General features: G+C 35.2%; 6 protein-coding genes across 11 annotated transcripts in view; 1 reads left to right on the top strand and 5 right to left on the bottom strand.

Annotated features, from left to right (window-relative positions):
- The window catches only part of LOC107791998 (thioredoxin-like fold domain-containing protein MRL7 homolog, chloroplastic), a 2951-nt gene extending 1659 nt beyond the window's left edge, over window positions 1-1292 (bottom strand). For both annotated transcript variants that reach the window (XM_016614168.2, XM_016614170.2), the window contains exons 1-2: window positions 1113-1292; window positions 1-263 (exon numbers count right to left, since the gene is read on the bottom strand). The exon at window positions 1-263 is cut by the window's left edge and continues 553 nt beyond it. In XM_016614168.2, the coding sequence (XP_016469654.1) occupies window positions 1-193 (193 nt within the window). In that variant the 5' untranslated portion in view covers window positions 194-263; window positions 1113-1292. The remainder of the gene's footprint in view (window positions 264-1112) is intronic.
- Window positions 1293-1999: 707 nt separating this feature from the next.
- Window positions 2000-2353, bottom strand: LOC107791999 (calcium-binding protein PBP1-like). Its single transcript, XM_016614171.2, has one exon. It carries the CDS (start codon window positions 2351-2353, stop codon window positions 2000-2002), a length of 354 nt encoding a protein of 117 aa, XP_016469657.1.
- Window positions 2354-24355: 22002 nt separating this feature from the next.
- Window positions 24356-29659, top strand: LOC107816026 (receptor-like serine/threonine-protein kinase SD1-7). Of its 4 annotated transcripts, XM_075250343.1 has the most exons (9): window positions 24360-24497; window positions 24640-24715; window positions 25982-27341; window positions 27440-27547; window positions 27898-28106; window positions 28291-28501; window positions 28589-28826; window positions 28919-29069; window positions 29150-29636. In XM_075250343.1, exons 3-9 carry the CDS (start codon window positions 26078-26080, stop codon window positions 29438-29440), a joined length of 2472 nt encoding a protein of 823 aa, XP_075106444.1. In that variant the 5' UTR covers window positions 24360-24497; window positions 24640-24715; window positions 25982-26077; the 3' UTR covers window positions 29441-29636. The 4 variants fall into 4 exon arrangements, 3 of the variants coding, with proteins under 3 accessions (XP_016497183.1, XP_016497184.1, XP_075106444.1); XR_012708082.1 differs by having other exon boundaries at window positions 24356-27341; window positions 29150-29517; window positions 29630-29659; XM_016641697.2 differs by lacking the exon at window positions 24640-24715 and having other exon boundaries at window positions 24356-24497.
- Window positions 29660-30316: 657 nt separating this feature from the next.
- On the bottom strand, window positions 30317-35280 carry LOC107816028 (G-type lectin S-receptor-like serine/threonine-protein kinase At1g11410). Its single transcript, XM_016641703.2, has 7 exons — window positions 33751-35280; window positions 33303-33431; window positions 32957-33129; window positions 32621-32831; window positions 32245-32482; window positions 31993-32143; window positions 30317-30859 (listed from the first exon to the last, which is right to left on the bottom strand). Exons 1-7 carry the CDS (start codon window positions 35033-35035, stop codon window positions 30551-30553), a joined length of 2496 nt encoding a protein of 831 aa, XP_016497189.1. The 5' UTR covers window positions 35036-35280; the 3' UTR covers window positions 30317-30550.
- A 13707-nt stretch (window positions 35281-48987) lies between these two features.
- On the bottom strand, window positions 48988-55722 carry LOC107816030 (receptor-like serine/threonine-protein kinase SD1-8). 2 transcript variants are annotated; one of them, XM_016641706.2, is made up of 9 exons: window positions 55572-55722; window positions 52824-53111; window positions 51939-52733; window positions 51151-51306; window positions 50663-50817; window positions 50342-50558; window positions 49976-50210; window positions 49737-49887; window positions 48988-49625 (listed from the first exon to the last, which is right to left on the bottom strand). In XM_016641706.2, the coding sequence occupies exons 1-9, from the start codon at window positions 55618-55620 to the stop codon at window positions 49329-49331; spliced, it is 2343 nt and encodes a 780-aa protein (XP_016497192.1). In that variant the 5' UTR covers window positions 55621-55722; the 3' UTR covers window positions 48988-49328. The 2 variants fall into 2 exon arrangements, with proteins under 2 accessions (XP_016497192.1, XP_016497190.1); XM_016641704.2 differs by lacking the exon at window positions 55572-55722 and having other exon boundaries at window positions 52824-53350.
- A 2537-nt stretch (window positions 55723-58259) lies between these two features.
- LOC107816027 (receptor-like serine/threonine-protein kinase SD1-8) lies at window positions 58260-65224 on the bottom strand. Its single transcript, XM_016641702.2, has 7 exons — window positions 63691-65224; window positions 60094-60252; window positions 59822-60015; window positions 59529-59739; window positions 59189-59426; window positions 58956-59106; window positions 58260-58875 (listed from the first exon to the last, which is right to left on the bottom strand). The coding sequence occupies exons 1-7, from the start codon at window positions 65147-65149 to the stop codon at window positions 58564-58566; spliced, it is 2724 nt and encodes a 907-aa protein (XP_016497188.1). The 5' UTR covers window positions 65150-65224; the 3' UTR covers window positions 58260-58563.
- Window positions 65225-71655: the final 6431 nt, after the last annotated feature.

Here is a 71655-nt window from a genome sequence, read left to right as displayed (position 1 = left end):
CAGAGTTATGCTTAGGATCAGGCACATGTTCCTCTTCGGACTTTCTTGAAGTGACAAAGCAAGTCAGACGTTTCAAAGGAGACGGTAATAGGTAGTTAGCAAAAGAGCAAGAACTACCCTGTTGCCATGCTTTAGGAACAGAGAGTGATGAGATTGCACAAAAGTTGAAACTCAATGCAGAATGGATGACCATTTTCTCTCGCTTAAATACTCTGCTGGGAGGATTAAAAACTCTACGAGGGGTAACTCCTAAAATAAGAAACCTGTTGATAACACCAATTAAAATTAAGAACACAAATTTATCAACTCTTTTAGTGTACACAACACAAGATTGAAAACATATAAGACTAAACACTCGAACATCCACAACATAGTCTTGTGCACATATTAACTAAAAGTTAAAAGATAAATAGAAAAAGAAGAAAGTAGACTAGAATTACATTCAAAGTTAATATTGGCAACTTATGTGCTATATCTACTTCGGAGAAGCTAGTAAAACATGGTGTAGAAGCCATAGTATTGATGTTGAGCATAGTACTAACTCTTTTGAAGTGTCAATATCTTTCTTAATAGAAGAAATTAAGAGCATGATCATCAAAATGCTATAAACAGAAAAGGAACTACTGGCGGGGAGCAGGGAGGACCAACAACAACAATAACCACAAACCCAGTGTAATCCTATAAATGGGGTCTGGGGAGCAGGGCGGACCGAACCTTTAAAAACATCTAATACCCAGAATCAGTGATATACATATACTTATACATGCACATGTACATATACTCCTACATATTATACACACACACACACACATACGTGCCTTTGGCTACAGTTAAAAGCTATATTTTTTAAGCACTAGCGGTTGAAAGTCTAACGAGCAAAGAATCAAACATGTGGTGTGCACAAGTCATCAGACTATTCTTCCATATCTAATACTCTCGAGGGTACTTTAATTATGTATATAACTTCATAAAGACACCAATGGCAAGAAACAACAGCAATTAGTGCTTAATCAATCTGAGAATCAAAGTTTGTAATAACATAGTACCAAGCACCTTGTTACAATGTTACCTACCAAAATACTACTAAAAGGCTAGAAAGACAAAGGGACTACCTGAGAAAGAGTAAGCTTAATCTGAGGATTCTATTGTCCAATCTTATAAGAAATAAGTTTTAGTCACTTCTAATCGAAATAGCAACTGTATGATTTCGAGAAAGGGGAGAGCAAAGGGAGAAGAAGAACCACTATCGATTTGCCCACTTTGAAAGAAGGAAAAAGGGAGCTAGCCATTCAGAAGAGAATATGACAAAATGGCCCCTTATCTTTGCGTAGTTTCCAAATGGTCATCAAAATTTGATAAAAGTGATCACTTTTGGTTCCAATTAAATATTTCTCCCTCCGGTCCATAATAAGTGCGCATTTTACATTTGGCACACCCGTTAAGGAAATATGAACTCCTAGAAGAAAAGATGCATTCACTTAATTAATTATTACCTTGACACATTAGAATATGTAAATAAGGGCAAATTTTGGAAAAATAAAATTAATTCCTTCTTGATTATGTAAATAATTGACCAAAATAAAAAAGTACAATGGTCATTTATGATAGACCGGAGGGAGTAACAAATTTTGGCAATCATCTAGCTTTTATGTGAAGTATGAGGGGGAAATTTTTTTTTAACCAAAAACTCTAGAAATTGCAGTAGAAACCGCACCAAAACTAGGCTGAGAAATAATAGACGGGTGAGTTCTTGTTTAATCTGTTTTTTTTAACAGTAGCAAAATACTACACCTGATGTGAGTTCTTGTTAATTTTTTTTTTATAAACAGTTCCTACAAAATCTAACACAGGTTAAATTTTTCGTGTAAATATGCAATAGCTTCACATTATTCGAAATTTGGAGTCGAATTGTAACATTTTAAAATCAAGTGAAGCATTACATGTGAATCAGCATATCAAGATCAGTAAATAAGAAAAAAAGAGGATACAGACTGCAACATCACTTATGCTTTTCAGGAGCTTTATGTAACAATTCTTGAGCCACATCGAACAAGTCAGGACTTAATCTAAACATCAAAATACAAAATTCAATCTGATCAAGAGCTCCATCACCATCCATATCTCCTTCCCTAATCATATTCTTTAACTCCTCTTCACTGAAATCTTGCAACCCCAGTAGCACGGAGTTCTTCTTTAGGCTATCAAGTGTGATCACTCCCTTGTCACCATCCATTAAAATTCTGTACCCTTTGCATAGCTCGTTGATCAGTCCATCTCCTCCTAGTTTTCTGGCCATAATGGGTAGCAAATCTTGAAATTCTAAATGCACCATCTTTGCTTTTCCTGCTTCCATTTTAGCTCAATGGCTAGATATAGAGTGAAATGTGATGATATGTCCCAAAGAGTGGATATATATATATATATATATATATATATATATATATATATATATATATATATATATATATATATATATATTTATAGCATGGATGCAATATCTTCTTAAGGACGTTTTCTGGTGAATATTTTATTTTCTTGGAAAGCCATATCCCAATTAATGACTAAGTCAGGTGAGGAATTTCTCTACTATTTCTTAGAACTTGCGTTCAGGCCTTTCAGGATCTTTGGTCGTTTGGAAATTTTATTTCAGACTTAAGTCAGTCTTTTCATTCGTCAAAATGCCTTACAAAAAGAATTTTCAAGGGAACCAATGACGTCTGTTTGGCATGAGGATGGAAGTCATTTTTCATGGAATTTTTTCTATTAATGTTTAAAGTGTAGGTAGGTAAGTGAAAAATTCGAAAAAAATATATATTAAAGATCAATATTATTACCAAATTGGAGAGTGTTCTGATGAAATTTGTACGTTCTAAAGATTATAATAATGTCCAAATGTTCGACAAAGCAAATATTATAAAGTTAAAGGTTACAGTTAGGGGTGTAAAAATCGAACCGAAAAATCGCTCCAAACCGAAAAGTCAAATCAAAACGATTAAAAAATCCGACTAGGTTTAATTTGATTTGGTTTGATATTGAGTAAACAAAAATCGAACTAAACCGACATATAAATATATAATTTTCTTTAAAAAATATCTAGAAATATTTGGAATTCTCTTGTGGGATATAATATTTAATAGAATATGGAGTGCTCCATATTTATTAACCTTAATGATGAGCTGTATGATCACTTTCTTATCAAGTGTTACTGAAATGCGTCAATCTCTTTGTTCTTCAATATTCAAATCATATGTTAAGATCTATTCATTTTTATATCTTTTTCGAATGTGAAGTGATTATTATTATTATTATTTGGGTATCATATTGATTTTTATGTTTAATTACTAAATTCGGTTAACCTTGAAAGTGTACATCAACGAAAATTATTATCAGACATCTAAAAAAATAACTATTATGTGTTACTAAATTTTTTTTCCTATAAGAATATTTTAATAAATAATATGTTTGTCAATCTTTTATACTTTTACTAAACATATATTTAAAAAAAACCCCGAAAAACCCGACAAAACCGAATCAATCCAAACCGATATAGTTGGTTTGATTTGATTTTGATAAAACCCGGACCGGGCCCGGTCCACGTACACCCCTAGTTACCCTGATAAGGAAAATAACTTATTTCTCATTTTTGATGAAAAATATTTTCCTTGGAAACATCTTCTACGAAAATAACTTCTTCAAAAGGAAATAGTGACTTCCATTATATATTTTTAGCATAAATAATAATAATAATTTGTTATAAATATATTATATTATGGATGTTCATTTAGTACTCCATTATAAATAATCTTCCTGAAAAAGCTTATCCATATGGGACTCCACCGTAAATATGTTTATCCATTTAGTACTCTATTGGAAATAAGCTTCATGAAGAAGTTTATCACTTCGGTACCCGGTTATGGATAAACATTACCCTAGGTAGAAGATTATCCATACCGGGTATAATAAACTTATCCATTCAGTACCCAGTTATGGATAAACATTACCCCCGGTAGAAGATTATCCATATCGGGTATAATAAGCTTATCCTTTCAGTACTCCGTTATGGATAAACATTGCTCTCAGTAGAAGATTATCCATATCTGGTATAGTAGCAGCTTACACAACAGCTTCCTTTCTTCTATAAATAGAAGAGATTTCAGTTCATTATGTACATCAGTTTGAATTCGAATAATATAACAGTTTCTCTCTATACTTGTCTTTACTTTACAGTCTTTATTTTATAACACGTTATCAGCACGAGACTCTGACATCTCGAGCAAATACTTTGAAAGTATTAGAGGTAAGAACTTTCTTTTCCTAAATAATGTCAAATCTTTCTAAACTTGAATTTGTAGCCCTGGATATATCGGGCAAAAGCTACATGTGGGTGCTTGATGCTGAAAATTCATCTTGATGCGATGGGTCTGGCAGACACCATCAAGGATAAAAATCAGGCATCAAACCAAGACCGTGCCAAAGCAATGATATTCCTACGCCAGCACCTTGATGAGGGCCTGAAAATGGAATATCTCACTATTAAAGATCCAGTCATACTGTGGAATAATTTGAAAGATTGATATGACCACCTGAAGATGGTCGTTCTTCCACAGGCACGTTATGATTGGACTCATCTAAGGCTACAAGATTTTAAATCTATCAGTGAGTATAATTCTGCTATGTTCAGAATTATTTCCCAATTAAAATTATGTGGTGATAATATTACTGATATGTTGGAGAAAACTTTCACCACTTTTCATGCCTCGAATATGCTCCTGCAACAGCAATATCGAGAGATGGGATTTAAAAAGTATTCTGAACTTATCTCACATCTTCTTATAGCAGAGCAACATAATGGGCTATTAATGAAAAATCATGAAAGTCGACCTATTGGTTCTTGTCCATTCCCTGAAGTGAATGAGACGAACTTCCACCAAGCTAAACGTGGAAGAGGTCGTGGCCCCAGTCGTGGTCATGGCCGTGGTCGGGGAAGAAACCCCAATCATGGTAATAATAATGCACCAAAGAAGCCTCCTCACCACCAACAGTGGAAAAGGAAGGAACAAAAACATGAAGCAGTGCAAGCGCCAAATGCAGAAAATGCATGCTATAGATGTGGAGGAAAAGGGCACTAGTCACGTACCTGTCGTACACCAAAGCACATGGTTGAGCTTTATCAAGCCTCCCTGAAAAAGACAGAGAAAAATGCTGAAGCAAATTTTATTTCTGAAGATAATTTAGACTTCATGCATTTGGATGTAGCTGATTACTTTGCACTCTCAGAAGGAGAAACAAGTCATATAATCGGTAGTGAATCTGTAGAAATGTAAATATTTTAATTTTTGTTGTTTGTAATAGATAGTATGGTTATGTAATTGTTGTACATAAATAAAAGTTATGCTTTGATAATGATGTTTACTATAATATATTTTATTTATGTTATTTTGAAGAATATGGATAACCCTCAAATTATGTTTGGATCAAAGACAAATCATGAAGATATTTGTGTTATTGATAGTGGAACAACTCATGCCATATTCAACGATCAGAAATACTTTTCTTATTTGCATAAGGAAAAAGCAAATGTTTCAATAATTTCTGGTAAAATAAGTTTGATTGAAGGCTCCGGAAGAGCCATAATATTTCTGTCTAAGGGAACAAAACTTATTATAGACAATGCATTTTTCTCCTCCAAGTCCCGAAGAAACTTGTTGAGTTTTATAGATATCCGCCGAAATGGGTATCATGTTGTCACACCTCCTTTTTTCGCCCCCACGGGGGTACAGGAGTTTTTCCAATTAAAGGACAATCGAAACGGGATTTGTTTATTTATTTCAGAGTCGCCACTTGGGAGATTTAGGGTGTCCCAAGTCACCTATTTTAATCCCGAATCGAGGAAAAGAATGACTCTGTATTACAGTCTGCGAACCAGAAATCCGGATAAGGAATTCTGTTAACCCGGGAGAAGGTGTTAGGCATTCCCGAGGTTCCGTGGTTCTAGCACGGTCGCTCAACTGTCATATTCGGCTTGTTTATCTGATTTTATACAATTATGCGCTCATGTGCAAATTTTATCTTTTTACCGCTTTCATAATTGTTATTATTATTTTTAAAAGAATTTGAACATTGTTAAAAATATGTCTTTGGATTGCGTCACATAAAATGCACCCGCGATCCGGAACGTATTTTTATTCAATGTTTTGGGATTTGGATTTGGGTCGCATAAATGCGCACCCGTGTTTAAGAATGTATTATTATTAAAATCGTGCCTAAAGCAATTAGCGTATTATTATTTCTGGGTAAGACCGTGGAATTCACTAAACAATCCATCCCGAATTCTAAATACTCAATTAAACATTTATTGAGGGCCCCGCAATTGGTGCATTTTATTGGGCGAGGCTCATCTCATTTTTATGTTTAAAAGGACAGTCCTAAAATGCCTACATTTTTCTATTGAAATTTGTCTCTACAAAATAAAAGAGAAAATATCTTAATTTATTTACATGTTATTACCTAGTTACATTATACTAGACATGTTCTCAGTTTGTCAAATTAAAAAAACATAGCAATCTAATTTTAATCCTAGACCATTTACATGCTGAAATTAACCAATATTATTTAACTAAACAATATTTCTGCCAAGTTCCTACTAGATGGCCTATTCGTTTGATTTTTGACTCGACGGAGTTACTACACCATTTATTTATTTTTAGGCAATATATGTAGATAGTTCATCTGTTAAGCTATCGTCGGATGTTCCACTATATGTATTAAATAGCTACATGATTCTGATTTTTGCAAGCTAAATAATTTGTACATACAAATAAAATTCAGAATATAATTAAAGCAAATTTAGAATTTCAACTCTTCATTTTTCGTATTCATGCTTCATATTTCGGATTACAATAACCAGCGTGTCAGTTGTGTACCTGATATTGGAAGCAAAAGAAAATGAAGATGAGAATCAGCAGCAGTAATAACAATACAGCACAGCAACAACAGTCCAGCAACAGTAACAACCCAGGAACAGACCGGTGGAGTAGTAATCCCAAAACAAAAGCTTCAAGCTCTTATGAAACAACCAACAATTAATGTTGATTTCAAAACAATGAATGAAAGCAGAAGATTTTTTTAGTTTTTTTTTATTTGAAAGTTTAAATATTTTTCGGAACTTTTCTTTCTCTCTTAAATATTCAGCCCTTTTTCTCTGTCCGTTTTTATTCTTATTCTCTCTATCTCTGTGTTCTCCCCTTAAATCTGATTCAAGACCTCTCTTTTATATCCCATCCCAGAAATTTTTTAATCAATTAAAATCAACCCATTTTTTCCTACCAAACTCATTATCTTCCCACTCATCCCCCACTACATTAAACTAATATATCAACCCAACTCATTATATTTTGTCCCTCATGCCTAACATAAATAATTACCATATTCCCATCCACTACATTTTGTCTTGTCCCCCATTTATATTAAACAACTATATCAAAACCCACCCCATTACATTTTGTCCCTCATGCTTAATTACTTTAATATTATCTTAATTTTAATGGAAAGAACATTTAAAATAAATAATTATTCAGAAATTAAATTCCAAAAATGCTCCTCTGCCCTTACTGAAATTACCAAACTACCCCTGAACGTACTGCAAATTACCAAACTACCCCCATCAGCAATAACAAATCAATTAATCAAACTCAACCAAAATATAGCCAATATGACCAATTTTTACACAAATTCAAACAACAAATCATATGAACACGGATGAACAATACAACAACAATATCACATGAACACAAATTGAACAACAAAGAACAACTAAAATTTTGATTGAACAATATTTTTAGCAACAAACAAACCTATTTTCAGATTCAACAACAACAACAAGAAGTTTTATTCAAACTTCGAATTAAACTTAAACAAAACAAATAAACATATTCAAATCACTAATCTTCAAATAATCAATAAAATCAAATCCAACAAAATTATAACAAAGATACATGATCCAAAAATTAAAACCAAAACATAACTTCACATTAAATTACTAAATTAAAAGCGAACTTCAATCAAAGATGAACATGAATTAAATCTATTTTTAAACAACAAAACATGACGGATTCACATGATTTAAACTAAATCTAACAATATTGAACTTAAACTAACAATTCCCTTTTTTACAAAATAAATAAAATTAATATGAAATAAACTGAAAAATAATTAACTAATTTTCATTTGAATCTGAAAATTAAATCAACAAAACATATGAACAAACTAGATTACTATTTCAACGATGAACAAACAAAACAAGAATTGAATCATTTTAACGATTTTGGATCCAAAAAATATCGAACAAAAATATGGACAAAATTGAAACTTAAACCAACTAACGGAAACGAGATAATATGACAATTAATGGAGACAAATGACTATGTAAACTTCTTATTTGATTCAACAATTAAACAAACAAACATCACAAATGAAAGGGCCAAGTTGTCTGTATCACGTGAGACATAAAACTGGAACGAAGGAAATCGAACCAAACAACTCATATACCCACGACGCAAGATCTGAAAATCGAAAGATGAGCGAAGTTAGAATCTTACCTTCTTAATAGAAACTTCTTCATTTTCAACATCAAAGAAACTCCATCGAAAAGCTCGATTTTTGAATCACGACTGGAACTAACGAACGAGCGATCTCGTTGCTTGTAATGAGGACGATGGGTGAGGGTGATGAAGAAAACTGAAGCAACAGCAGCAGTGACATCGATGGAGCAGCAGTGATAGCAGCCATGGCACCGTCTGTGGGGAAGAAGAAACAGCGTGAAGCAGAAGCGCCGGCAGCAGCACGACGGAGGAAGCAGCATCGCGGCATAGTACAGCTGGTCGACGTAGCATCAATGCATGCTTGTCCATGGCGAAGAAGCAGCAACTCGGAGGAGTCGGAGAAGATAATCGAATCAGCGGCAGCATCAACAATGGAGGAAAAAGAAACAGCAGCAGCGGCGAAGGATCATCCATGGACGTCGAGCTCGAACTTGAGCTTGACGCAGAATGACGAAGATGAAGCAGAAGCAGCTGGCGAGGTGTGTATGTGTGTGCGTGGTGATAATGGAGGCTGGGGAGGAAAGGCAGCTGCCATGGGAGGTGTGTTCTCAAGTTTGGAGAAGAAGAAGCCAAAATGAAGGGGGGGATACCTTAGCTTTTTTTTAGGGTTTTCTTCTCTCTTTTTTTGTTTTGTGTTTTTTTATGAAATGTAAGATAATAGGGGTGTTGGGTTATGGACTGGGTCGACCCGGTTTGAAATGGACCGGGTCGTGAGGAAGGTTGGGCCATTTTTTGGGCCTGTAGCTTGAATTTGAAGAAGAGGCCCAATTCCGATTTTTTTTACATTTTTGTTTTCTTTTTCTTCTTTTATTTTTCTAAAACTAAATTATAAAAATACTTAAATTATTATTAAGTTATAAAAGCGCAAATTAACTCCCAATAATAATTAACGCACAATTAAGTAATAATTAAGCATAAAATTGTATATTTGGACATTAAATGCTAAAAATGCAAACGATGCCTATTTTTGTAATTTTTATTTTTTTGTAAAACAAATTTAATTACTAACAATTGTAGAATTAAATCCTACATGCAAAATGCGACATATTTTTGTATTTTTATTAATTTAACAAATAAACATGCACAGACAAATACAAATAATTATTCAAAAATATCACAAAATATCACAAAATTGCACACCAAGGAAAATTATTTTATTTTTGATTTTTTGGGAGTAATTCTCATATAGGGCAAAAATCACGTGCTTACAGCTGCCCCTCTTTGCCCGAAGACACGAAGGGTTTTCGTGCAAAGATAAAGCGAGCGATTTTTGCCCATCCGAGTACTCCGTGTGAAGCATTTTTTGAAAAAGATTTGACCGAACCTTTGCTTCAAAGGTTTCCTACATATCCTGGGCTAAACAGGAATCAGGTCAATGTAGTTCGGGAAGTTTTGGTAGTTGGGACTACCGTGGGACTGCAATGTTACTGTTGTTGCATGCTATTACCACTACTTACCGATCTCCTTGTTACACCGTGCTTAAAAGAAAACAAGAAGCTAGGCTAGACTGCAATTTGTTCTTGTTGTCTTTCTTTCTTGTCTGTTTGCATTTCTTCCGATGCTTTTCTTCCGATGCTTTTCTTCCTTTGACACATGCACTTGAGTTTGTGCTGGGACCTCTTGTTGCAACCTTCTGCCTCCCAGTGCTGGGGATTTTTATTGTTTCCTGCTGGGGATTCCTGTTGTAACCCTCTGTTTTATTGTCTTCTGACTTGATCTTGAAATAGATTCCTCTGTTATATGGGCGGGCTCCCAACTTCAATACTTGAAAAGTAATACTGAAATGTATTCCTCTGTTATATGGGCGGGCTCCCAATTTCAACACTTGAAATGAAAAGACTGAAATGTATTCCTCTGTTATATGGGCGGGCTCCCAACTTCAACACTTGAAATGAAAAGACTGAAATGTATTCTTCTGTTATATGGGCGGGCTCCCAACTTCAACGCTTGAAATGTAAAGACTGAAATGTATTCCTCTGTTATATGGGCAGGCTCCCAACTTCAATACTTGAAATGTAAAGACTGAAATGTATTCCTCTGTTATATGGGCGGGCTCCCAACTTCAACGCTTGAAATGTAAAGACTGAAATGTATTCCTCTGTTCTATGGGCGGGCTCCCAACTTCAACGCTTGAAATGTAAAGACTGAAATGTATTCCTCTGTTATATGGGCGGGCTCCCAACTTCAACGCTTGAAATGTAAAGACTGAAATGTATTCCTCTGTTATATGGGCGGGCTCCCAACTTCAACGCTTGAAATGTAAAGACTGAAATGTATTCCTCTGTTATATGGGCGGGCTCCCAACTTCAATACTTGAAATGTAAAGACTGAAATGTATTCCTCTGTTCTATGGGCGGGCTCCCAACTTCAATGCTAACTTTAAAAATAAAATGTCATTCCTTTCTTTAGGTTGGCGAGATTTCAACAACTTTTAAAAATAAAACGCCTTTCCTTTCTTCAGGCGGGCTCCTGACTTCAGCAACAATTTTGAAAAATAAAACGTCATTCCTCTCTTCAGGCGGGCTCCTGACCTTGAAATTTGAATTGTATTCCCTTATTCTCCAGGTGGGCTCCTGATTGCTGATACTTCAATTGTTCTTCCTTGTTCTCCAGGTGGACGCCTGATTGCTGGGGATAATACCACTGGGGGAGTCTCATTTCTTCCCCTCCTTCTCCTTCAAATTTTTTTTTCAACACTGCTGGGGATAAAAGTGTTATCTTCTTGGGATAACGTTGTTGAGGATAACACTGCTGGGGAATTTTATCCCTACAAATCGATGCTTCATTCTTCTGGAAGCTGCTGGGGATGATAATGGCTCTTTGCTTTTCTGAGCACAAGTGTCATCCCTTTGTTCTGTCTGCTGGGGATAACTTCCTCCATTGAAACTTATTATGTTGGGGCAACACTGGTTCAAAGACCACTTCCCTTGAGACTGGTGTTATCTTTATTCTTCCTCGAATGGGTACCTGACTTCCAGAAAATTTTCCAAATGAAAGGAAAATTTTCTGCCCCAGTTTGACAGTCTCCCTTAGGGCATGCATTTCTGTCATCAATGCCATTTCATTTACCTGTTTCAAATCAAACAAAAATTGTTAGTTTAAAACGTGGTGGTTGGTTGTAATACTCCTACTGGGATGGTTTTCCCTTTCTCCTTTCTTGCTCTGCGCTCCACAACTTGTTGGGAATGATATTATTTGTTGGGGATAATCCCTTTCCGCTGGGGGTATCCCTCTTCTTTTGTGGCATAGCTCGGAAACTGGCATTACCCCGACCTTTTAGTCTCGCATGAATTTCCCAAATCATGCTCATTGCTCTCCTTAATTTGTCCACAGGCCTTGGCCTTGAGGTTTATAACCTTTGATTTTGGCAAGGGTATCCCTCTTGACACTCGTCAATCCTTTTGTCAATTCCCTTTTGCTGGGGATATCTTTCTTGACATTGGCCTTGCGCTTGTTCCTTGCTGACTATACCACTTGGATGTACTAGCCAGATCTCATCTTGCATAATTGGAAAGCTGATGGCCTATTTTGAAGTCATTTCCCACTGGTTCTGACCAGACAGACTCTATTGGGGAATTTTTCTATGAAAGGAAAAAATAAAAGGGAACAGAATAAAAGACAAAGGAAAAAGATGACTCTTTAACAAAAGAAACTATAAATAAAAACCTATCAAACGCAGACACCGACTCTAATGATCATGACATGCATATGTGGCCTATCCTCCGCCGTCAATCGTCTTTCAAGATCTTCCCTTGACGATTCCCCATCTGATTCCCAATCTTATTCGACTTGTAGTGCCCGAAGGGTTTTCACTATCAAGCCTCTCTCATTTTGGTTTTTCTCTCAGCTTTCATCGCCTTATGGTGTCCGTAAAGATTTTCACCGATAAGACTCTCTCATTTGTATCACTTTCCAGCTGGGGATTTGGAGTGTTGCCGGTATGACTCTTTCCGCTGGGGATTAGAGTCCTTTCTGCTGTGGAACAGAGTGTTATGTTCACCGGTAAGATTCTCATTTGTCTGACTTGATTTTTTTTGAAGATTGATCAGAAGGTCTTTCGTTGGACCATAATGTGGGTTTTGGATAGGCTAGAAAGAAAGGGTATTAAAGGCTCAAAAAACAAAATAAATTTGGGGTTCAAAATTACAACCTTCGAAATCACATTTGTTTACAACAAGCGCAACCCTTGCCCCAGTTTCTTGCTTGGGGATTATTTATTTATTTATTTATTTATTTTAATTTTTATTACACCATGCACACCATGCACACTATGCACCCTATGACCGAGCCGTGAACACCATGCACACTATGCATACCATGCACCCTATGACCGAGCCGTGAAGCGCCTACGTATCCTCTTTGAGGAATCAGGTCAAACGCAGTTCCCAATTCCTCTGTTTTCTTCTCACTTTCTTTTGTGTTTTTTTTTCATTTTTCTTTTCTTTTCTTTTTTTTTCTCTTTTTTTCGTTTTGTTGTTTTCTTTTTCTTCCTTTTTTTTTGTTTACCTGCCATGCTTGCGTTTTCTAGTCATTGCTACTGATTCCGAACGAGGGGTATGAAAGAAAAACAATAAGGCTCAAAAGGGGTTAACGAATGATAAAGTGTTTAGGTAGCAGAACAAAATGCCTTCGTCATTCCAGTCTTCAAAACATGCCAAGTGCAAACAACACAATTTAAACAAAGATTTATAGTCTCTTCTGATGGTGCTGGACTTGACAATTATATTCAACATTTGCTTTTCATTTGTCTTTTTTAAAGCACCGTTGGGCGACACTCTCGCTCTCATCATCATGAACGAGCCTCATGCCAATTTGGCGAATCTTGCTTTTAACGGTTTTCTTTATGTTTTACTTTCCCCAGTTCCATATGACTCGAGTTCTGAATAATCTCAAACCGTCCTTATTTTCTTTAAATGTTCTGATCACCTTTCCGGGATTTTATGATTAACTTTTAAGATTAGGCCCAAACTGTGTGTGCATGTCATGTCACTAGAATCGACGTTGAATAAAAATGATAAAAGGACTAAACAAAAAGATGACTGGAAATAAAAGACCAGATTTTGCATTAGATTACCGGTGGAAGGGTTTGAATAACAAGACGAACAAAACAAATCAAAATAAAATCCTAAAACAAACTGGACAAAACTTAAACAAATTGTTATGACCAAACGGAAAGATAAGCGGAAAGATATTGACACAGAACAATATCTGAATTGCAATCCTAATAACCCGAACAATAGAAATGACAACAAAATAAGCCACCAAAAGCTTCTATCTTGCTAACCAAGGAACGGAGCGTGCTCCCACTTTATCAAAACTGGCATCTTAGCCACTGAGCTTCGCATCAATACTGCCAAGACCATTACAGCTTCAATATCATCAACCTCCGTCAACAAGTTCCCAATAGGATTCAAGTGCTTCTATTATCAGGCCTAATCCCCGCAGAGTGTGTATCATGAGGTGCAAACAAAGGATTCTGGGCGTCATTGTCCGGCTTACCACAAACCAACCACCTTAATTTTCTTTGCGAAACAAACAGGTTAGAATGGACTCAGTCGGTCCTCATTATTAACAACATATTTTTCATTTTCTTTTTTTTCTTTTTTCTTTTTTTTTTCAATTTTTTTTCATTTTTTCTCTCTTTTTTTCGTTGTGGTCAAATCTTATGGAGATTGCCTACGTATCAAGACCCCGCATGAATCAGACCTTGCGTAGATCAGACCAATAAAAGATAAACAATAATAAACATTTTTTTCAATTTTCATATTAAACAAAACTGGGTTTCAAAGGTTTGAAGATGACCTACAAACTCGAAAATCAAACATCCCACATATTCTAATTAAAAGATTTACAAACTCCAAAAACAAACGACCAGCTTCTTTTCCCGTTTGACAAAGGCAACCAAACGATTATTTTTCAAATGTGGCCCCTTCCCAATTTCATATGAATTTTGAGGCCGGGGAGGATTATTTTATGACACTTTACAAACTTCTCATTCTTTTACGAAAATAGCCTTTCGACGACTGAAAGATACTCTAAGGCTATTTCGGCAAGAACGGTTTAAGACGCGGCCGAAGCTGGCTTGGCTTATTTTTGACTAAAAATCGAAACGGTATTCACCTGACCGCTGACTCTTTGTTTTTTTTTGTTTTTTTTTCAAATTACAATAAAAACCTGGTGTTGCAAACACGGCCTTTCAGCGCCTCGGGGACGAAGATTTTTAAGGCTGTGTGGGTCAACTGGACCAAAAATCCTAAACATGACCCAAAAGGTGGCTATTTATGCAAAGTCAGCCTTCCGGCGTCCCCTTCGGGAACATTTGGCTATTTATGACAAGACAACATCACCTGACTTATTTATGACTCTTTTTATCGTTTTTCAAATTAGAAAACTCAATATTGCAAACACGGCCTTTCGACGTCTCGGGGACGAAGATTTTTAAGGCTGCGTGGGTCAACTGGACCAAATCTTAAAAAAATGACCCAAAGGTGGTTGTTTATGCAAAGTCAACCTTCCGGCGTCCCTTTCGGAAACATTCGGCTATGTCTTGATAAAACAGCGTCACCCGACTTCTTTATGCCAAAATTAAAATTTGACATATTTTTTTTTGGCTATTTTAGCAAAAGGGGGGTTGAACCCGATGAGGGTTGCCTACTTATCTCACATCCGGTGAGAATCAAACCCGCGTAGTTCGGGTAATAAACTAACTAATTTTTGGAAGCAAACATATTTTTTCTTTTTTTTTCTTTTGTAGCAAAAAAAACTATTTTTCTTTTTCATTTTTTATTCTTTTTTTGAAAACAAAGCAAATTAAAATAAAAGACTCATTCCTACACACTTTCTGCTTTTTTTTAGGCAAACAAACAATTTTAAAAGTAAAAATATATATTTTTTCAAAATTTCGGTAGTGTTCCGACAGTACTTGGACACTGTTATTTTTTTCTAAATTAATCATCTAACTCTCCACTTGCTATTTTTCTCCTTTCTCTTTTTTTCTTTTCATCTTCAACAAATAATAAAACAACCTATTCCCAAACTAAAATAAAGAATCTTTTTTTTTTCTACGAACAATTTCCAAAAATAAAGACTCTTTTTTTTTGTTTATCCGTTGCTTTTAGTAAAACAAACTATTAAAAATAAAATATTTTTTTTAGAGTTTCGACACTATTTGGACATTGTTATTTTTTCAAAGCAGAAGATTAACCCTATACACTGCTATATTTTTTTTCTTCTTTTTTTTTTAAAATTTTTTCCAATATTCAAAACCGATCATCATGCAAGTCCAAAGCAAATAAATGCACAAGCAGTGAGTAGGATGCATCAGGATGGTCTTTTCTGTTTCAGGTTGCTATTCCTAGATGGACCCAACCCCTGTGTTGAGTCCCCTAAGTCAAAAATGCACATGATGCAGATAAGCGTTCCTACTAGGGATCCGACATGAAGTTGAGTTATTCTAGGTTCAAAACCTGGGTGTTTGTTCTAGACCTGGCTTACCCGAGCGGACAGCTCGAGCCGAGGGGGGGCAGCGTACCGGGAATACAGAAGCTTCACCGGCTTAGCAACTTGTCCGAACCTCGTTCTAAATTGGGATTTGACACTATACAGAAAAGAAGTCGTACGAAGTACACCCTTCTTCATGATTCAGAAGACTCAGAGAGGAGATGGGTTTCGACACAGTTTATATACAGTTCACGTAATATCAGATAATTTATATAATCTGATAAAACCAAATATAACAATTTATATAAGCTCGAATTTCTAACCCTGAACCAGTGGTTCTGGGTTTTGTCCCCAGCAGAGTCATCAGAGCTGCCACACCTCCTTTTTCCGCCCCCCGTGGGGGTACAGGAGTTTTTCCAATTAAAGGACAATCGAAACGGGATTTGTTTATTTATTTCAGAGTCGCCACTTGGGAGATTTAGGGTGTCCCAAGTCACCTATTTTAATCCCGAATCGAGGAAAAGAATGACTCTATATTACAGTCCGCGAACCAGAAATTCGGATAAGGAATTCTGTTAACCCGGGAGAAGGTGTTAGGCATTCCCGAGGTTCCGTGGTTCTAGCACGGTCGCTCAACTGTCATATTCGGCTTGTTTATCTGATTTTATACAATTATGCGCTCATGTGCAAATTTTATCTTTTTACCGCTTTCATAATTGTTAGTATTATTTTTAAAAGAATTTGAACATTGTTAAAAATATGTCTTTGGATTGCGTCACATAAAATGCACCCGCGATCCGGAACGTATTTTTATTCAATGTTTTGGGATTTGGATTTGGGTCGCATAAATGCGCACCCGTGTTTAAGAATGTATTATTATTAAAATCGTGCCTAAAGCGATTAGCGTATTATTATTTCTGGGTAAGACCGTGGAATTCACTAAACAGTCCATCCCGAATTCTAAATACTCAATTAAACATTTATTGAGGGCCCGCAATTGGTGCATTTTATTGGGCGAGGCTCATCTCATTTTTATGTTAAAAAGGACAGTCCTAAAATGCCTACATTTTTCTATTGAAATTTGTCTCTACAAAATAAAAGAGAAAATATCTTAATTTATTTACATGTTATTACCTAGTTACATTATACTAGGCATGTTCTCAGTTTGTCAAATTAAAAAAACATAGCAATCTAATTTTAATCCTAGACCATTTACATGCTGAAATTAACCAATATTATTTAACTAAACAATATTTCTGCCAAGTTCCTACTAGATGGCCTATTCGTTTGATTTTTGACTCGACGGAGTTACTACACCATTTATTTATTTTTAGGCAATATATGTAGATAGTTCATCTGTTAAGCTATCGTCGGATGTTCCACTATATGTATTAAATAGCTACATGATTCTGATTTTTGCAAGCTAAATAATTTGTACATACAAATAAAATTCAGAATATAATTAAAGCAAATTTAGAATTTCAACTCTTCATTTTTCGTATTCATGCTTCATATTCGGATTACAATAACCAGCGTGTCAGTTGTGTACCTGATATTGGAAGCAAAAGAAAATGAAGATGAGAATCAGCAGCAGTAATAACAATACAGCACAACAACAACAGTCCAACAACAGTAACAACCCAGGAACAGACCGGTGGAGTAGTAATCCCAAAACAAAAGCTTCAAGCTCTTATGAAACAACCAACAATTAATGCTGATTTCAAAACAATGAATGAAAGCAGAAGATTTTTTTAGTTTTTTTTTATTTGAAAGTTTAAATATTTTTTTCGGAATTTTTCTCTCTCTTAAATATTCAGCCCTTTTTCTCTGTCCGTTTTTTTCTTATTCTCTCTATCTCTGTGTTCTCCCCTTAAATCTGATTCAAGACCTCTCTTTTATATCTCATCCCATAAATCTTTTAATCAATTAAAATCAACCCATTTTCTCCTACCAAACTCATTATCTTCCCACTCATCCCCCACTACATTAAACTAATATATCAACCCAACTCATTATATTTTGTCACTCATGCCTAACATAAATAATTACCATATTCCCCTCCATTACATTTTGTCTTGTCCCCCATTTATATTAAACAACTATATCAAAACCCACCCCATTACATTTTGTCCCCCATGCTTAATTACTTTAATATTATCTTAATTTTAATGGAAAGAACATTCAAAATAAATAATTATTCAGAAATTAAATTCCAAAAATGCCCCTCTGCCCTTACTGAAATTACCAAACTACCCCTGAACGTACTGCAAATTACCAAACTACCCCCATCAGCTATAACAAATCAATTAATCAAACTCAACAAAAATATAGCCAATATGACCAATTTTTACACAAATTCAAACAACAAATCATATGAACACGGATGAACAACACAACAACAATATCACATGAACACAAATTGAACAACAAAGAACAACTAAAATTTTGATTGAATAATATTTTTAGCAACAAACAAACCTATTTTCAGATTCAACAACAACAACAAGAAGTTTTATTCAAACTTCGAATTAAACTTAAACAAAACAAATAAACATATTCAAATCACTAATCTTCAAATAATCAATAAAATCAAATCCAACAAAATTATAACAAAGATACATGATCCAAAAATTAAAACCAAAACATAACTTCACATTAAATTACTAAATTAAAAGCGAACTTCAATCAAAGATGAACATGAATTAAATCTATTTTTAAACAACAAAACATGACGGATTCACATGATTTAAACTAAATCTAATAATATTGAACTTAAACTAACAATTCCCTTTTTTACAAAATAAATAAAATTAACATGAAATAAACTGAAAAACAATTAACTAATTTTCATTTGAATCTGAAAATTAAATCAACAAAACATATGAACAAACTAGAAAACTATTTCAACGATGAACAAACAAAACAAGAATTGAATCATTTTAACGATTTTGGATCCAAAAAATATCGAACAAAAATATGGACAAAATTGAAACTTAAACCAACTAACTGAAACGAGATAATATGACAATTAATGGAGACAAATGACTATGTAAACTTCTTATGCGATTCAACAATTAAACAAACAAACATCACAAATGAAAGGGCCAAGTTGTCTGTATCACGTGAGACATAAAACTGGAACGAAGGAAATCGAACCAAACAACTCATATACCCACGATGCAAGATCTGAAAATTGAAAGATGAGCGAAGTTAGAATCTGACCTTCTTAATAGAAACTTCTTCATTTTCAACATCAAAGAAACTCCATCGAAAAGCTCGATTTTTTGAATCACGACTGGAACTAACGAACGAACGATCTCGTTGCTTGTAATGAGAACGATGGGTGAGGGTGATGAAGAAAACCGAAGCACCAGCAGCTGTGACATCGATGGAGCAGCAGTGACAGCAGCCATGGCGCCGTCTGTGGGGAAGAAGAAACAGCGTGAAGCAGAAGCGCCGGCAGCAGCACGACGGAGGAAGCAGCATCGCGGCATAGTACAGCTGGTCGACGCAGCATCAATGCATGCTCGTCCATGGCGAAGAAGCAGCAACTCGGAGGAGTTGGAGAAGATAATCGAATCATCGGCAGCATCAACAATGGAGGAAAAAGAAACAGCAGCAGCGGCGAAGGATCATTCATGGACGTCGAGCTCGAACTTGAGCTTGATGCAGAATGATGAAGATGAAACAGAAGCAGCTGGCGAGGTGTGTATGTGTGTGCGTGGTGATAATGGAGGTTGGGGAGGAAAGGCAGCTGCCATGGGAGGTGTGTTCTCAAGTTTGGAGAAGAAGAAGCCAAAATGAAGGGGGGGATACCTTAGCTTTTTTTTAGGGTTTTTTTTTTCTTTTGTTTTGTTTTGTGTTGTTTTATGAAATGTAAGATAATAGGGGTGTTGGGTTATGGACTGGGTTGACCCGGTTTGAAATGGACCGGGTCGTGAGGAAGGTTGGGCCATTTTTTGGGCCTGTAACTTGAATTTGAAGAAGAGGCCCAATTCTGATTTTTTTTACATTTTTGTTTTCTTTTCTCTTCTTTTATTTTTCTAAAACTAAATTATAAAAATACTTAAATTATTATTAAGAACTAAAAGCGCAAATTAACTTCCAATAACAATTAACGCACAATTAAGTAATAATTAAGCATAAAATTGTATATTTGGACATTAAATGCTAAAAATGCAAACGATGCCTTTTTTGTAATTTTTATTTTTTTGTAAAACAAACTTAATTACTAACAATTGTAGGATTAAATCCTACATGCAAAATGCGACATTTTTTTGTATTTTTATTAATTTAACAAATAAACATGCACAGACAAATACAAATAATTATTCAAAAATATCACAAAATTGCACACCAAGGAAAATTATTTTATTTTTGATTTTTTTGGGAGTAATTCTCATATAGGGCAAAAATCACGTGCTTACACATGTTGAGACAATAGATGAAATGAACAGGGAATATCTTTGTATTACAAAGAATATTTCTGGCCAGAAATGCATTGTAGAAAAGTTACCAACTTTATCTTCTGGCTTATACTATTCAAAAATTAGTACAATTGAAGCACACTCTATCGTAAACCAGAAGTTTACGGATTCAAATACTTTTGTGCTTTGGCATGGCCGTTTGGGCCATCCCGGATCAATAATGATGAGACGAATTACTGAAAATTCGAGTGGGCATCCATTAAAGAACTTGAAGATTCTTACAAATGACGAATTTTCTTGTGATGCTTGTTATCAAGGAAAAATGATCACTAGACCATCACCAATGAAGGTTGGTATTGAATCCCCTGCCTTTTTAGAGCATATACATGTGGATATATGTGGACTTATTCACCCACCAAGTGGGTTGTTTAGATATTTTATGGTCCTAATAGATGCATCTTCAAGATGGTCTCATGTGTGCCTACTATCATCTCGCAACCTGGCGTTTGCAAAACTATTAGCCCAAATAATACGATTAAGGGCACAATTCCCAGATTATCCTATAAAGGCTATTCGCCTTGATAATGCTGGAGAATTCTCATCTCAAATTTTTGATGATTATTGTCTATCCGTTGGGATAAAAGTTGAACATCCTGTAATTTATGTTCATACTCAAAATGGCCTTGCAGAGTCATTTATTAAACGCCTGCAATTGATAGCAAGACCACTACTTATGAAAACAAAATTTCCCACTACTGCTTGGGGCCATGTTATCTTGCATGCATCATCACTTATCCGTCTCAGACCGACACATTATAATAAATATTCTCCATCATAATTAGTTTTTGGTCATGAACTAAATATTGCCCATCTACGAATTTTCGGATGTGCTGTATATGTGCCAGTAGCACCACCACAACGTAGTAAGATGAGACCACAAAGAAGGATATGAATATATGTTGGGTTTGAATCACCCTCTATTATTCGCTATCTTGAACCATTAACATGAAATTTATTTACTGCTCGATTTGAAGATTGTCGGTTTGATGAAACAAATTTTCCATAATTAGGGGGAGAGAAAAAGGAAATCAAAAGAGAAATTGTGTGGAAAATTTCATCATTATCTCACTTTGATCCCCGTACCCCTATATGTAATCAGGAGGTCCAGAAGATCATCCATTTACAGAATATAGCAAATCAAATGCCAGACGCATTTACTAATTTGAAAAGGATAACTAAGTCACATATCCCAACAGAGAATGTGCCTATCCGAATTGATGTCCCAGTAGGACCATCTACTAGCATGAGAGCTAGTGAACCTAAAGCACGCCTGAAGCGTGGTAGGCCTTTGGGTTCTAAGGATCGAAATCCTCGAAAAAGAAAATCTACAAATGATCAAAACGATACTATGAAGGGATCTCCTGAAGAGACCCAAAATCTGATTAGTTCTGAGATTCTTGAAGAAATTAATGAACCCGAAGCTCATGTGAGTGAGGAACTTTTAATAAGTTCGATCGGTGATGGGATTAATTTAAATGGATCTGAAATAGTGGTGGATAATATTTTTGCATATAATGTTGCACTTAATATTATGCAAGATAGTGAGGATCTTGAACCTCGATCTGTCGAAGAATGTCGACAAAGATCTGATTGGCCAAAATGGCAAAAGGCAATTCAATCGGAATTGAAGTCACTTGTTAAAAGAGATGTCTTTGGACCAGTAGTCCAAACACCTGCTGGTATAAAACCAGTTGGTCATAAATGGGTATTTGTGCGAAAAAGGAATGATAAAAATGAAGTTGAAAGATACAAAGCTCGCCTTGTTGCACAAAGATTCTCACAACGACCTGAAATCGATTTTGATGAAACATATTCACCTGTTATGGATGCCATAACATTTCGATATCTCATCAGTTTAGCACTACATGAAAAGCTTAAAATACATCTAATGGATGTAGTTACAGCTTATCTGTACGGTTCACTTGATAATGATGTTTATATGAAAATCCCTGAAGGATTTAAAATGCCTGAAGCAAAATCTCAAGAAATGTATTCAATCAGATTACAAAGATCTTTGTACGGTTTAAAGCAATCTGGGCGCATGTGGTATAATCGCCTTAGTGAATATTTGCTGAAAGAAGGTTACATAAATGATGTTATTTGTCCATGTATTTTTATAAAGAAAATGACATCAGAATTTGTTATACTTGTTGTTTATGTTGATGACATAAATCTTGTTGGAACTCCAGAAGAGCTCCAAAAGACAATTGAATATCTTAAGAAAGAATTTGAGATGAAAGATCTTGGAAAGACAAAACTTTGTCTTGGTCTGCAAATTGAACATTTAGCAGACGAGATCTTTATCCATCAATCTGCCTATACAGAAAGGGTCTTAAAACGCTTTTACATGGACAAAGCGCACCCATTGAGTACACCAATGGTTGTTCGATCACTTGAAGTGAATAAGGATTTGTTCCGACCTCCAGAAGAGGACGAGGAACTCCTTGGTCCTGAAGTACCCTATCTCAGTGCAATTGGTGCACTAATGTATCTTGCTAATGCTACAAGGCCTGACATAACATTTTCTGTTAATTTACTAGCAATATATAGTTCTTCTCCTACACGGAGGCATTGGAACGGGATTAAACATATATTGCGATATTTAAAGGGAACTCTTGATATGAGTTTGTTTTATGCTAACAAAGATAGTGCAGATCTTGCTGGTTATGCAGATGCAGGTTATTTATCTGATCCCCATAAAGCTCGATCTCAAACCGGCTACGTATTTACATATGGAGGTACTATCATATCATGACGCTCCACAAAGCAATCTATTGTTGCTACTTCTTCAAATCACGCTGAGATAATAGCTATTCATGAAGCAAGTAGGGAATGCGTATGGTTGAGATCAATAATTCATTTTATTCGAGAAAAATGTGGTTTGGAATGTGAGAAAAGACCCACAATTACGAAGACAATGTTGCTTGCATAGCACAATTGAAAGGATGATTTATAAAAGGAGATAGAACGAAGCACATTTCACCAAAATTATTCCACACACACGATCTTCAGAAAAGTGGTGACATTGATGTGCAACAAATCCGTTCAAGTGATAATCCAGCAGATTTATTCACTAAATCTTTGCCAACTTCAACTTTTGAGAAGATGGTATACAAGATTGGAATGCGGAGACTCAAATATTTGAAACAAGGTTTACATCAGGGGGAGTAAAAATACGCGATGCACTCTTTTTCCCTTACTCAGGTTTTTTCCCATGGAGTTTTCCTTATAAGGTTTTTAATGAGGCACCTAGCAATGCGTATTACTAAATATGTGTATTTTTTTCCTTCACTAAGATTTTTTTCCCACGTGGTTTTTCCTAGTGAGGTTTTAATGAGACACATTATCTTTTAATGAACATGCAAGGGGGAGTGTTATAAATATATTATATTATGGATGTTCATTTAGTACTCCATTATAAATAATCTTCCTGAAAAAGCTTATCCATATGAGACTCCACCGTAAATATGTTTATCCATTTAGTACTCTATTGGAAATAAGCTTTCTGAAGAAGCTTATCACTTCGGTACCCGATTATGGATAAACATTACCCTAGGTAGAAGATTATCCATACCAGGTATAATAAGCTTATCCATTCAGTACTCCGTTATGGATAAACATTGCTCTCAGTAGAAGATTATCCATATCTGGTATAGTAGCAGCTTACACAGCAACAACTTACACAACAGCTTGCGTAACAGCTTACACATCAGCTTCCTTTCTTCTATAAATAGAACAGATTTGAATTCGAATAATATATCAATTTCTCTCTATACTTATCTTAACTTTACGGTCTTTATTTTATAACATAATTATTATTATTTATTTTTTTTAGAGTCAATTCGATCGCCAAGAAGGACCGTCGTCTCCTTTTCCCAGCGTCCATTAATCGATGAATTTGGAAAGTCAGCTCCAATAATCTTCTATTCCCACAAAATCACTTACCCAGATAGGACCATTGGAGGAACTGGTCAGTCAAAGTTGCACTAGAGTCTCGCTATCTTTCGTTTTTGGATTCTTCTTTTTTCTTCATTTTCCTTTAATTTTTTATTCTATCACACTGAAAGAGTAATTTCCAAAGCATAATTGGCTTGATGTTCGTGGAAAGGAAGATGATTGCAGTAGATTGATAGTAGGGGTGGCAAACGGACGGGACGGGTCGGGTCGGATATGAGCCGGTCAAAATAGGTAATTCAAAAAACAAATAAATTATCTGACCCAACCCGTATTTGTGAGTTAATAAACAATGACTTATCCGGCGAATAATATCACTTCTTGAATATGATCTCCCAAACTTGAGTAACCCCAATTTAAGGTTTTATAAATGTAAAAGTTAAACACTTAGTTATCTATTGATTATCCATTTGGTTAATCATTTTCTAAGCGGATAATATAATTATATAACTGTTTTCTTTTAACCATTTTGCCACCTCTAATTGATAGTCAAGTAAAATTTATCTAATCATGATGATTCTTTTGAATATTACAGAGAATTGATATAACCAATACCAACTAATTTGAGATTAAAATACTTGATTAAATTGATTGATCACATTGAAATAATCAGGGGAGTGGAATTTGAGATCCAACATTTTCTTGTCAGGTAACATGTTTAATTAACCTAAGAATTGTGTTATTCCACCATCTAACTTAATTGGCTAGTAGTAGCATATAGCATTCACCCTTTTTAGCTATGTGGTTTTAGATCTTTCCTATTCATTTTTACTCAATCTCCGACGAAAACGTTGAAGTGGAGATTTTTCAATTTAAGAATTAGTAGAACATGTAAAATTAGTAGAACATTTTTACATGTTGTGTCTTTGTTTTTTTTCTTGTTGTTGTTATTGTTGGTTGCTTCCTTTTCACTGTTCCTTGAACCCATGATCCATCGGAAACAGGTTCTATGCCTTCACAAGGTAGGGGTAAGATATGCATACATATTACTCTCCCAAGTCCCACTTGTCGGATTACATTAGATTTTTTGTTGTTGTTGTTGTTGTCATATATGAATTTCATTCGAGGGGAGAATTGCTCTTTTGACGATTAGCAGTTGCTGGAAAAAGCAATCGACAAGATTTATAAACAGGAACTCCTTTGGGATCATATGAAATAGAATAAAGCAGAAGTAGTTTAACAAATTACTCTGTGCAGGAAATTCATTACCAAGATCTCCAGCAGTTTTTGGATTTTTCTGAAGCAGTGTCAGGAAGGGCATCTAGTGGAGTGACTGGAATTATTAGTTTGTCAAAATAATTATATTCCAGTGGAAGGATTGCAATAATACCAGTTTGATGACTTTTTCATCAATTGCATATTTTCGTTTGTGGAATTTTCAAATATTTGGACTTTGGTGGTTCATTAGATGGGAAAGTTTGGTTGTATTACTGGTTTGGTGGAATATTCTAAGACTTTTTTTTTTAATTTTGTTTTCTTCTTCTTTTCTGAGATGACCAGATAAGCACATTGATACCAATTTATAAACACTTGAATGTTCGTTTGAGTGTCCATCTCTACCACTTGTCAATACTCTTTCAAAACAGGTACTAGGGAATGAAGATATCGTTGGTTGATTTAGTTCTCTTGTTTTTGTACTTTTATGTAGTTAGCTGCAATAGTAGTCGTTCACAAGCGTTGTTGCCTGGCCATTTCCTTTCCTTTTCTGCAGGAGATACATTAGTATCCGAACTAGGGAAGTTTGAACTTGGTTTCTTCAGTCCAGGTAATTGCGATAAGCTCTTTATTGGTATATGGTATTCAAACATAAAAACCAAAACTGTGGCTTGGATAGGAAATAGGGACAACCCCATTCGCCCTCCATTCAATAATTCTCATCTAGAGCTGACTGATGGAAACCTACAACTATTGGATACACTTAAACAAAGAGTTTGGAGTACTAATGTAACCATAGCTTCAAAAGAAGATGTCAATAGGGCAGTACTTCTTGACTCTGGAAATTTAGTTTTGACAAATGGCATCGAGATAAAGTGGCAGAGTTTTGATTATCCAACAGATACATGGCTTCCTGGTGCAAGGATTGGATTTGATAAGAGCAAGAACACACTCCAGAAACTTACTTCTTGGAGGAATCTGAATGATCCGGCTACAGGAAAGTACTCTTTGCAATTAGACCAGAATCAAAATGGTGAGTTAGTACTACTAGATAACCGCGGGAAAAACTGGAGGAGTGGGCCTTGGGACGAAGGAGGGTTTGATTCTCTAGCTGAAAGAAAGGGTGTATTCAACTTCAGCTATGATCCAACTAAAGATAGTAAATATATTACTTTCAATGTCTTTGGTGAATCTGACATTTCTCGAATTGTCCTAGACTCTCGAGGGTTGATGGGTGGATGGTTCTGGTCCAAAGATCATCAGAAGTGGCAGTTAGTGTTGTTTGGACCTGCTGATTTTTGTGACCGAATAAATATCTGTGGTTCTTTTGGAATTTGTTACATAACTTCTGCTCCACCCTGTGAATGTTTACAAGGTTATGAGCCGAAGTATAAATTAGACTGGGATATTAATGACTATTCTGGTGGGTGTGTGAGAAAAACTCCAATGCAGTGTGGCAGCAAAAACGTAGGTTTTGTCCGTATACAAAATGTAAAACTTCCCACGTCATCTGAATCAATGCTAGTGGGGAATGATCAGATCTGTGAATATATATGTTTGTCTAATTGCTCGTGTAATGCTTATGCTTACAGTAGCGGTGGACAGTGCTTATTATGGAATGGCGATCTGTTCGATCTGAAAAGATTACCTAACAATTCAAGTCAAGTAGAGTTCAACCTTAAGCTTTTTGAGAGCTCCAACAAAGGTTAGTTGCTTCCAAGCTGTATCTCGTTCTAATGTGTGCTTCCCTTTAACTGAAAAAAATGGTATTTTCCTCTTTTCTTGATCTGCCTTATTGTTTAGGAAAGAAGAAACCACTGTTGGTAGCACTAGCAGCATCCATCACTTCAGCAATATTTGTCTGTGGTACATGCTGTTACTTTCTATGGAGAAGAAATCTCAGGGAAAAAGGTACATCTCTTTCTTTTAGCATCTATCTCTGTGCTTTATGAACATACTCCATGATCGTTGGCAAATCCAAATCTACGTATAGTCTATGCTCATTAACAAATCCTAATCTTTTTTGAATGTCGTTAATTTTCGTGTGACATTCTAATTCTTAATGGTTGCAGGTTGAATGACTTAAGTCAATTCTACCTGACATAACTGCAGGGGGTCTATCAAAATTTAGCTTTGGTTTAGTTGATCATGGAAAGAAAACTGTATTCTCATTGTCAATGAGAATAATGGACTAGATAAAAAGTTAAAACTGCGTATTTTTGGCTTCTTCTAAACTAATCTATACCCTTACCTTATTTCAGGGATTTTGAGAAAGAAAAAGTTCAGGGAAATGTTACTTTCTGAGTCAGCAACTAACTTGGCAAAACCTGGACATTCCAGTAATAAGGGACAAGAAAAGAAAAGTGACATTGAACTGAAGTTCTTTGAATTACATGACCTGAAAGTTGCGACGGACAATTTTTTGCTCGACAATAAGCTCGGAGAAGGAGGTTTTGGGGCTGTTTTTAAGGTATTGCTACTACACGAGAGAATATATTAACAACCTGAATATCTGCAACACCAAAATCTCCTCACGCTTAAGGAACATGGAAAAAGCCCCTCTTGAAATGACCAGATGTCATACTGGTTTAAATTTACGTCTTTTTCATATTGAGTTTTCAAGGTGTGATAAATTAGTAGTTTGCGATTTCTAGGGTCAATTACCAGATGGGCAGCAAATAGCTGTGAAAAGGCTATCAACTCAATCAAGGCAAGGTATACGCGAATTCAAAACTGAGGCCCTTCTCATTGCAAAACTCCAACACAGAAATCTTGTTAGGTTCTTTGGCTGCTGTGTAGAAGACGAGGAGAAAATGTTGATATATGAATACATGCCAAACAAAAGTCTAGACTATTTCATATTTGGTATGATTACTTATCACCTGATTTTGTGTTAACTCTTTCCTCCTGTCAAATAGTGCTTACCTGATAAATTTGATATGAACCACTTAGACGAGAGCAGGAAGTCGTTGCTTGATTGGAAAAAGCGGCATGAAATCATTATTGGAATAGCTAGAGGGATACTCTATCTTCATCAGGACTCAAGACTGAAAATAATACACCGTGATCTGAAAGCCAGCAACATTCTTTTGGATGAAGATATGAACCCCAAGATATCCGATTTTGGTACTGCTAGAATATTTAGTGGAAACCAAAATGAAGCTAAGACTCTTCGAGTTGTTGGAACATAGTAAGCAAACAAATACTAGAAAGGATTTTTCCATCACATCCTTACCATTTACCAATACTTTGCATACTCATTATAACCCCTTTTCTGTGCAGTGCCTATATGTCACCTGAATATGCTCTAGCTGGTCTGTTCTCAGTAAAATCCGATGTCTTTAGCTTTGGCGTTATGGTATTGGAGGTCATTAGTGGAAAAAAGAACAGGATATCTTATAACAGTGATTCCCCTCCAAATTTGATACGGCAGGTAACTTTTAAAGATGCAAGCATTTGAATCTTTATCTATGACTAAAAATCAATATTCATTTCAATGAACTGCTGCTTCAGGCCTGGGAACTGTGGAATGATGGTAGGGACTTTGAGCTGATAGATCCAACAATAGTTGATTCTTGTACCAATGAGGAAGCACTACGCTGTATTCAAATAGGACTATTGTGTTTGCAAATTGATGCAGCAGACAGACCAACCATGTCATCAATTCTGTTCATGCTAAGTAATGAGGGCACAGTTCCATCGCCGAAGCATCCCTTGATTACCCTTACCTCAGACTCGATTACTATGGAAACAACATCATCTTCGATTAACGAGGTGACAATTACCGCACCTGATGTTCGTTAGTTGTCTCATGTGTTTATGTATTTCATGTTATCTGTTGATCAAATGTTTCAAGCTGTCACTACTTCCTAAAGCATGAGGTAATCTTTCATGACTCAATGCATTAAATTAGAATAGAATTTGATATTATAAATGATTGTACTTTGACAACTGCTCATCAAAGCAAAGAATGACATATTACTTTGATTTCAGGCACAAAGAGAGATTGAAACTACAATGTTCTTATATCATGAATTTACCTCTATTATTATACTTGATTTATATAGCTATCTCATAATCCTTTTTCAAAAATAAAATAAAATATATATCTATCTCATAATCTTACTACAAAACAAAAGTCAAAATCTTAAAGCAACGCTTCAAAAGATTACTTACCTATTGTATAAGTTGCTCGGACATGGGTGCGGATGTCCGACACGGGTGTGGATCTAGAGGTCGGATCCTTCGAGATGTAAATTTTAAGATTTGGGGATACAGTCCTAGTACGGATACGGGTGTGGGAATCCGAGTAAAAATAATTCAAATAAATAAAAATATCTCTAAATTATGAGAAATTTTGTGGAATGCTTACGTATAGCTTGTAAAGTATGGATTTCTTTTTTATTCACAAGTTGTAGATAAGTAAATGATTGATTTCCTAGACAAGGTATACTATTTTCTTCAAATTTACCCTACTTTTGGTTCTGATTTCGGGAATCAAATTGTATCTTGTCTCACATTTTTTCGTCCGTCGGGGTCAAAGTACAAATAGTGCCCTTTAATTCACGGATAGTGGGGTTAAACCATTAAACTTGCTGTTTCCCCCACTATTAGACCATTAAATGAGCTGTCTTCAGAATGGTCTCCCTATTTCCAAATATGAATCTCAAAAAGAGAACATTGTACAGAAAAAAAAAAACACTATATTTTTTCCAAAATAGGTGTCAAATACAATATTGAATCCAGCAATTCATTCACGAATCTGTAGAACCAAATGTTTCGGGGTCAAACCCTATCTGATATGCATGAAACAATTATAAGTACAGTTTGATATGTATTTCAGAATTCACTCTCTAATTGAGAACCCACAATGTTATATCTGGATCCATCACTGGTAAATGCTTAACATAAACTCTAGCGACCATGAATTGTAGAAATAGACATGTCGTTAACAGATGTTCCTATACTTGCTGATGAAGACAGTGTAACTGAACCATAATTCTGTGATCTGAATATAAAGCTAGGTTCTTTAGGGAAAGGAAGTTTGGTTTCATTGCACAACATGAAGACCACTTCCGACATGGTTGGTCTGTCATCTACAAATGATTGTACGCACAAAAGGCCGATGTGGATGCATCTCAAAACTTCACAAGCTTCATATGAGTCCCCTAACAATGGATCAGCAACATCTAAAGCTTTATCATTCTTCCAAGAATCCCACACCTGAAACAGAAATACCAAAATCAACATTTCCAGCAATTCCTGCTCTATAAGAGAAACTAGGCAAAATACATAGTTTACCCATCAACCTTGCGACGAAATCCCTGTTACACATCTCTCTTTCACGGGAAACCTTTTATACACTCAACCTTTTAAAAGTGTGTCTAAAACACCACTTTTGTGCTTGACCAATTTTTCAGATAACGTGAAAGTCACGCCCTAATAGGGTCATGACACGTGTCATTGACTTTAAAACGGAAAAAAAATATTAGAAATTAAAATTTAATCCATCTTCTTCATCTTTCTATTTTCTATCTTAAGCACCATTGTTGCTACCACCATGGTTGTTTGTGAGAAAGTTTCCAACAACACCAAAATTCAACCACACTATCTAAACAACTAGCCAAAAATAATCGAGCAACAAATTGAGTTCAATAACCCAATAATCAACAAGATCCAATTAAATTTTCAAGCTTTTTTCGATACCCTAACAATGGTGGATTCTAGATTTTTTCACCAAACCTTCAATACTACTATTAAAACTTTTAAATCTATCACAAATAAATAGTTTTCATAATATTTAGACAATAAACCAAAAAAATTTGCTTAATCTTAGATTTAAAATTGATATGTTCTTTCAAAAATTCTATTTGGGGAAGAAAATGAGGCGGAGGGTTGTGAGGAAGAAGACCAGAGGGAGGGGGAGGGGTTCCTGTGGGGAGGGGAGACAAAAAATGGGATTTTTTTACGGGCTTAATGCGCTTTTCTTGTGTGTAAACACGCAAGTGCTATCTGGTCAAAAGTAGTGTGTCTTAGACACACTTTTAAAAGGTTTAGTATGTAAAAGTTTTTCCGTGAAAGAGATGTGTGTAACAGGAATTGTGCTGCAAGGTTGATGGGTAAACTATGTATATTGCCGAGAAACTATAACACCTAAAAGAAGCAACCCAAGCTAAAAATAGAAATGCTGAATAGTCGGTCTATTAACAAATTTAAGAACCCAAAAAAGAGTTTATTTTAAGATTATCATTTGCAGTACTTCCATGTGTGGTACGGTTTATGTCTAAGGCAATGGTAAAGTAATATAGGCGATTTCTTGATTTTAGTAGCATATATATGTTGTAGAATGCACTTACATATCCAGCTAAATGTTGAGATTTCTCCTGATCATACTGAGAGTTGTTCTTTCTGCCAGTAATAATCTCCAAACACAGAACCCCGAAACTGAAGACATCAGATTTCGCTGAAAATTGCCCTACCATTGCATATTCAGGTGACATATAGCCACTGCGATCAATTAAGCAATGTCAAGATTTATATTTTAAAACTCAAATGAACACATCTAACAGAACTCTCACATGTGTATGCACAAAACTTGAAACACTTACTACGTTCCAACAACTCGATTCGTGTTTGCTTCCATTTGGTCACCTCCAAAAATTCTGGCCATTCCAAAGTCTGATATTTTTGGTTGCATGGAGGCATCTAGTAAAACATTGCTTGCTTTTAGATCCCTGTGTATAATTCTCAATCTAGAATCTTGGTGAAGATATAACATTCCTCTTGCAATCCCATGGATGATTTCAAACCGTTTCCCCCAATCCAACAAAGACCCTTTTGTTTTATCTAGAACACAGTTTGAAAGTTTATGAATTAGCAATCCATTAGGAAAACACAAACATTCAAGCAGTACTCGTTAATTAACAGTAAACATGTAGAGTTTGATGGTCAAGTTAAGATATCAGGCCCTGGAAATGTTCTTACCAAAAATAAAACTATCCAAGGATTTGTTTGGCAAGTATTCATAAACCAACATCTTCTCTCCTTGTTGACTACAACATCCTAAAAGCCTCACAAGATTTCTATGCTGGAGTCTTGCAATTAGTGTGACTTCATTTCTGAACTCCTTTGCTCCTTGCCCTGAAGTTACTGAAAGTCTTTTGACAGCTATTACCTGTCCATCTTTCAGGTGACCCTGAAATTGAATCCAAGAATATTATTTGGTAAACTTGGCTTAGTACAACAACTATTACATCTAACTTGGCTTAGTATAAAGATCATGTTGATTGCAAGCATTCAGACATGTTTTGGAGTTGTTACCTTGTATACGCTACCAAACCCTCCTTCACCAAGTTTGTTAGCAACAGAGAAGTTATCAGTTGCATTACTTATTGTGCTTAGGTCAAAGATTGAGATTTCTGTTTGTTCACTTTCATCCATGGATTCACACGATGCTAAACTTTTGTTCAATGTATTCGAATGACTCTTCTTATCTGCACATCAGCAAACACGGATTAGGATCTAATGCAGTTTGCAATTACACCACAGTTTTCATGTGCTTCTAAGGTAATAACATAAATTGAGGAGAATTAAACACAATGTGGTATAGCGGCTGTTCAGATACTGAAAATATTTGACCAAGCGTGGTATTGAATAATATCCTTACCTTTTCTCCTTTTACTAATCACCAAAAAATATGCCAACAAGAGTCCAACAATTATTGCTGCAGCAGACCCTACTATAATTGCTGTCGCTCTTTTCCTGTGATTGTTATTTGGGTTCTTGGAGAATTGTGCTGAAAGGAATGAAAAATGAAAACTTTATATGAACACCACGGCTAGATACAACAACAACAGCCCAGTATAATCCCACAAGTGGGTCTGGGGAGGGCAATATGTACGTAGACCTTACCCCTACCCCGAGGGGCAGAGAGGCTGTTTCCAGGAGACCCTCGGCTCAAGAAAACAACAAGAGACGATATATTAGTACTATCAATAGACTCATAATAAAATAACATAACATAAAATAACAACAATATAAGAAATATAGGAAATACGAACTAGATACTATGTATAATATGGATTTAATCACACATATTTAAGTTAAATCCTTACCTAAATCAGATGCAGAGACTCTGCTATAGAAATCTTGGCCCCCATCTGTAAATTGCTTTATGTCTCTCAACTCACCATACCAAGTGATACACCCACTTCCCCCTTCACTAATATTAGCACTTGCATATGCTGTGCAGGAACAATTTTTCAGACACAAATCTTCACATTCCTTCAACCCCATGCTTTTGTTCATCAAAGCTGTATCTATATCCGGGATTTTCACATGATTCAATTTGACAAACCCCTCCCCACTATTGCACACCTTCTCATCTTTCTTCCTCAAGCATCCATGGGAGCCATCTCTCAAGTACCATTGTCGGCTTAGCCTCGGCTCATACCCCGGAAGACAACTACATTCAAATTCACCCAAATTGAACAAATTGCAATTGCTAAATGCTCCACAATGTTCATAATTGTCACATGAGTCCTTAGGTGCAAACCAAAATTGCACCCATTTCCGCTCACTCTCTTGCCAAGTTACCCGGTTCAAGATCCCAGATTCATTCAGGACCATTCTTGAGATTATTGAAGTGTCTTTTATTTGATATGTCATGGAAACCTCGCTATCGTTGTCCACATAGCTAAGACTGAAGATGAATCTTGGGCTCATTTCCGGTACACCACTCCAACCATGACCAGTCCAGGATCCTGTCCGCCATATCTTGCTATAGTTCTTATACAAAAATACTTGAGGTGTCCCATTGAATTCCATTATGTAACGATACTCTCCGGTGCCTGGATCGTTCAATGATTTCCATGATGTTAGAAACCGGTTTAAACCTGTTTTTTTGTCTATCCCGTATTTCATTGAAGGAAGTAGAGTATTGGTAGGATAATCAAAGCTTTGCCATGCAATAATATCCATTTTCGGGTCCTGAAACAACATGAAATTCCCTGAATCCCACAGCTTAGCACTGAACAAGTCTGCTCCATTCTTAGCTGAAGAAATATTTGTTTTCCAGGCTGAAACTTTCGTTTTCATGTCGAGTATAACAAGATTTCCGGTAGAGTCAATGGTAAGAATCCCAGATGTACCATTGATGGGGTTGTCTCTATTGGCAACCCAAACAACAGTTTGTTCAGGAACATTGTTATACCAAACTCCAACATAACGTTTTCCATGGAAATTCCCAGTAGGGCTAAAGAAACCCAAAGCAAAGGATTTCCCAGAAGAGATTAACACATCTCCATCTTTGAGAGAATGGTTAAAGGAGATGGTGTCTATTGAACTGCAAAATGGGACAAGAAATGAAAGAACTATTAACAACTCTTTCTTCTGACACATGGTTTCTAAAGTGAAATAACTTCTCTCTGTCTAGGTTGTTCACAGTTTAAAGTCTAGAGGACATTAAATTTTTCCAGAAGTTAGATGGAAGGGGACCCCATAGTCTTAATTAAGCAACTTATTGATGAACAAAAGTGGGGACTTTACGTGAAGTTTATGATTACAATCTTTTGAGATAGTATGGTAGAAGGACTTCAGTTATGTAAACCTCATAGTAAATTAGTAATTAACGAAAGAAACCGAGTAAATTTGGTTAACAGAACTTCAGTGCATATATATACTGTTTCGATCAAGGACTAGGTTATTGTCATGAGTTCATTTTCAGAACTAATTTGTTAACGTGAGAGACTCGTGAATCCTAGTAATAATTTTTTTTTTTTTTAAAAAGAAGATATTACAGGTAGGAGGTTGTAAAAAGTTTGAAAATAATAAAATAATGGGATCTTTACACAAATAACCGGCCATATTTTTTTAGTTTAAGTGGTAGGGTGGGAGGCTATAAGGGTTAATTCTTCTAAATAAAATAATGATCTTGATCCCTGTGTTATTGTATTATTCTAGTTTTAATCTCTGTATTATTTAATTGAACACATTAAACCTTCCATTAATACAAATGTGCAGCTTTGATCCATTGAACTAACTGTGAGACTTAACAGAATCATTATGTGAAAAATAAAAATTAACCTGCCTTCTACAAACTCAATAGCTATTCTACATTTGCAGCCTCCAAGACTAAGCCCATTGTATAATTCCCAGAACCAACCACCAATTAGAACCACAAAATAATGATATTTCTAGCTACGAAAGATTCATTACTGCACTGGTTTAGCAGGCGGCTCAAGCTCCTTTCCTTCACTTCTTACCAACCAGGGTTAGTGGTGGAATGATAAATATTTCTTTATTCTTAATATCTCAAGCTTGAACCTGGGTATGTAGTCGGCTTTACCCCTTAACGGGGGACTTCTGGGTGTAATCCAAATTTAGTCCGGCCAAACACCAGATGAGAAAAAAAAGGGGGGAAAAAACCCCTTTTTAGCTTACTCACAAATTAAACTGAAAATAAGAAAAAAGAAAACCTAGAAAGAGTCAATAATAGACTAAAATTGTCTTTTGCCAATAATCATTATGATTTTAGAGAGTAGGAGAGAGCGTGTACATCGCATATGTCATGAATAACACTACTCAAGATATATATATTTAAAAATTGAAAATAATTTGTTAATATAAATTGAATAGTAAAGTTTGTTTAATATTACAACTTTATATAGCGTTTAAGTTTATATAAAAAATGATGGCATATAAAAGGACTAGAAGATGAAATGCCAACCCCCTAGATAGATGAATGATGTACTACTAATTAATACCACCTTTTTTTTGCTAGAAAGTGACCGATGCTTTTTTTTTTTTTTTTGGCAATCCGCTAGGCAAGCGCCTAGGGCTAGTTTTTATTAATAAAAGAAAAGAAAAATACAATAATTAGGAAGTGTACAAATAAGGGGGACAATAGCATCGGTTTTGTTACCCATATGCCTTGGCTATATAATCATTCCTCTGCGCCTCACATTGCCTTATGATGGCAGCCTCATGTAGAGGATTCATGGGGTAGCTGCCGGCAAAGTCTCACGAGGGCATATAATCTCATAGCCGTGTGGATAATTTCTAAAGGCATAGGACCAAGGTAACACAAACTAGGCTAAACCTTACCTTACTATTCCTACTGGGCTAAACCTTACCTTACAGGATGCTTATTTTGTTCTGATCAACTTCAGTATTTTTTCTCATATATATTGCAAAAATTTCTTGTAATATTATAGAGATACGCTAACTTAATTGTGAGAATATATGTTATTTTTTGTATTTATTGAAAGAAATATTAACCACTACTTTCAAAAATACAAAATATTTTAGAATTAATTCAGCAAGTTATATCGAAAGAAAATGTAGTTTGACACTCCAAACAGCAATAATTTCATGTACTAAACAGATAAGACTCTGTTATAACACCCTGTACATTCGGACTAGGTGTGGATGTGTTAAATGGTTATTAATTAGATATTTTAGACATATGAAGTCTTATCGGGATGCGTATGAGTGAAAATAGTTGTTTCAAAATCAAGATGGAAAGTGAGGTGCATAAGATTCGACAAAATCGACTAAGTTGCAGAAAGTCCGTCTTCAAACAGGGTTTAGTGAAAATATGTAAGGAATTTTGGAAACCTCAAAGCATGAAAGTTGTAGGCCTTTGAAATAGCTTTCCAACGATATATTATGGAGCCTGAACAGATCTCTGTGCAAAACGTTATGAGCGTTTTACAGAATAGTGTACAACCACCACGCCCAAACCGCGACCGCGGTCGTGAGGCAGTGTTCCTGCTATCTACCGCGGTCGGACCACGGTCAGGCCTACAGGGCCGCGGTGGCGGACTTGGGAAGTCATTTTTAAGCCCTATTTCGTCCCCTATAGCCCCAAAATATAAAAACTTGCTCTAGAAAGGAAACTCTCAAAAACCTAACTCCTTAAAGGTCCCTCCACCATCCAAGATAAGTTCTAATGGTGAGTCTAAGTTAATTTGAATTTTTCAACATCTTATTAACATGGGTAAACCCTCCATATCATTAGATATTCGTTTGGGACATCATTGTTGAGAGAAGAAACCTTAGAACTCGAATTCAAGAAGATTGAACGTCAAAAAGGTAATATCTTCCCCCTCTAATTGATTCTATCATTGAATTAATTATTATAGACTGTAGTTCATGAGATATGAGTTGATGGGTTTGATAGAAAAGCATGAACGGTTATAGGTTTGGGTTGTTGATTGTTGATTATTGGTTAAGGGTGTTGTTTACCTTATGAGTGATAAAGAATAATGTTGATTATAACCATTTGAGACTTTAGAATTTATCTAGGAGTAAGAGAATGGGTTATTGGGTGTAGAGACACCATTAATAGGGAATATGAAGCTTTATACTCACTAAGTGTTTGATAAAATGCATAAGTGACCAAAACATAGATATTGTTACTAATTTGGAATCCCTTTGGCTTGTATTGATATAGATTAAAGTTGAAAGGGTTGGCGAATGTTGTATTATGCTCAAACCTCACAATGTTTGGGAACATTAATGATTCTCCTTACACTATGTTTCTTTTACCACATTACTAATTACCTCAGAAATATAGTTTAGCCTCCTTGAATAGTTGTAGAACTTCTATTCTCTAGCTTCATAACTCATTCATGACATTCATTTTGAACGTTGTGAGCTCAGTGCGTATTCAATATAGACTTGGGTTTGATGCCCCCGAGTCTTAGTATAGATTACTCAGTATGCCATAAACAGTTGAAGTTTCAATGTTCATAATCAGTTCAAGAATACATATCTCAGTCTAGCCCTATTCAGTATTCCAGTATTATGTAACTCAGTGTGATACAATATTCTAGTATTATGTAACTCAGTGTGATCCGGTATTCTAGTATCAAGTAACTCAGTGTGATTCAGTACTTCACTATCATGTATTGCAGTATGATTCTCAGTTCTTGATTTTAAATCCCTGAATGTTGAACACCTGTATTTGGGCCTGAGGTCGTAGTTTATATGCTTTATGCATACTTGGACCTGAGGCCATAGTTTATGTTTTATGCATGTTTGGGCCTGAGGCCGTAGTTTATGCTTTATGCATTTTTGGGCCTGAGGCCGTAGTTATGTATACGTATACGTGGGCCTGCGGCCGTAGCTTGTGCACATATATATTGGGCCCGAGGCCGTAGCTTATTCAGATAAACAGGTTGTTCATCATTCAGAAGAGGGAGTATTCATATCCTTACTTCATTTGTTCAGTTCAGTTATCAGCTATCATTTCAGTTATCCGTTATTATTTCAGTTACCACTTATCAATTCAGTTATCAATTATTAGATCACTTATCAGTTATCAGTTATCATTTCAGTTACCAGTTATTAATTCAGTTATCAGTTATCATTTCAGTTTCAGTTTCAATAATTATCATTTCAGTTATCAATTATCAATTCTCAGTTATCAGCTTAGTTTCAGTTTCAACATTTTTAATTCTTTCTTTTAGTTGCTTTATATACCAGTGCAATTCAAATGTACTGACGTCCCTTTTGTCCGGGGCCTGTATCTCACGATGCAGGTAATGATTTACAGGTTGATGATTCAGAGCGCTAGGATTCTCGTACTAGTTATTTGGTGATCCCCAATTCTTTCGGGGCATTATCATTACCTTACAGTCTTTCAGTATTTACAGATAGTCAATATTTTCAGTACTTCAATAGAGGCTTCATAGGCTATAGTAACAGTTAGACAAAGTCACAAGTTTTCATGTTAAGCAATGTTGGCTACAGACATGTTTCAGACTTGTATTAGTGTTTTCACACTTTGATTTTTATCATTCAGACTTTCAGTATATCAGCATGTGTTAGTTTATCTTTCGCATTTAGTATATTATGATATCACATGTTGATTCAGCCACCCAGTTGGTTCGCTCGGTCACATGTAGTTAGGTACCGAGTGTCGTGTTACGTCCAGGCCTAGGTTTGGGGCGTGACAAAGCTTTGTATCCGAGCACTAGGTTCAAGTGTCCTAGGGTGTCTATGAAGTCGTGTCCAGTGTAGTTTCCTTTATATGTGTGTGCCGGCCACTCATATAAACGGTTAACTACCAAGACATCCAATATTGTCTCATTTCTTTCTACTCTAGATCGTGCCATGAAACTTAGAGCAATAAGTAATCTTCTCTTCCTATTGAATGCAGACGTATTGGATGCCCAAACGACGCGCAGGAGAAACATAAGGTTCTAAAGAGAATAAATGCCCATTGGGGTATAATTATAGAGTATATGTTGGTAACAAATGAGACATGAGATGATGTTAAAAGTGGATGCAATGGGTAGTAGTAAAGATTAGAGCATAACCTTATCAGAAAGTACAAAAGCAGTTATTACGTTTTATAGTCATCAATTTTACTCAGTTACCAGTTATACAGTCTTTCAGTTAGCAGGTTTATGGTCATTCAGTAAGCCAATTATTTGTTATTCAGTTACCAGTTCTCCAATTTTCAGTGTATTAAAATTTTCGGAGACTTGTGAATATATAGTGATGCATATGGATGCTCAAAGAAAATGTAAGTAATAGTGATCATAGCGAAATCTTCGCATGTTTTAGGTCCGAATTAAGACCAAGACTCACCGGATGACGCAGGAAGTGAATTATCATATGATGGTATACTTTAAAGGATAAGTTTGTTCATGGTAGTGTATTCGTATGTATTTTACCTCCTAGAACAACTTTATTTAATTCTTGGAAATTGAGCCACAAGTTGGATGATGATAGTTCATATGTCAGAACCTAACATTGGTCACTATAGTTTTGGACAGGAAAGAGCCTAAGGGTAAATTACCTAGGAGTCAGAAATATTTGTTATTACCAAAGATGTGATTTCGTACAACTTATGGAAATGACTAGAAGATATGATGTATGCAATGAGAACCAAGAGAAGCCAATAGTGAATTTCAGGGAACGATTTTAAGTTGTTCATATTTATTCAAATCAGAACTAGAAGTACCACATTAGTAAGCTACTATAAAAAGCAGCTATTGATGTAAGATAAAAGCTATGGCAGTTCACCCTTAGGTTATATGACTAAGTGATTACCGTGAATGTTTATAGTATGATATGATTTTGTATTATATAGAAAGTTTGGGGTTAGATATTCTAATTTCGTTTAAGACAGATGAACTTTCTCTAAGTGTGATCCATGTACATAGTTCAAAAAAAAAGATAAGTATGCGACCGTAGAATAGGGCCAGATGGTGAGGGAAGTTAAAAATAACCTTATGCTTCACTTTAGTTATTCCAAGCAGAACATGGACATATGACGCTAGCAGGTGGTTAGTAAAAGAATACTAAGTAAGTTTTGAGTTGATGCAGTGAATTAGCAATTCCAGCAGAGCTAGTAGAGGTACAATTTGATTCACTTAGCCAGGTTAACTCTAGTGAGTGGATGACAGTTTGAAATACTGAACGTGTGTTAGAACCCAAAGAGTTTAAGCTAAATCCGAAGTAAAGTGATAGTGGGAAAAATAATCAGCTAGTAGTAAGAGAGCAAACTATAGAAGAATAACCTTTAGGAATTATTGAAATGTGATTTCTCCAAGATTGATAGTGTAAGCAGAGTTAAATTATTAAGATTGTGTATGATAGTTATGAAACTTTAGCTTTTCGTTATGTGAATAATTTAGTTTTTCCTAGTAAAAAGAGATTTCTCACAGGTAAGTTCGAAGATGAGTCGTCATTGACATAGAGTGCAAAGAATTACAGAAAATAAGGAAAGTTATTTGGATCCCAACAAAAAAAAGGAAGAATCCCCAAGTATAAGACCTTTGGTCTAAGGGGGAGATGTGAAAATCGTCAGTAAGTCCAGTTGGAGATTTAAAACCTGCATAGTTAGCATAGGATATCCAAAACAAAAAAAAAGAAAAAAAAGGAGGGATTCACAGGCATAAATTGATAGCTTTTGAATAAGGGGGAGATGATGGTACTTTGAGGTACCACGATAGATTGTGTGTTCCAACCATAGATGGACTTAGTGAGGGAAAAAATGTTAGAAGCCCATAATTCCAAGTATTAAATCCACCCAGGCTCCCCAAAGGTGTCTCATGATCTCAAGGAGATTTATTGGTGGAATGACAAAAAAAAAAGAACGTCGCAAAATTTGTGGCCAAGTATAGGAATTGTCAGTAAGTGAAAGTCGAGCAGCAGAAAGCCTAGTGTTTTTATCATAGAATACACATATTTTGAGTGGAGATAGTAAATATGAAATTTATAACAGGATTATCTTGTTCATTTAAAAACATGATTTGATTGGATGATTGTAAATCGACTTACCAAGCCATCACACTTCTTGCCAGTAAAGACTACAAATTCAACAAAAGATTATGTCAAGTTATACACTCAGGAAATCGTCTAATTGCATGGGACTCCGTGGTCCATCATTTCGGATTGTGGTGCTCAGCTTAAAATGAACTTTTAGAAGTTCTTTCAAAAAGGATTAGGAACACGTTTTTCATTCTTAAGAAGATGACCAAGAAGAAACATTCTTGATGTTAAAAGTAATTGGGATGATCATATACCTCTCATTGACCTTGCTAATAATAACCTACCATTCTAGTATCAAGATGGCACGTGCGAGACTCCGTATGGGCGAAGGTGCAGATCGGCAATTGGTTGGTCCAAAGTTGGTGAACGGGAGTTTGTTGGTACCAAATTTGGTCTATCAAACTATCGAGAAATTCAAGTTGATCCTAGAGAATTTGAAGATGTTTGAGTTCCAAGTTGATGATAGGGTGTTTCTGAAAGTTTCACCTATTAAAGGTGTTATAAGATTTAGGAAGAAAGAAACGCTCGGTCCCACATATATCACGTCGTATATGATCCTACAAAAGATCGGTCAAATAGCTTATGAGTTGGAGTTGCCACCATAATTAGTAGTGGTACAACCAGTATTTCACGTGTCATGTTATAACATTCAAGTTTCCAGTACTCAAATACTCATGTCAGTTCAGTACTCAGATACTCATTTCAGCTCAATACTCAGCTACTCATGTTAGTCCAATACTTAGACATTCATGCCAGCTTAGTACTCAGATTACTCAAATATTCGTGCCAGTTCAATATTCATATCCATGTTAGTTCAGTATTTACTTATCCATGACAGACCAATATTCAGTCAATATGGTGGTCATTCAGTTCACTATCTCAAAAGATCAGTAGTCATGTATTCATTCAGTTTAGTATGCAAGTGTTTATGAAAGATCATGTTTCCACCAGACCCGTTTAAGGCCGGAGTTAGCAGAAGTTACAATCAGGATAATCATTTGAGGACGAATGATCCCAAGAGGGAGATAATGTAACATCCTATACATTCGGGCTAGGTGTGGATATGTTAAATGGGTATTAATTAGATATTTTAGACATATGATGTCCTATCGGGATGAGTATGGATGAAAATAGTTGTTTCAAAATCAAGATGGAAAGTGAGGTGCATAAGATTCGACAAAATCGACTAAGTTGCAGAAGGTCCGTCTTCCAGCAAGGTTTAGTGAAAATATGTAAGGAATTTGGAAAACCTCAAAGCATAAAAGTAGTAGGCCTTTGAAATAGCTTTCCAACTATATATTATGGAGCCCGAACAAATCTCTGTGCAGAAGGTTATGAGCGTTTTACAGAATAGTGCACAACCACCACGCCCGGACCACGACCGCGGTCGGGAGGCAATGTTCCTGCTATCTACCGTGGTCGGGCCTACAGGGCCGTGGTGGCGGACTTGGGAAGTTATTTTAAGCCCTATTTCATCCCCCACAGCCCCAAAATATAAAAACTTGCTCTAGAAAGGGAAGCTCTCAAAACCTAACTCCTTAAAGGTCCTTCCACCATCCACGGTAAGTTCTAATGGTGAGCCTACGTTAATTTCAATTTCCCAACATTTTATTAACATAGGTAAACCCTCCATATCATTAGATATTCGATTGAGACATCATTGTTGAGAGAAGAAACCCTAAAACTTGAATTCAAGAAGATTGAACGTCAAAAAGGTAATATCTTCACCCTCTAATTGATTCTATCATTGAATTAATGATTATAGACTCTAGTTCATGAGATATGAGTTGATGGGTTTGATAGAAAAGCATGAACGGTTATAGGTTTGGGTTGTTGATTGTTGATTATTGGTTAAGGGTGTTGTTTACCTTATGAGTGATAAAAAATAATGTTAATTATAACCATTTGAGACTTTAGAATTTATCTAGGAGCAAGGGAATGGGTTATTGGGTATAGAGACATAATTAATAGGGATTATAAAGCTTTATACTTACCAAGTGTTTGATAAAATACCTAAGTGACCAAAAACATGGGTATTGTTGCTAATTTAGAATCCATTTGACTTGTATTGATATAGATTAAAGTTGAAAGGGTTGGCGAATGTTGTATTATGCTCAAGAGCAGGAAGTTGAGGTATGTGAGGCTAACTCTCTATGTTTGGGAACATTAATGATTCTCCTTACACTAAGTTTCTTTTACCACGTTACTAATTGCCTCAGAAATATAGTTTAGCCTAGTTCTTTGAATAGTTGTAGAACTTCTATTCTCTAGCTTCATAACTCGTTCATGACATTCATTCTGAACGTTGTGAGCTCAGTGCATATTCAATATAGACTTGGGTTTGATGCCCCCAAGTCTTAGTATAGATTACTCAGTATGCCATAAACAGTTGAAGTTTCAGTGTTCATAATCAGTTCAAGAATACATATCTCAGTCTAGCCCTATTCAGTATTCCAGTATTATGTAACTCAGTGTGATCCTGTATTCCAGTATTATGTAACTCAGTGTGATCCAGTATTCTAGTATCAAGTAACTCAGTGTGATTCAGTACTTCACTATCATGTATTACAATATGATTCTCAGTTCCTGATTTTAAATCCCTGAATGTTGAACACCTATATTTGGGTCTGAGGCCGTAGTTTATATACTTTATGCATACTTGGGCCTGAGGCCACTCTTTATGCTTTATGCATGTTTGGGCCTGAGGCCGTAGTTTATGCTTTATGCATGTTTGGGCCTGAGGCCGTAGTTATGTATATGTATACTTGGGCCTGAGGCCGTAGCTTGTGCACATATATATTGGGCCCGAGTCCATAGCTTATTCAGATAAACAGGTTGTTCATCATTCAAAAGAGGGAGTATTCATATCCTTACTTCCTTTGTTCAGTTGAGTTATCAGCTATCATTTCAGTTACCCGTTATCATTTTAGTTACCAGTTATCAATTCAGTTATCAGTTATCAGTTCAGTTATTAGTTATCATTTCAGTTTCAGTTTCAATAGTTATAATTTCAGTTATCAATTATCAATTCTCAATTATCATGTTAGTTTTAGGTTTAGCATTTTTAATTCTCAGTTAGCTTTACATGCTAGTGCAATTCAAATGTACTGACGTCCCTTTTGCCCGGGGCTGCATCTCACGATGCAGGTAATCATTTGCAGGTTGATGATTCAGAGCGCTAGGATTCTCGTACCAGCTATTTGGTGATCCCAGTTCTTTCGGGGCATTATCATTACTTTACAGTCTTTCAGTATTTACAGACAATCAGTGTTTTTAGTACTTCATTAGAGGCTTCATAGACTAGAGTAACAGTTAGACAGAGTCTCAAGTTTTTCATGTTAAGCTATGTTTGCTGCAAATATGTTTCAAAAATGTATTCATATTTCCGCACTTCGGTTTATATAATTCAGACTTTCAATGTATCAGCATGTGTTAGTTTATCTTCTGCATTTAGTATGTTATGATATCACATGTTGATTCAGCCAGCCAGTTGGTTCGCTCGGTCACATGTAGTTAGGCACCGAGTGTCGTGTTACGTCTAGGCCCAGGTTCGGGGCATGACATCTGTAGAATGAATCCTTTGCTTTAATCCACACCTTTTGTTAAAGCACAATATATATTTTGTATATTTCTTCCTTCTCATATGAAACATAGAAAATGACAACTAGGGGTACACAAAGTAAACCGACAAACCGTAACAAATCAATAATCCGAATCAAGACGACAAAAAAAAAACCCGATTATGGTTTGGATTGATTTAGTTTGGTGTTGGGAAAAAAAATCTGACCATAATTGGTTTGGTTTGGTTTTAACTAAAAAAAGTCAAACCGAACCAAACCAACCCGACATTACATGTATAGAAGTTTTAAATATATTTAGTACATAAAAATATTTATTGTAGTGTAGTTTATAAATATTTCTTAAATATTTTCATAATTTTAGTTTTTAACATATTATTTTAAACTTGGACTTATAATTCTTGAATGCTACAATAAGTTTTATACTCAATATTAATACCAATAAATGACATTCAATTAAATTGTACTAGGAATGAAATAGTGTTGGATATCTATATTTTTAGTTTCCATGGTTTAGATAAAATGCACAACTTATTTTTTTATAGAGTTTACTCATGCAAAAATAGTACTTGTTAGTCGTACTTATTTTAGCAACTTAGTAATTTTAATTATATTTATTTTTTATTATGGCTTATTAATAATATTTATTTTATGCGATTTTATTATCTTTATTGTTGAATATTTTAATACAATGCCATAGCTCATCTCATATTTTATGTTATTTTCTTGAAAACCACCTTATATAGTTATGTCTTACTAGGATCAAAGAAATATTTGGAGTACAAATTCTATGTTTTGTTCTATGAAGACTTTATGAAAAAAAATCCGAAATAACCCAAAAACTCGAGAAAAACCGAGATTAAAAAACCCGACTTTTATTGGTTTGATTTGGTCTTTAGATTTAATAACCTGACACAATTGGTTTGGTTTGGTAATTGCAAAACCCAAACCAACCCGACCTATGTACACCGGTAATGACAACCATGCATATGATGTTTACTCATACCAATATATTTATGTGATTTTCGTTTCTACAAGTATTATTTCTCTAAACCTCAGAAAATAATGTATTGGACGAATACATGAATTAAACCATGGTTATGTGTTTTGAAGCACGTGAAATTGAAAGTTCAATTCCTTTTGACCAATTCAATCCTTGCATTTGGATGGAAGTTCGAGTTGCCAAAGAGCAAAGGTAAGTTATTGAGTTACATAATTCAGTTTATGGGTTCCTGCAAGTTTGCAACCACATCGAGTAAATTTTCAATAGTAAATGGGTTCACATTTAAATATTTATAGATATTTAATAAATTTTTGGAACACACTTACATTGTTTGAACAAAATCTACTGGGTTCACGTGAACCTAGAGCGGATCCAAGATTTATTTGGGTTCAATTTTGAAGGCTTTAGAATTGAACCCATTATATTTTAAAAGTTATGGGTTCACATCTACTATTTTTATAATTTTAAGGAATTTTTACACATAAATTTTTGCTCCGCATGGAAAGTTATGAGTACAACTGAACTCGTCGTCAACACTCTACATCCGCCTTTGCGTGAACCCGTAGGTCGTAAGGTGGATCCGCACCTGTATATCACTCTCACTATATGTTGTTTAATTTCTTCAATCATGTTATAATTAAGATGTACACGTACGAGATATTATGCAAGTGTAGGATCATTGATGGATCCAGATTACTAAAAGTCTTTGCTACTGTTGCGATCACAATCCTAAATAAGAAAATTAAAAAGATTTGTATAAATATATTTAGTTGAAATCTATTGACTTTAAATCTTATATCTTGTCTTTTTATCAACAACTTTTGTTTTCTTCCATTTAATAATGTGTGATAATTCAGTTCTTCACTCAGCACCGTGCAATTAGGCCACGTAGTTAAATTCGAATCTGTAACAAAAAAACTCACTAGAAAAGGAGATAAATATATCTCTAACTTGTTATTACGTCATTATTAATTTTAGTGAAATTAAGAGTTGGGTTTTAAGTTGAGGAAGCTTGAAGTTTCTGTATAAAAAAATTATCATTTTTTTTTTACCTATGGTTCGTTCAAACAGTGTCCCTTTGGGGACATCCAATAAAAAGAATTTGTTCAAACATTTGCTTACATATAACTAACAACAAAACATTGTTATTTATAATAATTCCTGTAGTTTCTAAATATGTAAATAGAAAATTAAGAAACTGATGTCTAAATTCATATTGATAACCAAGATATGTTGACCTTCTGAACCAGCCATTCTTGTTGGCAGAAAGAGTTATTTACATACATCCTAATCCGAAAGTGTAAAAATTTATACTATGATATACGCCATATTTGGGCAAATATGGATAGAAGTGTATATGGGTCAAAATCTATCACTAGAATACTTAAGTCAAAGTGGCATTTAGTGAAACATTCCTAGGCAGCCACGTATCGAAGTGATCTAAGCAACAACGAAGGCCGTGGTGGAAGAGTTAAGGGATAAAGTCGAGGAGTCATCAATAATCGAGGCCGGTGTTAAATACCCTTGACAGAGTTATAACGGCTAGTCTCAAGATAGGACATTAAAGAGAATATTCTAGTGGCTGTTGGGATCAAACTAGGTTTGTTGTTGTTGTATTCTCTGTATCTGTACTATTAGGGTTTTAGGAACATGTTCCTATTTAATAGAAAGAGGCACAATAATAGGGGGCATGGGATATTCACCGGTAAAATATACTTTAATTTTACAGAAAATCTGATCTCATCAAAAGTACACAAAAACAATATTTTCACTGAGATTCTTGTCTACACTTTTCTACTGGATCCGAGAATATCTCGGGCACTCAAAGGCTTATCCGTCACTCTTGATTGTCATAAAGAATATTTATTGATTTTATGCTTTCTCGGGTGACTCCTTTGCATTTATTTACATAAATGATATTTATTGTTGTTGATCGCTATTTAATGCTACATTACTTCTATTTGGGTTCTAAAATATTGATAATTGTGCACCGTCATAGCTTCTGGAATAGATCTACGCGTTATTTATCACTACTGAGAATTTCATTAGGATAATATTACTAACCAAGATTAATCCTTGTTTATATAAATTTAATTAGTTGAACCAGAATATATATGTTTGGTCAAACAAAGTGAATCCAATATCTCCGGGCACCATAAATATCAAATTCAATGATGTTATAGATTTTGTTAATATCAACCGCATTAATAACCAAATAATCAAGATCCTGTTTGATAAGGTGCTTGTAATTCATTAAGCATACTGTATCATTTCAAGCTAAAGAAAAAGCAGAACTATTAGAGACACTGCCAAATTTGGTGCCTCTTGAAAAGACAATATATGAAGGTCAGCCCAGTGCATTATTAAGCTCCTGTTATGCGCGGGGTTTGGGAAAGAGCTGGACTACAAGGGTCTATTGTACGCAGCCTTACCCTGCATTTCTGCAAAAGGCTGTTTCCACGGCTCGAACCCATGACTTCCTCTTGAAAAGACGAAATATATAAAAAAACTATTATGTCTTGCATTGCATGAAGCCACCCAAAACTCAACAAGATACATAAATTCTAATTTAGAAAAGGTCGTCAGTGCCTTTATAAAGGTGATAAATGATCCTTTTCTTAGCAAATACTAGTTTCCCTAGAATTCCCACTTGCAAGCTCCCAAAATAGGAAGGTCAGCTTAAGCTTCTTGGGTTGTTTGCCAGCAGGAATGCCATTTTCATAGTTTCAAATTATACTAGTAAACGGAATAAGAAACAAAACTCCAGACCTACTTACATTGACTGAGTTTGTTCTCTGTGCATTTGTTTATTGAATTTAGGTCATCATGATCTTCCGGTGAGTTCAGTAATAGTTACCCCATTCACACTGTTGCGGCTCCTGGAACTGTTACTCCACTCTCTAGGGATGTAAGGTTCCACGGGCACACAATTTAACCTTGACGTTTCATTCTGTTCTAGTATGGAAACCACCTGAACCATTGAAGGTCTGTCTTGGACACGTCGCTGACAACACAAAAGCCCAACAAGGATGCATTGTAAAACTTCATTCCCATCGCCTGATTGTTCTATCATTGGATCCAGTAGTTCTACGGCCTTCCCTTCATTCCAAATTTTCCAAGCCTGATCATCGAAAGATCATACATGTACAATGTTTTAGCACAAGGTGAAACTTTTGTGTAACCAATTTAAGAAAGTGAAATAATAATGATAACCTTGTGATGATATACTTACATAGCCTACTAGACCAATATCATGGACTGGGTGCTGATAACCCCAATTCTTTTGGCCACTGACAATCTCCAATGCCAAAATTCCAAAGCTAAACACATCTGATTTTGTTGAATAATGTCCATCTTCTAAGTATTCAGGTGGCATATAACCACTGCAGCCACAACAAAAAAACATCAGGAAAAAATTCTAAAATGTACATAAACGTCTACTCTTAATAATAATGAGTGATATCTACTTACCGTGTTCCAACTACATACTGAGTCTTTTCTTCAACATCATCTTCAAAAGCCCTTGACAACCCAAAGTCAGATATTTTGGGTGTCATCTCTCTGTCTAGCAAGACATTGCTAGCTTTTAAGTCTCGGTGGATTATTGTCAACCTTGAATCATGATGCAAGTAAACTAATCCTTTTGCAATTCCTTTGATAATGTTGAAGCGCATTGACCATGTTACCTTACCCCTTCTTGCAGAATCTGGACATGATACAAGCAAACAGTTACTCAATTTCACTCGGACTGTCCCAAATTTCTGTCCTTTGTGTTTTTTATAATTCAAAATAATACAGAACAAATGTGCAACAGAACTGTTATTTAAGCTGTCATACCAAATATGACCTTGTCGAGGCTATTATTGGCCATGAACTCATAGACCAGGAACTTTTCGTTTCCATGAATGCAGTATCCCAATAACTTGGTTAGGTTACGATGCTGAAGCTTTGCTATTAATTTGACTTCATTCTCAAACTCCTTATCTCCTCGTTCTTGACGTGAAGTCACTTCCTGCTTCTTCACTGCTATTTCTTCTCCAGTATCTAATACACCCTACAGATTAAGTATGTGTATTATTTGAGTATTAAATTTCTGCCATGATTTGTCTTAGTTACTGTAAATATGCATGTCCATGCTTGTTGAAAAGAAATAATAACCTTATAAACATTGCCAAAGCCACCATGACCTATCTTATTAGACAGCGAGAAATTGTTAGTGGCTGCAGATAGAGCACTGTAATCATATGCAATGACATCTGCGCCCTGCAGCAAAGCTTCTACAGAGTTTCCAGGCTGATTAATCTCTGGTTCATCTGTTCAGAAAAAGATATTCTTTTGAGAAAATAAATTAATTAGACAATTATGGAAGTGAATCATACCTTACTAGAGGTTGCACACTATCTAGCTTACAGGGTCATGTGTTTGCAAAAAAAAAAAAAAAAAAACTACTCTAGTTAGCGGCCTGGGGGTATAAGGAACTTCTTTTCATTGCTAATGTCTCTGATCACTCTTTCCCGTGTCAAGAATTAAACATCAAGAGTTAAAGGAATTTTTCTTCAAGAATAGTGTTTGAGTGAAACTAAGCTTGGGCTGTAATGAAGAACTATGAAAATAATATAAAAGAGGCAAAAGGTGAATCTTCTTACCTAGCACATCTGTCTTTGTTGCATGACGCCGGACCTGATTATGTAGAGAGAAGATAAGAAGTGCCAGCATTGAGGTTAAAGAAACACATATTATCCATTTCGTTTTCATTTTCGTTTTCCTTTTCCTTTTCCTTTTCCCAGGGGCAACAGCTGCTTCTGTTCATATGAAAGAAGTGTTAGTTGTTTCTTTTTCATGAAATCAGACTTCAGCTTTAATAATTTAAGCAGCAAACTTGAAGGGATTTCTTCAGATATTTGCTTATTCTGTGAGTACAAAATTAAAAGATTTTGTAATGAGAAGGACCAGCTGCATTCAGGTTGGTTTCATCTTTTGCTAGATTGTGTAGCATTTAAGTCGACAACATTCAGTAAAATGCTTCAAACATACCTACTGTTTCAAGATAACATGGAGTGGAGATGCATATCCATCTTCAAAACTTAGATTGAAAATAGCTAAAATATAACATTTCCTTCTGAGATAAGGGATGAGTGATTCATTTGAAAAGCAAGTTTCGGCCAAAAATAAAACAAATAATAACTAATCTGCATGAACCAGTTAATCTAGTACTCCAATAACTAACTTATTAATATGGAGTACTTATTAATATGGGGAATTCTGTTAATGAATGTGCGTGCGCCAATAACTAACTTACACAACAGTTAACTATTTCACCCTTCAAATGTCACTTATGCACGCGTAATTTTGCACCATACTAATAATAATTAATGCATTGACACAGTTATCGTCTCACAAGTAGGTAATCATAGAACTTGTCAATAATTTTTACCTAGTTTTCCGTGTGTCATCCGTATATAAATATCATTCCCAGCTTTTTCCGAATGTCTCATATCAAGTAAATCTCCCAACCAAACGAAACATTTGCTGACATTTCCGTTGATATTGATGATAGTATAAGCCATGCACGATCTTTCATTCAAGCATTTCTCTCCACACTCCTCTGGGGACAACATTCCCCAGTAAGTTGCATTATCAGGCAACTTCAGTCCAGTATTCTTCACAAACATATCTTTGTCAGTATAATTAAGAGGAGTCATTCTCCTACATCCGTTGGTATAATCCATCTTGTCCCAGTCATCTGGTGATGTAGCCGTGAAACCATCAGGACACCGGCAGGATGGATTCTCAACGAAACAAACTCCATAAGGCCCACAAGTCCTATAATTGTCACATATGTCCTTATTCAGGACCTTCACTTGAATCCAGCCAGTGGCATTTGTCCATTTCAGGAACTGTATCTTACCCTCTGGATTCAGTGACAGTTTCAATCTGCTGTCGTTCTTGGCTTCAAATGTAACATAAAATGCACCAGTTTTGGAGTTAAATACTGGTCTGAGTACCAGCTCGTCCACGAGGGCATCACCGCCACTGAATATTTGTCCATCCCAAGGACCCCACCTTGAAGCTCTTTGCTGTTTTTTCTCAAGAACTAGTTGGAGTGACTGACCTGACTCACCTGACTCTAACCTGAAGAAATACTCACCAGGAGCTGGATCATCACTTGTCCTCCAGGAATTCATGGCTCGGTTAAGTCCAGTTTTCGGGTCCCAACCAAGCTTCATTTCTGGTAACAATGTATCGACAGGATAATCAAAGCTTTGCCACAGGTACTCTCCTGCTAAAAGATTGCTAGATTCTCGAAACACAAGATTACCTGCATCAAGGAGCTGCAAAACTGGCAAGAGAACAATCTGTTTTGGCGTATAAATCGGTACCTTCTTTCCTGTATCATCTTGGAGAAAAATGAATCCTTGTACATCGAATACAAGCCTTGCACCATGTCCAAGTGGATTCAATCTATTGCCAACCCATACTATACCAGACTCTATACCCTTGTACCACAATCCCAGGTACCTTGTGTGCCGAAATGGTGTAGTAGAACCAAAAAATCCCATTTCAAATCTTTGGTTGGACGAAACTAAAGTCTCGCCATCCCTGAGGACTTGATATGGAATCAAAGTATCACTTGCAGCAACACAATTTGCATATAAGGTTATGGAGATATGCAGAAGACAGATAGTGAATAGCCAAGAAAGTATGGCAGCCATTGCTTTCTTGCCCAGATAGGAGAGAGCTATGGAAATCAAAGGTTTTGAATTCAAGTTAAGCTTTCAGGTTAGGCTTTTACATGGAGAAGTACTGAGAGTTCAATGTTAAATAGGCTTCTTCAAGAGAAAGTGATTTAAGTTTTTCACTATGTGGCATGTGTTTCATCTTTGTGATAGCCAGGTGCAGAATAAAAGCATTTAGGAGACAATGGTAGAAAATTTAGACCTTAGCCTAGAAATAGGAAAAATTTAAAAGGGACTACATAAGCAGATATATCAGAATGGCTTATACATGGTGTTCATTTCTTTTATTCAAGGAAGAGAATCAACATGCATCCTGAAATCTTCACAAGCACAAATTGGTGTTAAGTTAAATTATCAGCTGATGTTAGATAAAAAGCTGTGTTGTTAATTGAAATGAATATATAGCAAAGATCTAGAGGAAAAGTTAAAAGGTTAGTTCTTGAGGGCAAGTTGAAATGCATATGAGCCTTGTTGTTTTCTCAATCTTTTTACTTAAGAGGAAGGACAAAAAAAGAAGACTAGGATTTGTGTCAGCATTAACTGAAAGATCAGGTCACAATTTAATTTGTGCAAATCTACTCTTTTATTTCAAATATAACATTTAGACGACTATGTATTACTTGGTTATATTTTCACGGAATATGCTTCTGCAGTCTTGTTTAGAGAACACCGTAATATCATTCATGGTTTAAACTATTGTTAGCTAACATAAATAAAATTTTCCACTAAAAAATGAGTTCAATATCATCTGGTTCAGTTTTTGAGAAAACACAGTTTCATCCAAGGATCCTCAACTTTTTATTAAAACCTTGGATTGATAATTTATTTGAGAGATAAATTCGTCATTAATGCATACTTCAGAGGCCGAAGTCATATCTCTGCCCCTCTAGGAAAAGTTAAAACTTTCTATAATTTTTGCAAATCCACTCTTTATCTTAAATAAAACATTCAGACGACTGTCTATTATTTGACTACATTTTCACGGAATATGCTTTTTAAGTCTTGGTGAGAGAACACCGGAATATCCGTCATGGTTCAAACTTTTGTTAGCTCTAACATAAATAAAATTTTCCACTAAATGAAAAGAGTTCATTTTCATCTGGTTGAGTTTTCTCCAGACACATCTGCAAATTGAACCTCTTTTGAGAAAACATAGTTACATCCAAGGCTCTTTAACTCTTTAGTGAAATCTGCTTTGAAGATTTGTTTTGAGAGATAATCCTGTCATTAATGCATACTTCAGAGTCCAAAGATATTTCCTGCCCCTTTAGGAAAAGTTAACTATAAGTCACATAAGAAACGTAACTGACACTACTGGTTTTGACCTATGTAAATTATGAGTGTTTGTTTTGCAAAAGAACGTAGTCTATTACGTATCTGTTTAGGCAGACCATGCATAAACTTAAAACAACTCCAAAAAGGTAAAGACATTAAGGAGATAAGTCGCAATAATTGCGACTGAACCAGTTCTCAATCTATGCTTGTTATTTCAACTAGACGAATTTCTAAGTTTTAATGAAGATAAGGCAGCTCGTTTCCTTCTTTATTTATTCCTCCATCCTCTTCAATGTTATAACTAAGTGTTGTACAAATCAATCTAATACACAACAAATTTAAACTTGAGGCATGGATTATTGCATGTCATAACGTCATTCCTGTTCCATAGTACAACTCCCTTACAATGGACAGCACTTCTTCATCAAGGGAAGTACTTTGGTTAGTCGGTGTTTTGAAAGTATTGGGTAATCATATTTGCTCAACTAGGAATCGAGAACAAGATTAGACTACCTAAGCATGCAATCAGAGAATGGTAATAATTGTTACTTAGCATGATATAGGATCCAGAGGAAGGGTAACCTTTTAACTAAAATGAAATCTTTCCTTACTGAGCTAGTCTGTTTAGGAAATCTGTTCAATTCATGTTTACTGCAAACTATACTAGGATCTAGACATCTTCGCCTCCATATATGGTTGTATCAGTGGATGCTGAACATATCTTCAAGGTTGAAGCCTCAGCAGAAAACACATCTTTAGGTTGTGGCAGCTGTGCATTTTCAATATTTATCATTGAAACTGCAGAACTTATTGCTTGCCTATCCTCTACTTATATACATATTATAACTTCACTCACTAGGAAAGACTCATGCAAAGAATTATTTAGGAATTCAAGAGTATTCTCATCCTCAAGCTTATTTGTTTGAAAGAAATGCAATTTAGATAAAATAAGTAAAATCAGAAAGGAAGTTAACTGCAAAGCAAATAAGAAATGCAATTTAGATAAAATAAGTAAAATCATAAAGGAAGTTAAATGCACCATATTGTCTACTTACATGTCCTATAAGGTTGTAGAATGCTTAGTTGATGAAAACTCGCATTCATCTGCCCAGCTATTACCTCCAATGCTAGGACACCAAAGCTAAACCCAGACTGAAAAATTGATCACATTTGAAATTTCAAGGGGACATATAACCTCTGAATTTTAACAAAACATGATCAGGTATTCATATTGAAATGAAAAAGCAAAAGAAGATAAAAATACTAAAATAGTAACTATATCACGATGACTCTCATTGTCGGAAGCTCTTTCTGTTCGTTCCCAAGAATTCTAGATATGTCAAAGTCTTAAAGTTTGGGTTTTTAGTACAATATTGCTAGTCTTAAAATCCTCGGGATAATTTTCTACCTCGAGTGTTGATGAAGATAAGAAGCCCTCATGCAATTCCCAAAACGATATAGAAACGTCTAGTCTAGTAAAGAGAAGTTGGAGGTTTGTAAACAGACCCTAGAGTCTAAAGGTTTTAAGTTGAGCAGGACTAAGACTGAATACTTGGAGTGCAAGTTCAACGACGTGACAAGGGAGCGGACATGGACGTGAGGCTCGATTCACAAGTCATTCCCAAGAGATGGGGAGATTAACAAGGATGTCAAATACCGTATGTGGGCAGAGTGGATGAAATGGATGTTAGCATCGGCGTCTTGTGTGACAAGAATGTGACACCAAAACTTAAATATAAAATCTACATAATGGTGGTTAGACGGACTATGTTATATGAGGCAGAGTGTTGGCCAGTCAAGAAATCCCATATCCAAAAGATGAAAGTAACATAAATGAGGATGTTGAGATGGATGTGAGTGAATACTAAGTTAGATAAGATTAAGAATGAAGATATCCGGGTAAAGGTGGGTGTGACCCCATAGAGGACAAGAAGCAAGACTTAGATGGTTCGGGCATGTCAAGAGGAAAAGCTTAGATGCCTCAGTAAGAAGGTGTGAGCAGTTGGCTTTGGCGGGTAAGTATTAGGGAGTGGTGAACGGCAAGACATGAGCAGCTTCAGCTTACCGAGGACATGGCTCTTGATAGGAAGGTGCGAAGATCGAGGATTATAGTTGAAAGTTAGTAGGTAGTCGAGTGTCTAGGCTGATAGTGTCTTGTTCTTAGATTGCTTGTATTACATGTTTTCTTACGATCTTCCGCTTCATAGCTCGTCGTTATTACTGCTTGTTGTTATTACTTTTTTCCATCTATTTTTCTGGCTCTTAGACTGTTGGTATTATCTTTCCGGCATTTGTTGTTGTTATTGTTTGTTTCTATTATCTCTTTTCATTTTCCTGAGCTGAGGGTCTATCGGAAACAGTCTCTCTACATCTCCCAGAGTAGGGGTAAGGTCTGTGTACACACTACCCTCCACAGAGTATGGTCTATCGGAAACAGTCTCTCTACCTCGTCAGAGTAGCTATAAGGTCTGCGTACATACTACTCTCCACAGACCCCACTTGTGGGACTCCACTGGATTTGTTGTTGTAGTCCAGTAAAGATAACCATGAAAAACAGTAAAGACATGCCAATGATGAGCATAGGATAATAAGCTTCTCCCTCTGGCCTTTACACTTGAGTCTAGCTTAGCCAACAGGCCAAGCAAATATAGAAATGAGATCTCAAGAAAAAAATGGAAATTTGAATATTTTTGTTTATTAAATTTTAACTTTAAAGTAGCAGTAACTGATATGGTATTCATTACATGCAAAGGAAATTGCATTTCATGGCTAGCACCAGTGAAGAGATCAGAAAACAGAACTAGGGGTTGAATTACATAAATAGACCAACTTCATCAGTCAATAGGACATGTATGTTATTCCTCAAGTGATTCATACGATAAAACAATTTTCCAAGGCACACTACACAATGACTGGTGGCTGCCATTACCATGAGGACTGATTATAGCATATTCCATAATCCAAAGAGGCTCAAACATGCTAATTTACAATCCTCAAATACTACATCATCTAGTAACTTCAGCCCAGTAAGTTTCAAAAAACCATCTCTATCACTACAATACAGTAATATCTCCTCATTAAACCTCCTGACAAGTCGAACAATAGCCAGTCATGAGTCAAGCGTGTGGAGCTGGGGTGAAAATCTGGATCATCAGAGTTCAATGAAGTCCACTACATACCTTATCAGATTATAATTATCTTTTGAGCTTTACCATTATGGTCCACTCTGTACTCCAATTATAGTACTGAATTTACCACCACTACTGACATCATCATTCTCTGGTCCTTAATCTTCGAAAGAGAAAATGAAAAATAATTCTAAGACTGAAATTATCTTCCTCCTGTCAAAACGATCAAATGTGAGGCCTCTTCTGATATCTGGTACCTAAGAAATGTTTAAGTGATTTGTAATAATCAGTTCTATATAACTAAGAATGTGGTTCTATACTTAGTTCAGAAAATTCAATAAGTGGTATGAGCGAGTGTTGGACCTGAGTCCAACAAAAAGATCAGGTTTGCTTCATCAAATCATTATGCCATCCTTTTAGCTGAGCACTTGAAGTCAACTGGCCTCTCGTATTTTGTTACTTCTTGAGGTATTTTTCCTTTATTGGAGGTTTGCATGTTTTAGAACAAATCATCACAATGTTACCGTGCAATAGGTCTTGATGTAGATGTTGCTATCTTCATCACAACCGCGTGGAAAGAAAGAAGAACCATGTTATTAAGAGGGATGTAATAGTAGGGAGATAAAACTTACAGCGAAGATGAATGCACAAACTATTCCCTCTGAATCACATCAATGATGGCACAGCAATTTACAGTGAACTTGAGAGATATGGAATAGGAATGATTAGACTTTTACATAGATGATAGAAAAGCACAGCTAGCTTTCTGAGCTCACAATTGTTGTATGTAATGAGAAAGAATACCTAATACTCTTTAGCTTCCACAAAATTTACCCAAAAACATAAAAGGGAGGAAGTGTACAAGAGAAAATTGTGAACCTCTTGTAGTAATATACACTTTTGAGGATGACACCATCAACTATCGGCCATCTATCATGGTAACTGTAACTTGATTGACAGTGCAAGTTTCTTCATAATTAGTTGAATGTGAATCAGAATCAACCGGTCTTCTGCCAAGGCAAAATCCTGGGGTTTTAGGCTGAGGCAGTGATGCGCTTTCGCTGCCTAACATCAAAACCGCAGTAGCCATGTTTGGTCTATCTTCTGCTTGCTCCTGGACACACAACAAGCCAACTTGTATGCATCTCATTACTTCACACGGAGAAAACGTTTCTCCTACAGCTGGATCCAGTAACTCTGAGCCTCTCCCTTCTTTCCATAGTCTCCACGCCTGCAGAATCAATTAGTTTTTCATAAGAAATGATGAACGCGTTGCCAGGAATGAAGCTAACATATGATTGGTGAACTTACATGTCCAAGAAGGTTGAGTTGGTTATTTTGATAATAGAATCCCCTGTTCTTCTTCCCGGTTACAATTTCTAACACCAAAACCCCAAAGCTGAAAACATCAGATTTAACAGAGAAGAGGCCATCCATTGCATATTCTGGAGACATGTAACCACTGCATCAAAAGAAAAATGGATTAGAAGCAGTTTTGAAGGATTCTACGAATTGTGTGAAGAAAGTTTATGTTTTGTGCTTACTAGGTTCCAACTACTCTCTTTGTATTTCCTTCAGTCTCATCACCGCCAAAAATTCTTGCCATGCCAAAATCTGATATTTTGGGGGTCAAATCCTTATCAAGGAGAATATTGCTTGCTTTAAGGTCTCTATGGATAATCCTAAATCTTGAATCTTGGTGAAGGTATAGAAGCCCCCGAGCAATCCCACAAATAATATTGAACCGCCTTCGCCAGTCCAGCAGCGAGCATTTATGTTTATCTGAAGAGCATATTTGAAATGTGAGTCATTACAAATTACGTAAGTTAGAGAATTATGTGACTTGCTACCCTCATGAAGACAATATAACGAAAAAATACTTACTGAACAAAATTGAATCTAAACTTTTGTTTTCCAGGTATTCATAGATCAGCATCTTTTCTTCCATATCAACACAGCAGCCAAGAAGCCGGACTAGATTCCTGTGCTGTAGCCTAGCAATCAATCTTAGCTCATTCTTAAATTCCTCTACTCCTTGGCCCGAATTCTTTGAGAGCCTTTTGACTGCTATTTCTTGACCTTCAACCAGAATTCCCTGATCAAAAAAAGTATCTGATTGATTGATCATCTTTTTTCTTTATTATACCAGTATGGTTTACATATAACTCAGCATTTACCTTATAAACACAACCAAAACCACCTTGACCTAACTTAGTTGCATCAGAGAAATTTTCTGTAGCGATAGCTAGGGTGCTGAAATCAAATAATGGTAAGTCAAACTCTTCTGTTGCTGAAGTTTCACCAGAAAATTCTCTTTTACTTGGAATGATAGCTGCATTCATTAGAAGTTCTTGACTTCTTTCACTAATGCCTGGTTTGAATCATAAGAAATATTCATTAGCATTTCATATTAGACAATCTTATTAATTATGACAGATGTCTCCAGTACCTTTGTTTTCAGACTTAGTTCGTACTGAACCTTGATATTTTCTTCTCTTTGATAAGTAGTAGAGGATTACTCCAAATAGCACAATAGCTATACCAACTGTAATCCCAGCAGCTATTACAACTCTCTTTGTCTTGCTTGATCCCACACCTCCACTTTGAGCTGAAATTAAAAACTTTCCAAGTTAAATAAAACAACAATCTAGTGTAATAGTGGGGTCTGGGAAGGGTAGGATGTACGCAGCCTTACCCCCACCCTGTAAGGGCAGAGAGACTGTTTCCGATGGACCCTCGGCAAAAACTTTCCAAGTTAAATGCAGCTTGATTTTCCAAGAAATTTGTGGTAAAATCAAAGAATCATTTTTGTTCTGTTTGAAAACCTATAGCTACACAGAAATCACATTTCCTTCAGTAAGTTACAGTACAATATTATACTTCATTTAAGAAATAAACAAAAATCAAACAATGGCAAGTGTTTGAGCTTAAAAGACTACTGTTCAAATGATGTTAACAAATATTTTAGCCGTATACAGGGGCGGATTTACATGGACCAAGCGGGCCTCCGAAAATTATGCTACATAAGTATATAAAAGTAATAAGTAAAATAGAAATACAAAATAATAAGCTTGTCCAAATAGGTTATAAGTCTAGTAATACAGTAAAAGTGATATTTATTCTGTGTGAATTCATTTTCAATGTCTCATTTCTTCTTTCCTTTTTCCATCTTCCTGTGTAATAGAAAATTAAAGAACCCAAGACCTTTTCCAAGAACAATTTGGGCCGAGCCCACCACTCTTTTTAAATTCACTTTATCCTTTTAACCAAAAATATTATTAAATTATCTACTAGGACAGACAAATATTAACATCCATCCACGACATTTTCTCGGTCAATTTAACTAGTCTTTAGCTGAGAGAATCTGTAAAGACTTGGTATTCAGTAGGGTCCACGAACTATTGCTGGTAGTAAAATAAAATTTCTGTATTACACTAGGAAACATAACTAAACCAAGTCAAATTCGTCGGCCATGTAACATTGTAGAATGAGCCGAAACTATGGTAAATGTCAGGGGGCCATCACACCGTCCAGGAATTTGCTTCTTCACCGTTTTAACTTTTAGTATTACCTCCGGTCCAAAATAAGTGATTTTTTGTTTTTTTTTTGTGGTCCAAAATAAGTGATTTTTTTAGATTTTAAGAATGAATTAATTATTTTTTTCCTATATTGTCCTTGGAGTAATTAATGTTGGAGTATGTGTTAGGAGTATTTATGTGAAGAGATAGTAAAAGTTAATATGGTCAATTTCATTGTTAATTAATGTTAAAAGGTGAATTTATTAATATGTGTGAAAACAACAAAAAATCACTTATTTTGGGAGTAGGATTTAGGAGTATCCTTTTTGTGGGCCCACTTTATGTGGGACCAGTTAATGGAAAATAATTAGAGCGAAATAAACGCTATTTGGAAACTTTATTTCCACCAAAATTAAAAAAGTTTATGAATCCAAAAGGCAAATGAAAGCAAAAAAAAGAAAAAGAAAAGGGGAGGATTAGATTTTACTATTTCAGTATGTCATGCAGCCATTTAAGGAAAAGGTCAAAAAGAAAAAGCTAATGCCAATTTCGGTCACTTTGTTTGTTACTCCCTTTTTTCCTTAAACCTAGTACTTTTTTCACCCTTATTTTCTGAACTTTTTTCACCCTTATTTTCTGAACTTTTTTCATAATGACCCATCATTGAATTAATCTTCTTTTGATATTTACAACAAAGTGCAGGCATAATAACATATATTAGTGTGATTTTGACATACAAACTTTTCCAAAAATTTTAAGAAAACTTCTAGAAATGAGAACTTATTTTCCAAATGAATTGGATGGCTATCACTTTTAGAGCCTTGAGATGCATGACTGTCTCACATATTTTTCAAATACTAGCCATCCCTATCTAATCAAGTGAGAAAAAGGAAGTCCAAATAGTAGATTAATATAAGTAGGTCCCTATTGAAAGCAATTTAAAGATAGGGTTGTTAGATATGGTTGGGTTTTTATTCTTTTCGTTTTCAAAGTAGAACACGCAAAGAGGGAAAAATAGAAAATTATTACGTAGATGTAAAACGTGCACACCACTAAGAATATATAGCCAGAATAGCTTTGAAAGTTGGCTGTTTATGAGTCTTTTTCAGGAGTTAATGTACTCAATAATCAATATATTACCTTCTTGGTTTTTCAAAGGTTGTATTCATAACAATCAATTATGAATTTCAAACAGGCAATTATTTATTTAGTTTTTGAATCTATTGATTATACTTCCTCCGTTCATTTCTACTTAGCACGTTTTGACTTTTTACGCCCCTTAAAAAATAATAAATGAAGTGCATAATTTACCATGATACTCATATTAATTGATGTGTATTTTATTGGATTTGAGAAAATGATTTGAAATGACTCAATGAGTAATAAATAATGTAACAGGAAAAAAAATTGTCTTATCATGATATTTATAAAATGAGAAGTAAAAATGAAAATATATTTTTAATATACATATTAAGTAAAACTGAACTGAGGAAGTATAAGTTTTAGATCTCCGAGAGCAGTAGGTAACAAGAAAGGGAACCAAGGACAGACAACTATACCTATTGTTTAAAGAGGCAAAGAAACTTATTTTTTATAGTAGCAATGTTATAGAAATGTATGACGAAAGAAAAAAGATGTGTAGTGGAACTGGAAATGATATAGAGAGCAGCAAGTTTGCCAAATGAATAAATAAATACTCCCTCCTTCCAAAATAAGTGATTTTTTGGATGTTTCACACAGATTAAGAAATTCACCTTTTTGCATTAATTAGCAATGGAATTGACCATATTAACCTTTACTATCTCACATAAACACTCCTAACACATATTCCAACAGTAGTTACTCCAAGGACAATGTAGGAAAAAAATAATTAATTCATTCTTGAAATCTGGAAAAATCACTTATTTTGGACCACAAGAAAAATGCCAAAAAATCACTTATTTTGAACAGGGAGTAATCTTTTGCGTGAAATTAAAATTTCTCCCACAAAAATATTCAAAAGATACTAGTAGTAAAGTAGTAATAGTAAATTAACAGTTGCATATTTCCAATCATAGAAATCTTTCCAAACTATTACAAAAGTTTGTTTCCTAAAGTTTCAAACTTTCACAAAAGTTTTCCTAAAATTCCATTACCCTTTTTATGTTAATTTTCGCTTTGAATTATTATTATTAAAAAAAACAAATAAATGAAAATTTTCAAATTTATACCATATCAACTATTCGCTAACCCACCCGTGCTAACCGAGTCGACTCAACTCGTCCCAATCATCCAATATTTGATCCCCACAGAGAGGATCAGAGATTAGCTAACAATCAATTGTTAATCCTAAATTACTTAAAATTGATTGTACAAATTCCTTTTAATACGAGAAAATCTGTTGTACTATAATTTTCTTACGCTGATTGTCACTCTATCGCAATATTCCTCTTTATCTGAGTTTAAAATATTTTAATTAAAAAACATGAAATTGCAAACGAAGCTAGAAACATCCAAATTAAAAGAGCTCGAGAAAAATGGGATCATACCTGCGTCAGAAGAAGCCACCCTAACGTAGAGAAGTTGGCCACCTTCCGCCGCCGCATACTGCCGCATGTCAATAAGTTCGGTGCTCCAAATCACACAACCCGACCCACTTCCACTAATATTCGAGTTAGTATACGCCGTGCAAGAACAATTTTTCCGACACATAGCTTCACATTCATCCAAATTCATGTTTTTATCTACAAAAGAGTTCGTTGTATCCGGCAATTTCATGTTCCTCAATATATTAAAACTATCGGTTTCACAATCTAATTTATGAAATCTCACACATCCATCGGACCCATCTCTCAAATCCCATGCCACTTGATTCTTAGGCTTAAATCCCACCATACATTTACAAACCGGCGAAAGATTTGTATCGCAAATTCCAGACATCCCACACTCTGTATAACCATCACATTGATCTTTTGGAGCATACCAGAATCTACTCCATATATTGTTTGTCGGAATCCACGTGTATCTTTCAAGCCGACCGTTATGATTCACCAATAACCTAGAATACAATCTCTTGTTATGTAACTCAAACATGTAATATATTTCATCTGATTTGAACTGAAATTCGAACGTAATAATCTCAGTAGGTTTCATTTCCGGTACCCCACTGAATCTAAGTCCATTCCAAGCACCACTCCTGTAGACAATTTCTTGTTTATTCGTTAAGAAAATTTCTGGTAATCCATTTGTGTTGATCTTGAAAGTGAAATCTCCAGGAGCTGGATCGGTTGCTGTTTTCCATGATGTTATGTTTCTGTTTAACCCACTTTTTGAGTCCCACCCAAGTTTCATCCCAGGTAATAAAGTGTCTGTTGGATAATCAAAGCTCTGCCACGTGTAACTCTCTTCTGTTTCATCGTTTTCTGGTCGAACGACAAAGTTCCCGGAATCTAGGAGTTGGGCTACTGTGCTGGTCGCCGGAGTTTGATCGGAAGACCAGACGGAGTTCCTAGTTTGACCGTCGACGAGTAGAAGGGTGCCATTTTCGGTGAGTTTTAGGACAGAGGTGGGTGAGTTTGAAAGAGGGTTGGCTCTGTTTGCAACCCAGACAATAGTCCTGTCTTGTGGTTCTTTGTACCAAATTCCGACATACCATTTGTCTGAATTGACACCGCCTGGACTGAAAAAGCCTAATTCAAAGAGTTGTCCGGAAGAAACTAAGGTTTGGTCTTTGGTTAGAGGCTGTGTTGGGGTGATTGTATCAGTGGGTATGGCAAGAATTGGAACAAGAAATTGAGAAATCAAAAGGAAGAGAGAAAATTGGTGAAAGCAGCAGTATCCTTTGGTGTTAAGGTTTCTCATTGTTGAATCTAAAGATGGGTTATTCTTTTGTTTTGGTAGGATAAGTGGGAGATGTTGGGCAATCTTGGCATTTGAAACATTTGTTGGTGTACTTGTTGTTCGTGTTTGATAGGAAGACGGAAGGAAGATGGTATTTAGGTACCTCATTTCTACCCGCAAAACTTAGTACTTATGATTCTTCCTGGGTCTTACTAAAGTCTGTCCTTGAAAATGAGATGTCACAAAAACCATTCCACAATTCCTGTTGTAAAGTTGAAAAAATGTAAAAAATAATTGGGATGATTATCGATAGGGTAAAGTTTTAAAAAAAAATTCAACCAAAGAATTGTTGTTGTCCCGTTTCCAAAAAGAAGGACGGAATTTAGAGAACAAGGATTAATGCATTTAAAATTTTCATTGAAAACAGAATTATATCTTCAATTTTGAAAATACAATTTATATTAAGAAGCAACATAAAATACTATGAAGTATAATATCATATACTCTATTTAATAATATAATAAAGATGTGCACGATATCACCTTTCTATCTTTCTGATAGAGCTAGGGCTGTGCACGGATCGGATTGGATTGGATTTAGCCTATTTCGGATTCGGATTTCGGATTTCGGATTCTGAAAAGGGCAATCCGAATCTGATCCGAATTAACATTGGATTGGATCGGATTTTAAACTTTGGATCGGATAATTTTTCGGATTGTCGGATCGGATTGTCACAAAAAATTTCAACAATTTAAAGTTCATTCGGTGTCTCTATCTCATCTTCCATCTACCAAAACAAACAAAAAAATCAAAATAAAATCAAAAGTTGAAGAATAGAACATGAAATAGACATAAAGGACATAAGAGAAGAGAAGAGAGGCGGAAGAAACAGACATAAAATCAAAGTAAAATCGGAAGTTTGAGTCATTGAGACTCTTTTAGTCTTCACTGAAGAGAAGAAAGGTGCAAGAGAGGCGGAAAAATATAAGTGAGTGAGGGGGTGTGTGAAAAATGAATAAACATAACCCTAAAATTTTAGTGTGTATTTATATAGGTACATATAATTTCGGATATCGGATCGGATCGGATTAAAATCATACCAATCCGAATCCAATCCGAAAATCCGAAATTTCATAAAGCACAATCCGTATCCAATCCGAAAATCCGAAATTTGAAATCCGAAATAGAGTGGATCGGATCGGATTTCGGATATCCGATCCAAATGCACAGCCCTAGATAGAGTTGTCAGTATGGGCCGGGCCGGGTTAGCTCATCCTAGTCCACATGGACTTTAGCAATTATCGAGTTGGGCTGGGCTAGCCCACCATTTTAGTGAGTCTTATAATGGTCAGTCCACCCTAGCTTTATATGGGTTGCAGACCCCCACGGGCCGGCCCATTATTTTTTAAAATATAATTTTATATTTTTTCTTTAAGTTCTAACCAAAAAAAGATAAATATTTAAAAGTTAAAAAATATATTATTGGAAAAATTTCGCAAAACTTAATAACTTTTTATATTGTTCCAATATATCACAATAAACACTACAAAAGTAAAAGACAAGACTATATTTCATTGTCTAAAAGTCAAAACTCAAAACAAACTATCCATGATGCTTATGAGATATCCAACACATCATCTTCATCAAACACATTTGAATATGCTTGTGACAAGGTTGTCTTAGCAACTTCACTTTCATCTATATCTACAATGCATATGCAATATTAATTAGTTAAATATTAAGAATAATCAAATTTTAAAAACTAATAATATTCAGATTCACATAAAAAATTACCAGTTTGAGTTTAGGAAAAGCGATGCAACCAATTTCGAGTAGCAACAAGTGTTTGGACATTTTCATGATGGATGCGACTTCTGTACTTTGTCAAAACACGCCAATCAATGCTAAATGCTTATTCCGATGCTACAGTGGTAATAAGACTACTAAGTACATCACGCACCATCACTTAAGATCGGGATATTTTTTAGAATAGTCCTTCCAATACATGACAACATTCATCTCTTGAAACTTCTCAAGATCAAGTTTTGGTTCTTCTAAGTAAAGACCCAATTCTAACTTTCCATCGCTAGAGGCAGTATACTTTCATATATTTTAAATAAATATTTTTATTAGGTCCACGACCCGGCCCAGCCAGCTTTAGTCAAGCTTCACGGGCCACGAGCTTACTCGGACCGGACTTAAAAGCCTCGTTTTTAAATAGGCTTCAAAAATTTAGTCTAGCCCTATTAAATTACGGGTCAAACTCATATTGACGGCTCTGCTTTCCGAAATAATAGTGTTATTCTCCTTCTTTGGTGTAACACCGACTTCGATGGATTGGGCAATGTCTTTGGTATAGAATTTAACACGATTAAATAGTCGGTTAAGCCTATTAACATTCGAATTCTCCTTAATATATAAAAACACTTGCTATACAATGATGGAAATAATTCAATTCGATAATTTTAAATTATCCTTCATCATTCAATCTTTACTCGCTTACTCTACAACAAACCTTTACAACTCTCTTAGCACTCGTGTCTCCTCAATTAGTCAAATGTTAGTCTACTTTCCGTGTATAAAGCTTTCCTCAGGACTCATATAGTCAAGGCGCTTTCTTGAGTACACTTGGGACTCTGGTAGGAGGAGCAGCAGATTAAAGTCTCCTAATCCATACTAATCTTCTTCTTATTATAGTTAATAAATAATAATAATAATAATAGTGTGGAAGTAAAAAAGTTGTGCTACTTCTAATTAAGTCTGGTCCAATTCTCTTAGCCGCAAGAATTACGGACTCATTTTCATTAGCCTGCTGGCTGCTAGATCTACCCATCTCCGAAATTTGGATCTAGTGTAGAATCAACATGTTAGTCATATACCAACAACTTTTTAGTAGTTAGAGGTCATAAAAACCATAATAATTGACTGATCGAGAACAAAGAGAAGAAATTTATTACTAATGGGTAGTTGACTGGCTTTCGATGTTGTATCCCATTGATAATTTATTTTGCAAAATGGCAAGTTTCCGATTCTGACTCCATATTTCTCTAAAGGAACAAGATATATTTTAAGGGAAAATTTTACATTAGAATAATTGGGCTCCAAATTTTTCAATTTTATAACTCATATTTTAATTTAGAATCAACTAGCCCGCAAATAATAGGCTAAGATTCAATATCCAACTTCAATTGGTTCTCAAAATTACTATTTAATTTTTAAAATAGATTCCTCAAGCTTTTAAATTAATTTTCGAATCAGTAACTGTGACTCAAATATTAATTCAACAAACCAAATTCATTAGGGTGGTGAAAATTAGATTTTTAACAAGCTTAAATATGTGAGTTTAGATTCCGAATTTAATTTTGTGAGAAATTTGTAGTGGGTGTTATTTAGACCTGTTAGAAATAGCATAGGAGGTTGTATAAAATTTGAAGTCATTTAATGGAGATTTGGACTGGTTTTTGAACAAGAATTGCAATTGAAAATCGTAGAAGAAGTTCGTGTACAGACGCTTGTGTAAAGGTGTATAATAGTGTATAAGGTGTGTTTCTATACTCATATACACTATTATACAAGATTATACGTAATTATACAAAAAACTGACTTTGTCTTTTTCCTTGCGTCTTTTCTGAAATTTAACTCAAATCTACTCCAAATCACTTCAAATTTAAATTTTGAACTCCTTTTGATATTTTCAATCAATTGGAACAATACCCAATCCAAACAATTAACAAATTCAATAAAACTCATTTTCAAAAACAAAGCTTTGAATGGTCTTCAATGGTGGACTTCTACTCTTCAATTTTCTTACATTGCAAGCAGGTGATACAAGAGGAGAAGCAGAAAATACACGGCCCCTTGAAGCATATGTAGGAGATGTGAGAAGAAGAGAGTGTGAAAGCAATAGTTGTGAGAACAAAAAATTAACACCATAGCTTTTAGAAACAATGGTTGCAAAAACACAGATTATGAATTTACAAGTACTTTCAAAATATATACAATGTAGGCTAGGTGAGATAAAACTTAAAAATATGGGCCAATTTTTATTATAGTGTGAAGTCATGTGTATTTTCTTGTAATTCATGCTTGATTGGCGGGTTTTATGCAATAGTGAAGGGACCCCACTTTTCAAATTTTGACTAGCTCTTGATTCTTGTAGGAATAAATCATGGGTTGGTAGGTTAAGTTTGATATTTAGTCGGTACTTGTGAGTAAGCAAAGTTCCAGTTACGAAGCGTTAATATATGATTAAGACTATAGTCTATACTAATCTAACAGCAGCCAGTAACTGTAAACATTATACATATTAATTAGGACCTTTTTGTCTATAATTGGTAAAAGATTTCAGATTCGACGAATACATGTACACGACGAGGTCTAGTGAGACAGATTCCACAACTTTTTTTGTGCTCACATTGAAGTCCGAATAAATCCGGATTAGTCCCGGGAAGTCCCACATTGGGGGTAAAACGCTCCCTAACAAATGTAACTCTATACCCAGAGGCTCGAACTCAAGACCTCTGACTAAGAATAAAGGAATACTTACCACTTCACCACAACTCTTGTTGGTAGATACCACAAATTTAATATAACGTATCACGTCTCTGTAGAAGACCGCGCTTTACCTTTTTTAAGTGATAAACCAATGCAAATTCGACTTAATTAGGTCAGTTTTTCTTTAATGAATACCTAAAATAAATAGAAAAAAGTATAAATAGGATTACGCAGAGGGTTATAGTCTTTTGATCAGTCGAAATATTTTAACGATGAACTTGTTATCTATTACTCAGCTAATCTTAATTTTTTTCCTTGCGTGAATTTTTAATCTCTGCGACTTACTCTTGTAAATCTCGCCGTACTACGCGAGATTCTTTTTCTCGAATTTTTGTTACATTAGAATTTAATGTAAAACTCATAGGAGTATTGAATAGTTAAACCTACTCTGAAGCGGCCGTTTTATTTGGACGGAACAATAACAAGAGAGTTCATTACTCAAATGGTCACTCAGTATTTTAAATTATAATCTAAAATCACTTTTTTTTCGTTTATAACAACACAATATTTATCTTCTTTTAATTTTTTTTAAACTTTTTAATATTATGATTTTCCCCTTTTTAATTTACATTATGGGCTTACCTAATTATTTATAAATTAAAAAAATAAAAAATATTTAAGCATATATAATGCTGGAATAACAAAATAATGAGCATAGTAAAAAAATTAATTAGAATAATATGTTAGTAATAATAATTTTAGTATTAACAACAAAAATTCAAAAATTTATTTACACAATTTAGAATGAAAGAAAATGAGGTAGCGTAAGGTCTACGTATACACTACCCTTCCTAGACCCAATTTATGGGATCAAACTGGATTTTTTGTTGTTGCTCTTGTAGAATGGAAGAAAATAAAGATTGTAAAATATATATTTCATGCACGTAATATAAAAATAATTATTTAAATAAAGGTATTTTTGTAATATACATTATATATTCTTGAAAATTATGTTCAATTATATTATATATATTCCATGCACGACTTAATATAACATATTTTCCCCTGTACAGATAGTCCCCCTACTTTCCGGTGATATAACTTTGTGTCGTCGGAAAGTTGATAGAAATATAATAGTAATATAATTGAGCATAATTTTCAAGAATATATAATGTATATTATAATAATACTTTTATTTAAATAATTATTTTTATAATACGTGCATGGAATATATATTTTACAACCTTTATTTTCTTTCATTCTGAATTGTGCAAATAAATTTTTGTATCTTTGTTGTTAATACTAAAAAGTTTAAAAAAATAAAAAAAAGATAAATATTTATAATTTAGAGCATAAAATAAGTATTTGACAATCTAAAATTTGAAAAATTTAATTGAATAACTTTTTGAGTGCAATAAGCATAGTTTAATGACTTTGTTGTTACAAACGAAAAAAAATAATTTTAGAAAATAATTTGGGATAGTACACGTCCTTCGCCGAAGATTGCTATCAATTTGTCATTTTGTGTTTCTGCTGTGTGAAGAAGAAGTCACCACTCACCACCCAAGTATTTTCTTATTGGTTCTCTTATGGGATTTAGCCAGACACGGACAAAGAGAAAGAATTTTTTTTTAAAAAAAAAAGTTTGTTTGCTTTATTATTGCTTTCTTTATCAGTGAAAAGAGAATTTCATCGTGGTTAGCATTACAAGTTATATTATTCTTTCTCTGATCACACTTCTTTTCTTTTATAGAAGAAAGAGAATATAATAATACAGATGTTGATTCATAGTTTACCAACCATGTCGATTTGGCGTTCTTTAGTTTATAGTTTAGAGATGGTTCTTCCAACTCAAGATTTTTCGATTGGTCAGTTACGCCCCAATTCAATTCTACTGTTTTCACATTCTTTCCTAATTTATAAAAACTCGTGCAATTTAATCCTAGTCCTTGCAAAGTTGAAAATGACTTTTACTTTTCTAATGGTAAATCTTAATCAGTTGTATATTATCTTTATTTTGGTAAGAATCCCTTCTTTCTGAACACCGTCTTAATTTCTGGAAATCTGACTCGAACTCTATCTGTATCTAGTATGATGCAACCAGACCGAAGGTTTTGAGCGTTGAAAAATGACAATATGCAGAAATTTGGGGGAAAAAAGTATATATCTTCATCTCGTAA

Source organism: Nicotiana tabacum, chromosome 3 (genome assembly GCF_000715075.1).
Source record: "Nicotiana tabacum cultivar K326 chromosome 3, ASM71507v2, whole genome shotgun sequence".
Taxonomy (NCBI): domain Eukaryota; kingdom Viridiplantae; phylum Streptophyta; class Magnoliopsida; order Solanales; family Solanaceae; genus Nicotiana; species Nicotiana tabacum.
The sequence above is the reverse complement of the archived record's forward strand: the minus strand, read 5'-3'. Positions and strand labels throughout refer to the sequence as shown.

Excerpts from the sequence above, each read along its gene's own strand:
- LOC107791999 (XM_016614171.2), bottom strand. The coding sequence starts at position 2,353 with ATGGAAGCAGGAAAAGCAAAGATGGTGCATTTAGAATTTCAAGATTTG.
- LOC107816026 (XM_016641697.2), top strand. The coding sequence starts at position 26,078 with ATGAAGATATCGTTGGTTGATTTAGTTCTCTTGTTTTTGTACTTTTAT. Across the intron at positions 28,107-28,290 it reads GTTTTGGGGCTGTTTTTAAG|GGTCAATTACCAGATGGGCA; the intron begins GTATTGCTACTA and ends TGCGATTTCTAG. Across the intron at positions 28,502-28,588 it reads TCTAGACTATTTCATATTTG|ACGAGAGCAGGAAGTCGTTG; the intron begins GTATGATTACTT and ends TGAACCACTTAG.
- LOC107816028 (XM_016641703.2), bottom strand. The coding sequence starts at position 35,035 with ATGTGTCAGAAGAAAGAGTTGTTAATAGTTCTTTCATTTCTTGTCCCA. Across the intron at positions 32,483-32,620 it reads CTTGGATAGTTTTATTTTTG|ATAAAACAAAAGGGTCTTTG; the intron begins GTAAGAACATTT and ends ACTGTGTTCTAG. Across the intron at positions 30,860-31,992 it reads CTCAACATTTAGCTGGATAT|GTGTGGGATTCTTGGAAGAA; the intron begins GTAAGTGCATTC and ends TTTCTGTTTCAG.
- LOC107816030 (XM_016641704.2), bottom strand. The coding sequence starts at position 53,217 with ATGGCTGCCATACTTTCTTGGCTATTCACTATCTGTCTTCTGCATATC. Across the intron at positions 50,818-51,150 it reads AACAAAGACAGATGTGCTAG|ATGAACCAGAGATTAATCAG; the intron begins GTAAGAAGATTC and ends TTTTCTGAACAG. Across the intron at positions 50,559-50,662 it reads GCTTTGGCAATGTTTATAAG|GGTGTATTAGATACTGGAGA; the intron begins GTTATTATTTCT and ends CTTAATCTGTAG.
- LOC107816027 (XM_016641702.2), bottom strand. The coding sequence starts at position 65,149 with ATGAGGTACCTAAATACCATCTTCCTTCCGTCTTCCTATCAAACACGA. Across the intron at positions 60,253-63,690 it reads GGTGGCTTCTTCTGACGCAG|CTCAAAGTGGAGGTGTGGGA; the intron begins GTATGATCCCAT and ends TTTTAATTTCAG. Across the intron at positions 59,107-59,188 it reads AAGAGAGTAGTTGGAACCTA|TGGTTACATGTCTCCAGAAT; the intron begins GTAAGCACAAAA and ends CTTTTGATGCAG.